The sequence below is a fragment of the Styela clava genome, chromosome 7 (assembly GCF_964204865.1).
Source record: "Styela clava chromosome 7, kaStyClav1.hap1.2, whole genome shotgun sequence".
In the NCBI taxonomy this organism is placed as follows: domain Eukaryota; kingdom Metazoa; phylum Chordata; class Ascidiacea; order Stolidobranchia; family Styelidae; genus Styela; species Styela clava.
This window is the reverse complement of record NC_135256.1, coordinates 8876418-8934409: the sequence shown is the minus strand read 5'-3', so window position 1 is coordinate 8934409 and position 57992 is coordinate 8876418. Positions and strand designations below refer to the sequence as shown.

At 35.5% G+C, this 57992-nt stretch overlaps 4 protein-coding genes across 6 annotated transcripts; 3 read left to right on the top strand and 1 right to left on the bottom strand.

Annotated features, from left to right (window-relative positions):
* Window positions 1-14542: 14542 nt before the first annotated feature.
* LOC120327915 (uncharacterized) lies at window positions 14543-22482 on the bottom strand. Its single transcript, XM_078114386.1, has 9 exons — window positions 22419-22482; window positions 21962-22160; window positions 20452-20558; window positions 19846-20001; window positions 19449-19566; window positions 18965-19179; window positions 18457-18572; window positions 18027-18159; window positions 14543-17741 (listed from the first exon to the last, which is right to left on the bottom strand). Exons 1-9 carry the CDS (start codon window positions 22480-22482, stop codon window positions 16069-16071), a joined length of 2781 nt encoding a protein of 926 aa, XP_077970512.1. The 3' UTR covers window positions 14543-16068.
* Window positions 22483-31416: 8934 nt separating this feature from the next.
* On the top strand, window positions 31417-43249 carry LOC120328241 (ovochymase-2-like). Of its 2 annotated transcripts, XM_078114788.1 has the most exons (20): window positions 31417-31794; window positions 32277-32384; window positions 32670-32735; window positions 33501-33699; window positions 34020-34117; window positions 34408-34566; window positions 35676-35784; window positions 35855-36066; window positions 36550-36671; window positions 37061-37196; window positions 37697-37843; window positions 38069-38190; window positions 38433-38571; window positions 38953-39102; window positions 39594-39715; window positions 39958-40096; window positions 40478-40627; window positions 41139-41266; window positions 41728-41872; window positions 42210-43249. In XM_078114788.1, exons 1-20 carry the CDS (start codon window positions 31692-31694, stop codon window positions 42416-42418), a joined length of 2763 nt encoding a protein of 920 aa, XP_077970914.1. In that variant the 5' UTR covers window positions 31417-31691; the 3' UTR covers window positions 42419-43249. The 2 variants fall into 2 exon arrangements, with proteins under 2 accessions (XP_077970914.1, XP_039250611.2); XM_039394677.2 differs by lacking the exons at window positions 38953-39102; window positions 39594-39715; window positions 39958-40096 and having other exon boundaries at window positions 31418-31794.
* A 3280-nt stretch (window positions 43250-46529) lies between these two features.
* On the top strand, window positions 46530-49379 carry LOC120328003 (protein SYS1 homolog). The gene has a single exon (XM_039394375.2). The coding sequence runs from the start codon at window positions 47181-47183 to the stop codon at window positions 47745-47747; it is 567 nt and encodes a 188-aa protein (XP_039250309.2). The 5' UTR covers window positions 46530-47180; the 3' UTR covers window positions 47748-49379.
* Window positions 49371-57558, top strand: LOC120328001 (DNA excision repair protein ERCC-5 homolog). 2 transcript variants are annotated; one of them, XM_039394373.2, is made up of 13 exons: window positions 49371-49487; window positions 50097-50190; window positions 50536-50730; window positions 50963-51033; window positions 51634-51767; window positions 52408-52588; window positions 53180-53370; window positions 53971-54827; window positions 55087-55291; window positions 55555-55783; window positions 56235-56347; window positions 56880-57079; window positions 57149-57558. In XM_039394373.2, the coding sequence occupies exons 1-13, from the start codon at window positions 49400-49402 to the stop codon at window positions 57432-57434; spliced, it is 2844 nt and encodes a 947-aa protein (XP_039250307.2). In that variant the 5' UTR covers window positions 49371-49399; the 3' UTR covers window positions 57435-57558. The 2 variants fall into 2 exon arrangements, with proteins under 2 accessions (XP_039250307.2, XP_039250308.2); XM_039394374.2 differs by lacking the exons at window positions 49371-49487; window positions 50097-50190; window positions 50536-50730 and having other exon boundaries at window positions 50965-51068.
* The last annotated feature ends 434 nt before the right edge of the window (window positions 57559-57992 follow it).

The window sequence follows — 57992 nt, the reverse complement described above, 5'->3', positions numbered from 1 at the left end:
TGGCCGTTGTTTTATATTTTGTAGGTGTCGTCTCAGGTTTAATAGTAAGCTTGTCAGTGGGGGTTTCGGGGCTAGTGTTTGCCGATGGACTAGTTGTGGCAATTCTTGTAGTTGTAGTAGCACTATAAGCGGAGGTAATGGGAATGGATTCTGTAAATGTTGAGCCACCAGAAATTGCCGTAGTATCTTTATTTTGGGTAGTATCTTCGTGTGATGGCGTGCTACCACCATGACTAGGTATCTCATATGAAGTGGGCAAAAGGGAGGTTTCTCCGAGTGAAATTGTTTCGACACTGGTGCCTACCGTTTCAGTGGCTGCTGTGGTCTCTTCAACAGTGGCAACTGCTGGTGTCGTAGTCCTGAACGCAGTGATCTTTGCTGTTGTCTTTGGCATATTCCCGGTACTTTCATCTAAAGCTGTTGTTCGTAATGTACTATAAGAGATTGTAGTTGTTTTCGCATCGACAACTTCAGTTGATGTTAGATTCGTAGTTCCGGGTGCAGTTGCTTCAGCGAATCCCGTTTTTGTGGCTGTTGGAGATGGATGGGTTGTTTCGCCTAACGACGTGTGGCGAATTTCAGTGACCCGTGAAGTAAAATGAGGGGAAATTTGAGATGTACGTGCCGAGGAAACTAAATCAAAGTCTGCTGTAGTTGTAGATCTCGCATTGACAACTTTCGTATACGTTAAATGTGTAGTACCGATTGAAGTTGTACCAGCGGATTCTGTTGTCGTTTTACCAAACAACGTGAGGCCAATTTCGGTTCCCCGGGAAGTAAAACGACGTGCAATTTGAGTTGTATGTGCCGTACTAACAAATCCAGGTTCTGTTGAAGTAGATCAGGGCTGGGCAATTATTTTTGCTCGAGGGCCACATTGCAAATCAAAATGCAGTGGCGGGCCGGACTAATTTGAGTCAACCCACATTGCGTTTTTTATTGTATTTTATTACACAATTGAATGAAACAAAATCTAATACAATTGTTATTTTTAATGAGACGTGTGTATGCTCTGCTGCGCCTTAACAAGTCCTTGAATGTCGGGTTCAATGACAGACGTAGATATTCTCAGCAAATCAGAAAGATGTTCATCGGTGAGAGACGACCGAAATTTCGATTTGGTAAAATTCATTACTGAGAAGGTTTGCTCGCAAATATAAGTGGATCCGAAAAGAACTAGCATCTTTTGAGCATGTCTCCTTATGTTGGGAAAACTTTTTTTTATTTAGAGAGGAATAAAAATCCAGAATTTCAGATGATTTAAATTTTTCCTGAAGTAAAGTGTCACACTGCAAATCAATAAGCTCGAGTTGTGCATCAGATGGTATGTTTTCCACGTTACTGGTGAAAGGAGAAGAGACCATACTCATTTTATTTTCAATTAATCGGAAATCTTCAAATCGTCTTAAAAATTCAGCATGCAGTGCATCTAGCATTGTAGAGTACTTTTGAAAATCATTTGCAGATGTGGTAGCTGTGTTGCGTGTGGGAAAATGAGCGAGATTATTGTTCTGTAATTGGCGTGAAAGAAACTGCAATTTCGTTATGAACGATTTTACCAAGCTGTGCATATTATGTACAAACAGTTTTTTACTTTGGAGTTTGCAATTCAACTCATTCAATAGAGCAGTGACATCAACAACAAAAGCAAAATCAGATAACCATTTCTTATCTGAAAGCTGCGGAATATCCTTGTTCTTTGTTTGACAGAATTCTCGAATCTCCTGCTGCAAGTCCCAAACTCGCTTCAGTATTTTGCCTAAACTGAGCCATCTCACAGTTGTATGATATCCTATGTCAGTGTGCTCATTTTCTTGCTCTTCCAACAGGGAAATAAACTGTCTGTGATTTAGTGCTCGAGACCTGATGAAGTTAACTAGTTTTGTAACAACATCAGTGACATGGCTTATTTTTAGCACTGACTTGCACAATACCTGTTGATGTATGATACAATGTAAAAACACTAACTGCTGCTTTGGGTCAATTTCATTAACTCTGTCTTTCATGCGCTTCAACAATCCCACATTTTTTCCTGTAAGATTTGGGCACTCATCTGTCGTCACTCCCGCCAATTTTTCCCATTTAAGTCCCAACTTATCCATGGATGCATCTACCTCGCTAAAAATATCTGCACCTGTTGTTGTTCCTTTCATTGGTCTTATAGCAGCTATTTCTTCAGTAATTTTGAAATCACAAGTAATTCCACGAACGAAAATAAGCAACTGAGCAGTGTCGCGTACATCACAACTCTCGTCTAACGCTAAAGTGAAGAAGTCAAATTGTTTGACATAATGTAGCAACTGATCTCTTAAATCTCCTGCGATACACTCAACCCTTCTGGTGACAGTTCTTCTCGATAGCGGAACTTGTTTTAAAGCATCTGTTTTATCAGGACAAACAATTGCTGCCGTCTCTACTAAACATTCTTTGACGAACTCCCCTTCAGAAAATGGTTTGCTGTTTTGAGCGATTTTGTGAGCTATTACGAAACTGGCCATGACAGCTGCATCATTAGATGCATGGAGTCGTGTGAAAAAACTTTGCTGTTTTTCGAGCTTTGCTACCATACTCTCCGCTGTTTGCGCCATTTCATTATTACTTAGATTTTTGTATTTTTTTGCATGTTTTGTCTCAAAATGCCTTTTTAAATTAAAAACCTTAATAACCGCGACCTTCTCCTTGCAAACCAGACAAACAGCTATCCCATCGACTTCTGTGAATAAATACTTCGCTGTCCAACTTTTGTTAAAAATTCTGCATTCTGTGTCAACTTTTCTTTTCTTGTTTTCGGCTGACATTTTGCAACTTTGTAGATCTAGCACAGGTTTAGAATTGACGCTACAGTTCAAGTTACATAAATAAAAGGATAAACAAAGAATAAAATAAAGCTGGGCGCAATTCAACAATTTATCTACATACCACTACTTCTACAATATTTGAAACGCTGAGTAGCGCAGAGCTGACTAGCCTAACTGTATCCTTCTTAATTGGGACACGAATCAAAACGCGACTCATCGAAATTACGCGCGCAAAATTCACGCTTCGATTACTCTGCTGTTCAGTAATCACGTGCAAAAACAAGCGCTGATCGTTGCGACAAAGATGACTACAGATAGCAGTTGGTACTATGCCATGGTCTAATCTAAAATACACAAAGCTACCAAAACGCTTATTTCTATTACATTAATGAAATTTGCCCTCAAAGTATATTTTATATGTAAATAAAAAATGTAAGTGTCTTAATTTAGAAATCTGCTCGCGGGCCGGATGAAACGTTGCCGCGGGCCGGATGCGGCCCGCGGGCCGGAGCTTGCCCAGGCCTGAAGTAGATGATGATTTATCTGTGGTTAACAAAGCATGAGTAGTTTTAGCCAGTGTCGTGTGGGGCATTCCAGCGACTTCAGAAGTAAAATGATGTTGGAATTCTGCTGTAGAAGTTGTCTCGGGCATGAAGGTTGATCTAGTTGTAGGTTTGGATGTGTCAACGTTTTGAGTCGATACCGTTGAAGTCGTTTTCGCAGTGGATTTTTCCGAAGTTGTTGTCATTTGGTGTCCTGGGACGAAGGTTATTCGCAGTACGAAACCAGATAACTCCAACCTAGCATCTGACAAAAATCTGACAGATGCCTCGTTATTTTCAATATGAATTGGTTCAGGCATTGTTGATCCGCAAAACCTTTTACTGTACCCTGAAAACACACAATGAAGGTTCAGAGAGATTGAAGCTTTAATAAAACAAAATATGCTGATTTCGATCGTTTTGATTTATGTGGTCAACAGCAATAACTTCTTGAGATGCTTAAAATTGAACTATACCATAAATATATCGAACAAAGTATGTAATATTACAATAAACTGTGAGTCTTAATACAAAACTACACACTCTTTCACAATAATTCTCCTCCTATTATTTTGCCAACTTGACTAACAACATGGTGATGTTATTGGAGAATCACGCCATATAAATGCGCCTTACCTGTATTAACTGATTTAATTTCAACATAGTCTCGACAAAAATCATACAGAGCAAAATATTGTAAATGGAAGAAGCAAATGAATTCTATCTCGATTTCCCATCCAACATCAGCGAGAATATTCCAAATGCAATACTATAAATATGATATTAATATTAGGATACACAACCTGGAATAGTATTGAACTGAAAGCAGAACCGAGTTTCTCAATTAAAGTCAACACGTTCGAAAGAACGCAATCATTTATATAGGCATCATATGAATATAGTATATACAGAATACTGTACTTTTCGACTTGATTTCACATCTACAGACGTATTATTACTACATTTTATAATATTTTCCATTGCATCTAACTATCAAACTTCTGTTGATGAAATCTTGACAATATACCATGTACAAAAAAAATTTATAGGAAATAGCAAATATATACTGAATCTGGTGGATATAGCCAAGTCGATGTGTCCACTACAGGACTTCGGAGTATTGTTCCGTTCTTCGTTACTGTTGATTCACAATTTTTGATTGAAGTGGTTGAAAAACATACATCTGTTACATATTTATATGTATAAAGTGATCAAATATGATTTTTTTTTTATCCGAGTGCAAAAATGATTCAGCCAATTTTGAGAAGAAGAATCGTGAATGGGAACAAATTAATATTAAATGTTTTTAAGTGTAAAAAATTCAGTGAAGTCAAAATCGCATACAATCTTATACTCTGTCATCCGATGTCTCAAATACCACAAACTTGTTCGTAGATAAAAATTTAAATACGAAAACTTGAAATCATATACTAGCAAAATATCACTATCGACGTAACGCGTTTATTTTCGTAGTCAATGTTTGGCGGAAATCCTGATTTTACAGCAGAAAATATAAATCTTTTATTAGACGATCGAAGATATGAAGTTTTGTATTCACGATTCATTTGTTTACCTTCTCTATTAATATTCCCATTGTTTGTGGTTACTTGTTAAATCCAGTCGATAAACTGCGTAGCATTCGTATAAACACCAGGTCTCTGTGCTAAAGCACAATTATCACCAAAACTTGTTATGCCACGAAGTACAAATGGTTGATCTTTACTTGACCGACAAACCAAAGGACCACCACTGTCTCCTTTACATGCATCAATACCGCCAGCTTCATATCTAGTTTAAAATGAGAAGAACTGAAGTGCGGATTACGTGTAGCAGGGAATAAAAGCCTTTGAGATTGGAAATGACCATAATTGATCAAATCTGAATACATCATACATGCATTAAAAGTAATCTTGTGAAAATTTATGAGTCTAGCTAATTTATATTTTAGCATACTTACTTACCTATTTATACAATGTGCTGCCGTCAATACCCATTGCGTTTTTATTAATGTGCCGCCACATACAAAACCAAATTCATCGAGATCCTGGTAATATTCTACGAGCATTGCTTGCCATGGCCAGGCACCAGGAGCAGCTTCACTGCCGCCAACAATTCTTCCACTTATTGACGACTCAATGATATGCTGTACCCCACATGATTCTGAAATGAAATCTTACTTGATGTGTGTATTTATCATGCTGTGTTGGCTTGTGTACTGACCAATGCAAATTCTACAGCGTGGTGATTTGGCCATTTCAAACCTACGCGTATCTCTAGAAGCCATATATATACTGACTTCCAAACTACGCTACTGGTTATATTATATCTAGATTTTCGACTGGTACTAATGCGTGCATCCTTTATAAATAAACATCAGCTAGAAGCTATTAAAAACGTGTTGCATGTGATATTACCTTCGGCACTAGAAAGTTCTTGCAAGATGGTAATCAAAAGCACAAGAGCTAAAAGTCTTTGCATATTGTTTTATAGATAAATCTAAGACTCTAAGTCGTCCCACAATATCAATTGTATCTCTTCTCAGTTATATCCTGATATAAAGAGTATTCTGTTTGTATACTACTATTGCTATCAAAACGAAATCGCCTTTCCATCAGTAAACGAGGTAATTTTAGATATAATAGAAAATTCTCTGAAGAACACCAGGCTCATTCATCTCAATAAAAAACACTATAATCTATAATTTGTCTTCTTATTTGGTCTGTAATATATTTGTTTCTGACTTTGCATTTTTTTTGTAGTGCCGGTGGCAATGAAGTTGTATAAACTACTGTAGGGGAGCGATGGTACAAAAAAGTTTGGGAACCACTGCATTAGATCATTATATGCTGTTTTAATTACTAGAAAATAATTTAAAAAATTAAATTTAATTAGTTGAATTAAAATTAAAAAATAATTGTAGAAATTTAATTAAACTAAAAATTCTTCAATATTAAAAATGTATTCTTTGCTACATCTTGCTGCACAACAATTAAAATAATTGTAACATTTTTTTGAACAACACTTTTGGAGTGAAAGTGAAATAAGCCCACAGATGGGTTTGTATAAATTGTTGACAATAGCATATGATTTTCAACATTGTATACTTAAACATACGTGGGTTTGATCGGATCAGCAATACCGTATCAAAAATGAAATACAAATCATTTGAATGTATCCTTCTTCGGAAACAGAAAAATTGACTCAAGCGGAGCTGATCCCATGCACACCTTTATTGAATGAAATCTTCGTTAAGGTTTATTTGAAATATCGAACTCGAGGCTATTGACAGAGGCTAACAACAGATGGCGGCTATACGAATGGGACAAATCCGGGTCTTGTTATTCTGCTGAAAATAAAGCAATGAGTGTTTGAAAGCCAGATAGACCACCACTGCTATCACCAGGTATTTACACGAATAATGTCATAAAAATTGTGGTCCGGTTTTTGTGTTTTATTAATAAACGTGGTTAACCATAGACATTTTCCAACCTTTTCTAACGATTCCAAAGGTATCAATATATATAAATTCCAGAAAACAATATTATGGAGAGTTAATCATGCGAGCTCGCAAAAGCTCAAAACGAGTAAAGCAGTGGCCCTCAGAAAACTTTGGGCACCCCGTTATGAGTGTATGTGACTTGTAGTGTGGGACATATATCATTCTAGAGTTATACCTGAGGTAGCTTGCGCGCTTCACCGTCATCAAATATAAATATATTCATACGATTCAGTGTTTTCAAAAGTCGTTTCCATTATGTATCGCTTTTCAGAAATGTGTGGGTATATGTGCTCAGTATATTGCCAAGTGCATGTTGCTTTTTATCTGACAAACACAAACGCACACAACACGAGTCGATTGGGGCGTAAACTTTGTAAAAGGTCTAAGTTAGCCTTTCACAAAGTCAATGTCACAATCGACTCGTGTTGTGTGCGTTTGTGTTTGTCAGATAAAAAGCAAGTTAGACTCTAACGTTTCAGCCTGTCTATTCGAAACAACAAAGACTCTAAAGAAAATCTATAACAACTATCCTAAGATACACTGCCTCATATCTGTACATATTGACGATATTCCTTTCTAATACTGTAATGAATAAATTGGAGACATTTATGAAATGAAATAATTGACTTATTATACCGGGAGATTTGCTAAATTTCTGTCGATGATGATATTTTCTATTATGTTTTTTGTTAATCCCTTTTAAATAATCTGTATTTAAATGCTGAAGTGTCTCAAGTAAGGTTATTACGATTTTGGTTTTTCTCCGACCTTCGCCTGACTCGTTGAGATGTCGCAATATTTAGGAAGAATTTGCGCCGCTCCGACTGAAGAGACAGTTACGGCGTATCGTTTACTTTGAGACCCCATGTCTGACTGTTGCTTAAATTTTTCCTTTCGGTTTTCCTTTGTCTAGCAACCTGAAGTGAACAGAATTTAAATGCATCAAAAACTAACACAATTCGCCAGTGGATGATATTATATCGTTTTAAAATAAGCTGATGAACACTACCAAGTTACTTAAATTTGAGAGTCATTTGTTTGTCATGTTTTAATACTCCGCCGAGCTTCTGCCAATCGATCCTCCGATTCGTATTTGATTGTTATGGAACCTGACAAGCAGATATCATGCTCAGCCGAAGCAGGTCAGTATGATATTATTATTGGTATGTTTTTAAATACATACATATTCGAAGATTTCTACATATCGTTTTATATTTTGCATTGTTCAGTTAAATCATACCGATTACACCCCGGTTACAACTTACGTCTGTTTCAAATAGGTTTTCTTGTTTGTTAACCGTCACATTATCAAAATGTTTCACGAAAATTCCGAACGCACGAGGATTAGTTCTAGTTAGGCTCACACATTCAAGTTCTTGAAGTCTTAAGTAAACTGAAAGTTAGGTCGATATGATAAAATCAATAGATTTTATGATAAAATGAAAAAATCAATAGATTTTATCATCTAGAATCCCTGAAACTGTTGTAATAATGTGGCTTGATGCTCTGCGATCCACTATTTATTACCACAGCTTATGGCGACCCATTTAAATATTTTATGACATAACACAGCAATGGCTAATCATCGTAAAACTACCGTGTTTTCTCAAAAATAAGACTTGGCCTGAAAATAAGACCTAATTTGAATTTCAAAAATAAATGATTTTAATCAAACCCTACCCATAAAATGATTTTAAAATGTGTGGGAGAGGAAAGGTTCAATGACCTGAGGTAAGGTGAAGATCTCACCACTATTCAAGATTGTGTGATGTCACAATCACAATTGTAATATTTGTCACTTGATTTTTGTATAGGAAATACAAATAAAAACAATGGATGTCGGTTTTTATATAATGTTTATTAAAAAATCTCGTGATTTTCTACAATGTAATTTTATTTTTGATAAATGAACTCAAAAAAATTATAGTGTTATTCTTCAAAAGAAAATAAATGCAAATCCTGTCTAAATTTCGGGGAAAAACGGTAAGAAGTGCTGTACAGTGTACAAAACCGCTATGCGTAAAAAAGCCACATGATCATTCTTTGTGTAGCAAATTTTTGTTCCTTTGAAAAGATCGTAAAAAGGAAAGTTTGACAGATTAGAATTTAAATTCAATTTCTTTTGTTTTTTTGAAGATTTACGTATTCGAGTCGCCACCGATCCTAATAACCAGTATAATTAATCAAACCTTTATACATCTTTTCATGATCCACTAAGATTCCTGTTGCGACCCACCAGTGGGTCGCGTCCCATAGTTTGGGAACCGCTGCTGTAAAGTATTTGTTCTTAGGTTAAAAATTGACCATTTAATGTAATATTTCTAGGAAGTGACATTACCCACTTTACAAACACTCACATTAGTAAATGGATAAGTATTTGTAGGACTTAAGTGGATCGCTGTTTATCCGTTATATTTTTCTTCCTTTCCGTGCCTTTTCGTAACATCTCTACAAAGTAAACTTTTACAATGTTCACTAACAATTTCCATGATTCATGTTTATAACATTTAATGCTGCGATGTATCTAAATATTGAGCCTACATATGTATTACTTAACATTTTACAAAATCATCAATTAACACGCGTTATAAATTAGATAGCTCATGTATTATGCTATTGCTTTATGATTCATCCTTTTATACGGCCATTTAAGGACGTTGCATTTCTAGTTCCATAACCAAATATAGCTCGATTAAATTGTATAGTACTTCTGCTCATGGCGTGCATAAAGTTTTTTAATTTCCAAACATCCTAACTCGCTTTCCTACAAAACATATCCCCACTTCGCTGTTCATGTGGTATTTCACGGATCAATCTTCAGTACAAATATGACGAAGACTCTGCTCTTGGACATAGATATCACGTGGCAGTGTGAAGTATTATTTCGATAACCACTAGAATCATGGTCAATAGACCTTCAGCCTTTATATTACCAATTGGTATATTGACTTACTACGCTTAAGTAAGTCATTTGTAATACTTAGAGATGTACCGACTTTTGTCGCCGATATACCGATACCGATCCTATACCAGCTAAAAACGCCGATACCGATATACCGATACCACAAAAATGCCGATATTCCGATACTATGTAATTGTTACCTAATTAGGTGTGGTGTGTAGGCGTTGTATATTTAAGCGTTGTTCGTAGTACACACACTATTTCAAATCGATAAAAGAGATATATCACATAATATGAAATTGATGTTTGGTATCCAGATGCTTTAACTGATTAAGATGCATTGTACAGTGACGCTAGGCTTGCACGTAATTGACAAAAATCAATTCCGTAATTACGGCCAAATCGATTACGTAATGACCCCTTAATTGCGATATTTTTTCTCACATTTAAACCTATCATAAAAACCTATTGAATCCACTTCTTTTTCGAATGCGACATCGAAGTTTGGTTTTCATAATCCTGGCAGTATTAAACGCCGGCGACAAATGTTAAAGACAACTATCAGGGAGTGAATTCAAATTAATTTTATTCTGATTTTTATCTTTAGTGTTAGCTTTGATTTTTCTTTGTCACCTTCGCAAATTAACCGTCCCAATTTTATGCGATCAATTTTATCATTACCGACACTGGTATACGGATCTTTATGAAACGATAGTTGACTTTTTTTAAATGGACTTTTCTATTAAATAAAAGTTTCGGGATTCTTATTTAATAATCAACGACGAGCGTATTCTCGCGTTTGATTATACTTGCGCTTGCCTCGCGACGAAGACTTGTTATTGCATCGTTTTTTACATTATTCGACTCTACTACCGTCTACCTAGTTAGCATTTTATAATAATTATTGATGTCGACTTATTGACGATATTCCGACACCATCCTTCATTTGACATTAAATCATTTCGCTGCCTAAATGTTATACCATTATTTGCGCATAATTTAAATGCCGTACTTATATGACATTCCTTCTCCGAAAATACAAAGTTATATCGCAAAACAATGCATTTTGTGACATTTATTTTGCACAAAAAATTAACTTATTTTTCTAACCAAAGTCGACGATCCTATCGGCCAAGATTCACACAAGTTTGGTCGAGTGCCTGTGGTATTCGAGTCGACGATAAAATCAAAAAAAGGTTGCCGCGTTTGGTGAAGACAGTTGGCCGAAATCATATTTGGCCGAAATTTTGCGAGGCATTGTGAAAAACATATTGAGCAAGGCCAGGTCCGGACATATAACGATATAACCAGTGTAACAGAAAGATTTCGTAATAGAAAATGGATCACGCACAGAATAAACACACTAGCTCATACTTGATTGTATTTGATAGTAGTTAAATTGAGAATATGAGAACTGTTAAAGACAAAAAGATGATCGTGAAATTCTTAAATCTCGTTCCCTTGGTGAAATATAATTTCTAATTAAATACTGTACAAAGATAGCTATACATTTAGGCTACAATTTAGCTTTTTTTTAATTTTAATCATGCATTGTGGTGGGGAATTTCCACTGTTGAAATACGTGTAACTATAAAAATAGAATAGGATTCTAGATTCGATTTAAGTATTCTAGAACAGTGGTTCCCAACCGCCGGTCCGCGGGATTTTGACCGGTCCGCGGGAAATCTCGTCGTTTTGTTGTTTCTCTGTCGTCTCAATCGCTTTACCGATGCCAAAAAGACGAAGTTGCGTTGGTTCATGACGCAATTTCTTTTCCCTCGTCATATTGCTGTTTGATAAGCGCGACATTAATTATCACGGCGTCGTATTGGCAAGAGAGAGAAAAACGGCTGCGAATACCGAAACTCTAACTTCTTCTACTTGTTTCATTTTCATTTTTTACAATCAATGGAATTGACTGCTTTGAAAAGAGCTCGTTTCATCACGAAAGCGCTCGACCAATAATTACGACTTTACGTAAATCGTAACTTCCCTTCCGTAACTCGAAATAATTACGTAATTCCGTGAATCCGTAAATTACGTACAAGCCTAAGTGACGCTAGTAATTTTGGTGTTCAATTAGAAAACTCATAAGCCGGGATGTTTAATTCGAATTTAATGTTAATATCGCGACCTTCGAATATTGTTATTCGTGTTAAAAAGAATATCGAAGATCGCAGACACATTCGAGCGCCGCCGTCCCACGTTCAAATTAAAAAGCATTTTACAAATATTTTATTCTGTGGTTAATCGTAATCGTCGCCGCAATAAATCAAAACCAACATGAAAGAATATCAATCAGCACCGACAAGAAGAAGGCCTACCTATAACCGTCGAGGAGGTTTTTTTACTTTACTATTTTATAATATTTCTATTTTATAAATTGCTATCATATATTTTGAGAAAGTCTATAGGGCTCTAGGTGGTCATGTCAATATATCTATAAAGAAATTGTGTAGTTAAACAAAATGAAAATTTATACCTGCGTAGAGAGATAATTGTGTCGGAATTTAGTTTATCGATGTCGACGGGCTAAATGGCACTCGTACTTAACGACAAACAGTCAGCCTTGCCCAAAGTGCATGTGCCGTTAATAAGGACCCCAATTCCACTGTATGATTTAAAACTGGGCACCTATAGTTGCTTTTTGTTATGTGCTGTGTTGATATATTTCTTCATAAATACTATGAAATATTAAAAATGTCAATAAAAATTTGACAGCGAAAACAGCCAAATTAGTTGAGCTTGTTTGGCTGATAAATAGCTAAAAACAGGTGAATCCTATTCCCCCGCGGGGGTGGGGACATGTATGGCTCATAGCTCACGATCTCTCCAGACAAAAAATAAATTAAAAAGTACTATTTCAAATTATCTTTTAAAACTTTCTGGACCATATCAAAAAGATAAACATATCGGATATATCGGCCTGAATCTAGCCGATACCGATACATGGCCGATACCGAAAAAATGGCCGATATTGTCCATACCGATACATCGGTACATCTCTATACTAATACTGTCATAATATCATATTATTGGTATAACACGATTTCGTGATAAATTACTCCACCAAGTTGAATGAAATGAAAATAAATATATGTATATGATAAAGTATATATCTGTTTGTTTTACTTACACTGGCATTGTAAACCGATTATTGATGGGGGTTATTGAAACTTAACACCTTGCGGACACACAAAAATACGCCCCTATTAACAACCATGCTAAATAGATATACTTAATTAAGAGTGTTAGCGAGAATCATAACGTGTTCCTAATTTGATGACGTTTTACGTTACGCAGACGTTGCAAACGTATCGACGCAGCATTATTGCGACATAGTCCTGTTTCTCGATTAATCCCGCCTCGCTGCTTCGATGAGTTGGCACCTTCTGTCTTGTATTCAGTGTAATGTATTGCGCTAGGAGTTGTTTATCGTGTTTAACATTGGGTTTACTATTTGCGGTTAGGACAAACGATTGGGATTGAAATTATTAATTGGGTTTAAAATCAAGGGTTTATACTGGAGTTAAAATATAATGTAGTGATACAGGTTAGAGTTGTATTATAGTCCAAGTGGAATGATAACTGCTGTTCTTTGTATTTAGTCACATAAATTAAGTTGTATTTACTTCGGATTATAATTTGTTGAATTGAGTTGCCTGGAGATCCTAAACATCCTAAACGGTATGTAAATATTATTTTATCTTGTATCATTTATTCTGCAATTTAGTATTGTGAATACTATTTTATCCTATGTGATTTAATCTGTATCTAATTGTGACATATGGTTATCTGCTAATTAATGTGAATTGTTAATGCTTGTACAATGGTAGTACTGTTATATTTGATTAATTGTGCCATATAAGTAAGCTGTTTAGTTTCATCTATTATTTTGGCTGAAAACCGTTCCATTAACAACGTTCCATATACGTTCCTTATACCCGGTATCAAGATTTACGTTACGTTCGATTAACAACGTTCCGTTTCTCGTACCCGGCAAGTTCTATTTTCCTGATTCATGTTCGAGATTTGATTTGTAGTGTCTGTTGATTGTTATTAAAGATATTCACCGATTTCAAGTTGAATTATATTGGGGCAGCACTTGGAAGGCACAGAAAGATCTGGGGGCACTTTAACCGCTGTTTACAGACTTTAATTGCTTGAAAGCACGGACTAGTAACAACTAACCGATATAGGTTTGGGGTCAGGACCTGGGTATTGGGACCCGTTTTTGAAGTCTCCAATCTCTTAATGTGCGTGAGAAGTAACCAGTCTACATAGAATCGAGCGCAACAAAGAGTGCTATATACCAAGTGGCGTTCGAAAAAATATTCTTTAACAAGCTTATAACTCCATCAGCATATAATCCATCACTGTATAAGTAACGTAAACTTCGAATATTTCTTATTTCTATATATTGCGGCAGCTCCCTGCTGAGCCCAATAACCATTAAGAGCAATCAAGCCAAGGTTACATTTAAGTCGGACTCATCATCGGGCTTTGTTTTGAAAATTGTTTTTGTCAAGGATCCTAATCACTACATCTCAACAACGCCAAAACAGACATTACCTCAAGCCACAGTTGGTCCAAAAAATGGCGTCGATGAAATTGAGAATCCCTGCGACACGAAACCGGCGAAAAATACAACTCCTGGTCCCTGCTTATCTTCAAACAGTACACAAACAACAACCTCGGCTGGTCTAGTGACTTTGAAACCAGACCTTGATGGTGAAAATGAATACGTCACCAAATCAGGTATGAGACAAGCACCTTGCAAAGAACAGGACTGTCCAACGGCAGATGCCAGAAGCTTTACTATGCAGTTGTCCAGTTGGGTATATTTTACAACTTCTTTTATTGCTACTGCAATATATTTAAACCATATAAAATTACTAATTTCACTTTTTTAAACGCACTTTTTAAAATGCACAATATTACGAACGAACCGAATACTACATGGTATAAAGATCGTGTACTTTTACTGTACAATTCGTGTAATGATGACAAAGAACGTCGTCTAGCAGAAATTGGGAACTATAATTTTGCTGATATGTTGATCAGCTTTTGCACAAATACAGTCGATTGCTATTGTTATATATATATTGAGAGGAAATGACAAAGTACTGATATGTGAATGTCTCCGACAAGTGCGGCCTATTCTGAATGCATGTTGCGCCAATCAGTGATAGAAAAGCCGATCGAACCAAAAAATATAAGAAAGCAAAAGTAAAATATAGCAAAAGCAAATATAAGAAAAATAAAATAGGGAAGCAAAATATAAGAAAAACTTTAGATCACACGCCTTGACATTGCTAATTCTAGTATATGTATTCTTTGTATCCTGCGAATTCTAGAATCAAAATTCTGCAAAATCAAGTCCTTATCGAGACATTGAGTTGGTATAGTCAAAATTTAAATGAAAGGGTTGGTGTAAAATGCCCTGGCCGGAGACTAATATTGAATTAGTAATACCTTCAAGAATTAAGAAGACAAAATGGATTGACATTTATATGGAAGGGAGGGTTCCATGAATAAAAGCCATTAAACGTACGTTTATTCCTACCACGCCTCAGTCGTAAAACTGTAGCCCACAGAAAATGCACATATCGTATGCATATAAAGGAAAATATATAAAAGCTATTGTATTTGTTTACGAAATGAACAATGCGTCTCAATACGAACATCATACGGTGCCATCATAAACGTAAGTCAAACGTATGAATCGTTTGAGCGTAACAATAGAACTTCTTGAACAATACTTTAACACGTACATAGAAAATAAATATAATTTGATTTAAGAGTGAATAAGTCAACGCCTGGAATTTAAAAAAATATTTGTACAGGTCAATTTTGATGACGCAATTGATAGATCAAACAATTTATACATAATTTCACAAATTTCATCACGCTAAAACAATTTCAGTGGTCTCTTCAATTTTATTGTTTATTTTAAAACTAACATAAAATAAGTTGAGTGGTGTTGAAATTGTTTAAAATACATTTTATCCATACCCATAACCACGTGTTTCCCAAAAGATTATACATGCGAATTTTACATTCTTTAAAGCAAGATAAGCGTGTAGCATTTTAAAGTCCTAACGTCAAGAAATTATTTCCCGTGATTTTATTGAAGTCAAAATTTTGCTGCTCAAAACATAATTAAATATTGCCATATCATTTGAATGAGTGAATTTTTTTTAAATTTTATGAAAACATGGTTCATTTGAACATGCCTACAGGACTGACTTTTAAACATAGTCATTTGTAATATATATATTTCAAAAAGGACCAACTAAATTTATTTTGTATGAGTCTACAATCCAATTAAATAAATACAACAACAAAAAACAGAATAATGACGAGCTCACAGTGCGAGACAGCTGTTCTCCGTAAACTAGATTCTGCTTTTGAAGATGTACTGTTGTTTTCAACACTTGTCACGTTTTCACCATCTGGTGCCAATGTGGATAAATGAACGAGTTGGGTGGTTCTATTAGGAAGAGGCGTTTCAGATATGTGAGTTGTTTCAGGTTCTCGTGTCATTATTTTGGATGTGGCTATTCGGGCAGTGGGACTTCTTTCGAACATTGCAGTAGATGTGATCGGATCGGCTAGCTCAGTAGGTTGTGTCGTTGATGATTCTGATGATGTGACAATGGCCGTTGTTTTATATTTTGTAGGTGTCGTCTCAGGTTTAATAGTAAGCTTGTCAGTGGGGGTTTCGGGGCTAGTGTTGGCCGATGGACTAGTTGTGGTAATTCTTGTAGTTGTAGTAGCACTATAAGTGGAGGTGATGGGAATGGATTCTGTAAATGTTGAGCCACCAGAAATTGTCGTAGTATCTTTATTTCGGGTAGTATCTTCGTGTGATTGCGTGCTACCACCATGACTAGTTATCTCATACGAAGTGGGCAAAAAGGAGGTTTCTTCGAGTGAAATTGTTTCGACAGTGGAGCCTACCGTTGTACTGACTTCGGCCATGTTTTTGGTTCGGGTTGTATCTTCGAATACTGGTGTACTACCACCATGACTAGTTATCTCATTTGAAGTGGGCAAACGGGAGGTTTTTCCGAGTGGAAATGGTTCGACACTGGAGCCTACCGTTTCAGTGACTACTGTGGTGTCTTCAACTGTGTCAACTGGTGATGTCGTAGTTCTGAACGCTGTTGTCGTTGGCGTATCCTCTGTGCTATCATCCAAAGCTGTTGTTCGTGAAGTACTAGAAGAGATTGTAGTTGCTCTCGCATTGACAACTTGCGTCGATGTTAGATGTGTAGATCCCGGTGCGGTTGTATCAGTGACTATTGTTGTTGTGGTTGTTAAAGAAGGGTGCGTTGTTTCACCTAACGACGTGTGACGAATTTCGGCGACCTGTGAAGTTACATGGCGTGCAATTTGAGATGTACGTGCCGAAGAAACTAATTCAAAGTCTGCTGTAGTAGTAGATCTCGCATTGACAACTTTCGTCGACGTTAAATGTGTAATACCAATTGAAGTTGTATCAGTGGATTCTGTTGTCGTTGTACCCAACGAAGTGTGGCCGATTTCGGTTGCCCGGGAAGTAAAACGACGTGCAATTTGAGTTGTATGTGCCGTACTAACAAATCCAGGTTCTGTTGAAGTAGATGATGATTTATCTGCCGTTAACAAAGCATGAGTAGTTTTAGCCAGTGTCGTGTGGGGCATTCCAGCGACTTTAGAAGTAAAATGATGTTGAAATACTGCTGTAGAAGTTGTCTCGGGCATGAAGGTTGATCTAGTTGTAGGTTTGGATGTGTCAACGTTTTGAGTCGATACCGCTGAAGTCGTTTTCGCAGTGGATTTTTCTGAAGTTGTTTCAGTGATTGTTGTCATTTGGTGTCCTGGGACGAAGGTTATTTGCAGTACGAAACCAGATAACTCTAACCTAGCATCTGACAAAAATCTGACAGATGCCTCATTATTTTCAATATGAATTGGTTCAGGCATTGTTGATCCGCAAAACCTTTTACTGTACCCTGAACACACACAATGAAGGTTCAGAGAGATTGAAGCTTTGATAAAACAAAATATGCTGATTTCGATCGTTTTGATTTATGTGGTCAACAACAATAACGTCTTGAGATGCTTAAAATTAAACTATACCATAAATATATCGAACAAAGTATGTAATATTACAATAAACTGTAAGTCTTAATACGAAACTACACAATAATTCTCTGTTGACCCTCCTATTATTTTGCCAACTTGACTAACAACATGGTGATGTTATTGGAGAATCACGCCATATAAATGCGCCTTACCTGTATTAACTGATTTAATTTCAACATAGTCTCGACAAAAATCATACAGAGCAAAATATTGTAAATGGAAGAAGCAAATGAATTCTATCTCGATTTCCCATCCAACATCAGCGAGAATATTCCAAATGCAATACTATAAATATGATATTAATATTAGAATACACATCCTGGAATACTATTGAACTGAAAGCAGAACCGAGTTTCTCAATTAAAGTCAGCACGTTCGAAAGAACGCAATCATTTATATAGGCATCATAGGAATATAGTATATACAGAATACAGTACTTTTCGACTTGATTTCACATCTATAGACGTATTATTACTACATTTTATAATATTATCTATTGCATCTAACTATTAAACTCCTGTTGATGAAATCATGACAATATACCATGTACAAAAATATTTATAGGAAATAGCAAATATATACCGAATCTGGTGGATATAGCCAAGTCGATGTGTCCACCACAGGACTTCGGAGTATTGTTCCGTTCTTTGTTACTGTGGATCCACAATTTTTGATTGAAGTGGTTGAAAAACATACATCTGTTACATATTTATATTATGTATAAAGGGATCAAATATGATTTTTTTTTATCTGAGTACAAAAATGATTCAGTCAATTTTGAGAAGAAGAATCGTGAATGGAAACAAATTAATATTAAATGTTTTTAAGTGTAAAAAATTCAGTGAAGTCAAAATCGCATACAATCTTATACTCTGTCATCCGATGTCTCAAATACCACAAACTTGTTCGTAGATAAAAATTTAAATACGAAAACTTGAAATCATATACTAGCAAAATATCACTATCGACGTAACGCGTTTATTTTCGCAGTCAATGTTTGGCGGAAATCCTGATTTTACAGCAGAAAATATAAAACTTTTATTAGACGATCGAAGATATGACGTTTTGTATTCACGATTTATTTGTTTACCTTCTCTATTAATATTCCCATTGTTTGTGGTTACTTGTTCAATCCAGTCGATAAACTGCGTAGCATTCGTATAAACACCAGGTCTCTGTGCTAAAGCACAATTATCACCAAAACTTGTTATGCCACGGAGTACAAATGGTTGATCTTCACTTGACCGACAAACCAAAGGACCACCACTGTCTCCTTTACATGCATCAATACCGCCAGCTTCATATCTAGTTTAAAATGAGAAGAACTGAAGTGCGGATTACGTGTAGCAGGGAATAAAAGCCTTAAATTTAAAGGGATTGTTGAATATCATTGTAATTTCCAAATCTCAACAGGCATGATATCACACTCGAATTATCGTATAATAATCGTCGTATAAACCTCGAATTTTCAAAACCATCCAAAACGGCATCTTAGTTTATTGGAGCCAGGATCCATCCAGGCCGATCAAATTCTTTTAATGTCAAAATAAAATATACTAGATGTAATTTTTTACCCAGCACAAAAATGTCCGTCAGGAATTGAGAGTCCAGCATCGTCATACCAAGTTTCACATAAATTTTGGGGAATAATTTCTACTGTTGCTTCACGTAATATGGCATCAGATCCAGTTCCTGTCAGAATTCAGTGCAATATTGAAAATAGGTAAATGGTGACATTGAGTAAAAATTATATTTGAATCACTCAAATGAAATATATATATATAGTTATATAAAAAAAATATTCCGGAATCTGGTAGAATTAAGTATTATAAATTCTGTAAGAAATTTTTAGTGCTTCTCGAATTTCCGTGTGTGATATAATTGAGGATGCGGTGAATATTCAAATCTGTTGGTCTTCCCACTTAATCTCATAAAATGGAGAATTTTAGTTAAACTTGCCTCTCGTCTCACCCCATCCTGAAATTATACACGAGTCTTTATCTGCCAATGTGTACGTTTGAGACGTCGGTAAGCAGGCAGGAAGTATCGTCGACGAATATTCTATTTCTGATGGGAGTTTGATCAAGCAAATATCGTTCGCATATGTTGTCAATGAACCGATATATGCTGAAATTCAACAATATATCAGAAACGTTTAAAATACCAAGTTAAGCTCACAAGAGCAGAACATGTCGTTTGCACCTATATATAGGATAGGATTTACATATTTATCCCGGGGGAGATGAAAGCCGATGAAACGGCTCAATATTATGGCGAACCACGGCCTCTCGTCCGGTTACCAGTCCAAGTCGGGTATAGGATTTGTTAGCCAGTTATTTGATTTCAGGCGCACGACCAGCGGTTACGTAAACCACCTTACGGCGGCGAGGAAGTAATAAAAATTTTGTTTAGTACATTGCACGTTAACGCTTAATTTAAATAAGGCATTTTTTCACTTTTTTATTTGAAAACATTGCAAATTAATTCGAACTAACTTTCATCTTTTATTATAAACTGTCCGTCGACCATATGGAAAGTACGGTTGGTCGTTTCATGATATGTTATTATTCAACTCACATTCGTGACGGTAGAAAAAATCAATTGCAAATATTTTAGCTGAGCTATCGCTGTAGTCTTTGTGATGAGCACCTAATACAACCTGTATGAACGTAGTGGGCGTATCCCTGCGTAGAAAAAGAATATTGTCATATACGATAGAGGGGTGGCCAACCTTTCACATACCATGCGCCACGTTTTAAACATAATGTTTCAGATGCGCCGTAAATCTCTTGTATTCCCATGCCTAATGTCCGCTTCTTGTTGAAATTATATAAATTTATAATACACACACATATATGCACACGTATATATAGTTTTTACAATTTACAACTTCACATGAGTAGAAATTAAGCAAGGAAGTATAATAAATAAAACTGATCAATTTTATTTGAGTACCGCCTTTTTGAGACTTTTGCTGCTGTTTTACTTTCGCCAGTTTTTTTTATTCTTGGAGTTAAGTTTGTTACTGAGAAGAGCAGTGCATTCTTTAAATTTAAATCTGTAAGTCTTGACCTCGCTTTGCTTTTAATTAGTTTCATGGCAGAAAATGTTTGTTCACATCTATATGTCGTTCCGAAACGACATATGAAACCCTGGGCAAATTTTCTCAGTTCTGGAAAATTTTCACGGGGTAACGATTGCCAGAACTTGATCATGTCAGATGCACTTGTGACTGAAGAAAGCTCATCAAATTTAATTTTCAATGATGGATGAGTTTTCAAGTCAATTAGTTCTAATTGTATATTGCTTGGCATCTTCATTATGGTTAGTCACAGCAAGCGATTTTACGCTTCGCTTTTGTTGACAACGGTCATTTGAAGTTTGGATGGAAAAGGTGGTATTTAGGGGTCATTTTCAGCATGTTGTGGGTTGATTTATAATAAATTTTTTTTGGCTTGGGCAATTCAACTGGTTGTTCAATGGTTATTGGGAGATATTTGGGAAGTCTGGGCAATGGAAAATTCATGTTTCAAGCTGATAAATGACGATTTTCTATTTTTCCAAAAGTTCTGAACTTTTTACTTCAGTAGGGAAAAATAGTAAATTTTACTAATTTTTGCTAAAAGTCTAAAATGAATGTCATCAAGTCCGTCCAAAAGCTAACGTCGATAATCGCCTGCTGTTTCTAATTCCAACAAGCCGTAAGTGGGCGACGTGAAGTAAGGAGAATAGACTTTAGGTACAATCAAAAGTCACCATGTAAATCGCAAAAAAAAACGGCTTGGCGTGGAGAAGCCAAGTGCAATTAACAATATTTGCATGAAAGGGTTAAAGATGCAATGCGCCACCTCTAATCATGCAATGCGCCACGTTTGGCGCATGCGTCATAGGTTGGCCACCCCTGCGATAGACTAACAAAAAAAAGTCGATTTCAGGTGTAGGCATGGCCAAATATGCGCATGATTAGCATCCGTCTGTGCACAGCTGCGATGAACAAAATTGATCTGAATTCATCATACATGCATTAAAAGTAATCTTGTTAAAATTTATGAGTCTAGCTAATTTATATTTTAGCATACTTACTTACCTATTTATACAATGTGCTGCTGTCAATACCCATTGCGATTTTATTAATGTGCCGCCACATACAAAACCAAATTCATCGAGATCCTGGTAATATTCTACGAGCATTGCTTGCCATGGCCAGGCACCAGGAGCAGCTTCACTGCCGCCAACAATTCTTCCACTTATTGACGACTCAGTGATATGCTGTACCCCACATGATTCTGAAATGAAATCTTACTTGATGTGTGTATTTATTATGCTGTGTTGAGCTGTTGGCTTGTGTACTGACCAATGCAAATTCTACAGCGTGGTGGTTTGGCCATTTCAAACCTACGCGTATCTCCAGAAGCCATATACTGACTTCCAAACTACGCTACCGCTCTTACTATATCTAGATTTTCGACTGGTACTAATGCGTGCATCCTTTATAAATAAACATCAGCTAGAAGCTATTTAAAACGTGTTGCACGTGATATTACCTTCGGCACTAGAAAGTTCTTGCAAGATGGTAATCAAAAGCACAAAAGCTAAAAGTCTTTGCATATTGTTTTGTAGATAAATCCAAGTCGTCCCACAATATCAATTGTATCTCGTCTCAGTTATATCTTGATATAAAGAGTATTCTGTTTGTATACTACTTATATTAAACTTTTTTCTATGTTTTTTCCGTTATTGATATCATACTATTTGTCTAGAAATACCATTAAATGAGCCGAGACTTATCTCTGGCGCCAAGTGGTGGTTGCTCAGAGAATATTTCAGAGAATTATTCAAATCGTATCAAAACGCATATAGTACAAGATAAATGTACTAGAGATAACTACACTAATATTAGAACGTAAGAATATTTAGATTGTTTACAAAAAAAGTGGAAACATTTTAGCACGTCATTTTCAACATTGTATCTGCTAATGAGGTCAAAGTGATTCGTTGCTCTCGATATTTTCGGCTTTCCTCACTTGAATCATTGATGACGTTCCCAAACAGTAAATCTTTCGCATTAATTGTTTGGGCAATTTCTTTTGACTATAGAATTGACACAGTGTACATTTTCGTATACATTTGTTTTTATAAAAACATTGTAACCCTTATGACAAGGTAATTATGAATTTAAAATAAACATGATTTTTCGTGAGACTTGTGCATGTATTTATGCATTAGATTAGATCATTAGATGCTGTTTTGATTATTAGAAAATAATTTTAAAAATTAAATTTAATTAGTTGAATTAAAATTAAAAAATAATTGTAGAAATTTAATTAAACTAAAAATTCTTCAATATTAAAAATGTATTCTTTGCTACATCTTGCTTCACAACAATTAAAATAATTGTAACGTTTTTTTTGAACAACAGTTTTGGAGTGAAAGTGAAACTAGAATATCGATTAGAAACCGAAGACTTATCGATCGAAGGTCAGGGGATCCCATAAAAACAGTGGTCTTACTCCATAGTGACACCATGTGCCCCATCACTAATTAATTAATAACTCGCTAATTATAAGACATAATCAATAGGATTCTGATCCGAGCTTGAATGCACATGCAAAATTTGGAGCAGATTCAACCTTGCTTTCGTGAGATATCGCGTGCATCTAACACACAGACATACAGACAGACAAATACCTATCAACATACTTACCGATCTTAAGATCGATAAATAATAAGCTCACAGATGGGTTTGTATAAATTGTTGACAATAGCATAGGATTTTCAACATTGTATACTTAAACATACGTGGGTTTGATCGGATCGGCAATACCGTATCAAAAATGAAATACAAATCATTTGAATTTATCCTTATTCGGAAACAGAAAAATTGACTCAAGCGGAACTGATCCCACGCACACCTTTATAGAATGAAATCTTCATTTAGGTTTATTTGAAATATTGAACGCGAGGCTACGGAGGCTAACAAAAGATGGCGGCTATACGATTGGAACAAATCCGGGTCTTGTTATTCTGCTGAGAATAAAACAATTAGTGTTTGAAAGCCAGATAGACCACCACTGCTATTACCAGGGAATTCACACGAATAATGTCATAAAGTTTGTGGTCCCGTTTTTGTTTTTATTAATAAACGTGGTTAACCATAGACATTTTCTAACCTTTCCTAACGATTCCAGAGGTATCAATATATATAAATTCCAGAAAACAATATTACGGAGAGCTCCCGTAGAATTAACAATTGAATATATTAAAAGACATAGCATAGAATAGATCATTGCATGTAAATGAATTCACCGTCATCAAATATAAATATATTCATACGATTCATTATTTTCAATGGACGTTTTCATTATGTATCGCTTTTCAGAAAGGTGTGGGTATATGTTCTCAAATTATTGCCGAATGCATGTTGATTTTTATCTGACAAACGCATACAACACAAGTCGTTTGTGGCATAAACTTTGTAAAAGGTCCTACACAGGGTCGTCCAACCGTTTTGGCCGAAGGGCCACATGCACTTTACTAATACTTACTAAGTGCGCGGGCCACATAACATGGTAGTTATGTTTTAGTTTTGCTACACTGAAAGCAACAATACCCTCACGCCAAACTTTCACAATTATTGGAACAATAAAACTGTTGTTTCCTAGCCATTGATGGGACGCCATCAGTGGTTATTCCCGAAAGTTTGGCCAAAGAAAAGACAAGACGCTTGATCGTTTTCATCACAGCTCCCAACAAATCAATGCCCGTAGTCGTGCCCTTAATTGGGACAATGGCCGCGAGCTCTTCTCTAATTTCAAAATCATCATTAACTCCCCGCATGACGAGCAGTAGACTTGATGTCAGCGCTTCCGTCAGGCGTCAAGGAATATGATGAAAACTTTCCCGCTTTTGCAATTAAAGTTTCTGCCATTAAATTCCCAAGCTCTTCAACACGACGAGAATTGTTTGTCTTGACAGGCTTATTTTTGCAAACGCCTCTTCTATTTCCGGACATAAAACATTGGTAAACCAAACAATACATTGCTGAACGAATTCTCAATGTGAGAACGGCTTCGATTGTTTTGCGAATATTTCTGCCACAAAGTAGCTCGCTTTTATGTATGTATTATGGATTTTATGTATGTACGTAGCGACTACGGCAGCTTTATATATCGGTATCTCCTACCAGTTGGTTTCGATTCAAAATGGCACTCATGGCTCGTTTAAAAGGCTGGCAGAGTGCATTTCAGTAAAATAAACAACTCGTTTGTTCACATCTTTTCATACTAAATCGCTCAAATAATAGTTATACCTAATTTTTTTCATTCAATTCTGAAAAATAGAGCGCGGGCCACTCGAAATGCTTCTGCGGGCTACGGGTTGGACGACCCTGGTCTAACGTTTCAGCCTGTCTATTCGAAACAACAAAGACTCTAAAGACAATCTATACCAACTATCTTAAGATACACTGCCTCATATCTGTACGTATTGACTATATTCCATTTCTAATACTGTAATGAATAGATTGGAGACATTTATAAAATGAAATAACTGACTTATTATACTGGGAAATTTGCTAAATTTCTGTCGATGTTGATATTTTCTATTATGTTTTTTGTTAATCCCTTTTAAATAATCTGTATTTAAATATTGAAGTGTCTCAAGTAAGGTTATTACTTTTACGATTTTGGTTTTTTCTTCGACCTTCCCCTGACCCGTTGTTATGTCGCAATATTTTTGCTTTTTAAATTGCGCCATCAGGAAGAATTTGCGCCGCTCCGACTGAAGAGACAGTTGCGGCGTATCGTTTACTTTGAGACCCCATGTCTGACTGTTGCTTTAATATTTCCTTTCGGTTTTCCTCTGTCCAGCCAACCTGAAGTGAACAGAATTTAAATGCATCAAAACTAACACAATTCGCCAGTGGATGATATTATATCGTTTTAAAATAAGCTGACGAGCACTACTAAGTTACTTATATTTGAGATTCATTTGTTTGTCGTGTTTTAATACTCCCCCGAGCTTCTCGATCGAGCCAATCGATCCTCCGATTCGTATTTGATTGTTAGGGAGCCTGAAAAGCAGATATCATGGTCATTTCGCAAGAATCGTGTCTGTACATTGCAGCCGAAGATGATATTTTACTGCTGAATGCAGTATTCCCTACTGGATTGTATTCCCAACTGGAACGGTAATTTGTTTATATTATTGTCAAAAGAGTTGACGTCACAAAATGGTAATTCTTTCAAAGCTACGCTTCCTATAGTTTTCCACAGATTGTTTATAATCCCTATTTTTTCGTTTTGGTCACGCTGTTTTCAATCGTTATCGGTTATCCATCCAAGCATTCCCACGTAAAGCATTCGTTCGTATATGAAGGTAAATATTCTAATTAAACATGAGTTTCACTGATAACAAGAAACGTTATTTTATATTTTTAAAGACGCTGTTGCAATTGTTGTATGTTCCGAGTAAAGCTTGTTAAAAGCAAAGGTTATAAATAAAAACTAGTGTGAACATTTTAATTATATGTTATTTGCATCACGATTCCCATATCAATAAACAGGCTGTTACATGTTATAACTTGTTTGGACAAACTATGATGAAGGTCATTTTTTTCTTTGTCAAATTATTGTCAAATGCCGTATTCCACATGTATAAAGCCCCAGTGTCTTCATTGCTTTAGTGTCTCAGAGACATTTTTTGAGATACGGGGAGTGAAAGTGAAATGGGCTGACAGATGGGTTTATATAAATTGTACGAAATAGCATATGATTTTCAACGTTGTCTACATACGGATACGTTTTATCGTATGCCTGTCTTGACAGGCTTATTTTTCCAAACTCCTCTTTTATTTCCGGTCATAAAACATTGGTAACCCTAACAATACATTGCTGAACGAATTCTCAGTGTGAAAACGGCTTCGATTGTTTTGCGAATATTTCCGCCACAAAGTAGCTCGCTTTTATGTGTGTATTATGGATTTTATGTATGTACGTAGCAACTACGTCAGCTTTATATATCGATATCTCCTCCCAGTTGGTTTCGATTCAAAATGGCACTCATGGCTCGTTTGAAAGGGCTGGCAGAGCGCATTTCAGGAAATAAACGACTCGTTTGTTCACATCTTTTCATACTAAATCGCTCGAATAATAGTTATTTTATTTAATTCTGAAAAGTACAGCGCAGGCCACTCGAAATGCTTCCGCGGGCCACGGGTTGGACGACCGTGGTCCAACGTTTCAGCCTGCCTATTCAAAACAACAAAGACTCTAAAGACAATCTATAACAACTATCTTAAGATACACTGCCTCATATCTGTACGTATTGACGATATTCCATTTCTAATACTGTAATGAATAAATTGGAGACATTTATGAAATGAAATAATTGACCTATTATACCGGGAAATTTGCTAAATTTCTGTCGATGATGATATTTTCTATTATGTTTTTTGTTAATCCCTTTTAAATAATCTGTATTTAAATATTGAAGTGTCTCAAGTAAGGTTATTACTTTTACGATTTTGGTTTTTCTCCGACCTTCCCCTGACCCGTTGTGATGTCGCAATATTTAGGAAGAATTTGCGCCGCTCCGACTGAAGAGACAGTTATGGCGTATCGATTACTTTGAGACCCCATGTCTGACTGTTGCTTTAATATTTCCTTTCGGTTTTTCTTTGTCTAGCCAAACTGAAGTGAACATAATTTAAATGCGTTAAAAACTAACACAATTCGCCAGTGGATGACATTATATCGTTTTAAAATAAGCTGATGAGCACTACCAAGTTACTTAAATTTGAGAGTCATTTGTTTGTCATGTTTCAATACTCCGCCGAGCTTCTCGATCGAGCCAATCGATCTTCCGATTCGTATTTGATTGTTAGGGAGCCTGACAAGCATATATCATGGTCATTTCGCAAGAATCGTGTCTGTATGCAGCCAAAGATGATATTTTACTGCTGAAAGTATTGCAGTATTCCCTACTGGATTGTATTCCCAACTGGGAACGGTAATTTGTTTATATTATTGTCAAAAGAGTTGACGTCACAAAATGGTAATTCTTTCGAAGCTACGCTTCCTATAGTTTTCCACAGATGGTTTAAAATCCCTATTTTTTCGTTTTGGTCACGTCGTTTTCAATCGTTATCGGATATCCATCTAAGCATTTCCACGTAAAGCATTGGTTCGTATAGGAAGGTAAATATTTAAATTAAACATGAGTTTCACTGATAACAAGAAACGTTATTTTATGTTTTTTAAAGACGCTGTTGCAATTGTTGTATGTTCCGAGTAAAGCTTGTAAAAAGCAAAGGTTATAAAGAAAAGCTTGTGTGAACATATCAATTATATGTATTTTGCATCACGATTCCCATATCAATAAACGGCTGTTACATGTGATAACTCGTTTGGACAAACTATACTAAAAGTCATTTTTTTCTTTGTCAAATTATTGTCAAATGCCGTATGCCACGTGTATAAAGCCCCAGTATCTTCATTGCTTTAGTGTCTCAGAGACATTTTTTGAGATACAGGAAGTGAAAGTGAACTGGGCTGACAGATGGGTTTATATAAATTGTACGCAATAGCATATGATTTTCAACGTTGTCTACATAAAAATACGTTTTATCGTATGGGTAATACCGAATCAAAAATAAGACACAAATCGTTTAGATTTCTCGTTTCTTGGAAACGGACAAATTGACCACGGAACGGATACGATGCACTCCTTTATCGAATGAAATATTCGTTAAGGTTTATTTGAAATTTTGCACGCGAGGTTATTGGCAGCGGCTAACAACAGGCGCCCTCAATTATTTTTTTTTTTTTATATATTATTGTCAGAAGAGTTGACGTGACAAAATGATAATTCTTTCAAAGCTACGCTTTCTATAGTTTCCCGCAGATTGTCCCTATTTGTTCGTTTTGGTCACGCCGTTTTCAATCGTTATCGGATATCTATCCAAGCATTTCCACGTAAAGCATTGATTTGTAGGAAGGTAAATATTTGATTAAACATGAATTTCACTGATCGCAAAAAAAACGTTATTTTATTATTTGCAAAGACGCTGTTTTAATTGTTGATGTTCCGAGTAAAGCTTGTAAAACGGAAAGGCTATAAAGAAAAACCTGTGTGAACAGATATACGTTATGACTAAGGAGCGTATGTCTCATTTTAATTAACGTATTTTCTGGCGAATAAGTCTACCCGGTCAATAAGACGAGGCCTGTTTTTAAGCCGGAAAAAAGGGTTTTTTAATATAACCTGCCAATAAGTCGGGGTAGTAAAATCGCATTAACATCGGAATCTCAAATTACCATGCAATGCGTTTTGAACGGTCGCCGCGTTTGCGTATTGGTTGAAATAGCCTATAATGACGTTTTCTTGTAGCGTAATATTCAATCCATAATAACTATGTAAATTCAAACTGTCTTCAAATTTTAATCTAATTGTTTCAACTCGCGATTGCGTCCACCATAAAACAACATTACTTAATACCGTGGTTCTCAAAGTGGGCGTCGCGACGCACAAGTGCGTCATTTCAATTTTGCTAGGGCCTCGCGGAAATTTCCCTTTTTTTTGCGGAATTGTACCTGTTTCGAGGTGCGTCGAAAAATGCTAAATATTAAATTGCACTGCAGAAGTGTACAAGCGAAATAATCATACTGAACAAGAAATTCTAGAAAGAAGATTCGCAAGTAATTTTTGGATGAAGATTATCCTTCATTGGTTAAAAAAGCGCTTCGCACTCTTATCCTCTTTGCGACTTCGTATTTGGGTGAAGCAGGCTATTTTTACTATGGCCGCAATTAAGACGAAATATCGATCTAGTGTAAAATGTTGAAAGAAAAATGCATGCGGATCTTTCACAATTCACCCAAGATTCAATGGCATATAAAAGAAGGAAATACACTCATACCATACCCTAAATTGAATGCGATTTCAATGACTTTCGTTACGTTTTGTCATTGCCTAAGTGGTCTTTTATTAAATTGTATAAGTCGTTTTTTACGGGGAGTCGCAACTTGAGCATGTCTTGTGGAAGGGCGTCGCAATACAAATAAGTTTGAGAACCACTGACTTAATACATAATAAGGCGATACCAAAAAAATGAAAATTATCATACTCGCCTAATAGGACGACCCCCCTCCAAAATCAGGCCAAAATTTGGGTCTAGAAAAGCGACTTATTCGCCGGGAAATACGGTATATATTTTTTACGTCTCGATTTCCATGTAATCCCTCGTTTGGAAAAACCGTAATAAAGGTCATTTTTTCCTTTGTCAAATGCTGTATGCCACATGTACAGAGCCCCAGTGTCTTCATTGCTTTAGTGTCTCATACTTAAACATACAGAGACTTGAAAGGTACAAGTACATAAGATTGTAGCGTCGCTATGTCTTCCGATGCGGACGAGACAATTGATAGCGACTGGGCCAGAGGCATATCATAGATATATATGAGTATAAACGCCAAAGTTAAACCAGAGATTTTCATCAGTCGATTACTTGTAGTGTGAGCCTGCGTAGTTGTAATAGAAAAATATTTAATTACTCTTTACCCTCGCCGTTCCGTACTGTGGTTCCCGCTTTTAATTCAAAAGAATGTGGTATCAAGTAGATTCACACCTTGCCTAAACGATATATACACAAAGTAATATTATTCCTTAGGCAAGAGCAATACGGTTAAAGTTTCTGACCACAATGAACGTTCATATTATACCACATCTTAAGTCTATGTTTTTCGTGTTAAAAAGATAACATTCGGCTCGGGATAATAGGAATGTAAATATATGCATGAGTTTTGAATAAGTAATAAAAACATTTACCGCCTCAACTGAAGGAACAAAATTGCAGGCACTCCTGTGCTCATGATTTACTTCAAATCGATATCCGTGACAAATATATATATATCATGTTTTTAATCTAATATTTAGCATTTCATCATGTGCTAAATTACGAACTGTCGTCCGGTCACCATGCCCGGTTTTTTGATTTCGAATACAGGGCAGGGACTTGAAAAATTGTTGCGGAAGTCCATTTTCTCGCCAACTGTCAAACCGCACTGCGTGGCGTTTGATTTTTATGGATCTTCATTTCATGGTTTTGAAGAGAAAATTGCGTGAAAGCGGGCAATTTATACACAGAAAACCGAAGAATAATGAGGATATCGACCTATATGACTAAGTATAGCCTATACTCAATTTCCTACATCAAGAGCAAATAGGGATTCCATATTTAATTGGTAGCAAGTTCTATCCGAACTGCAAACACATTTCGTATTCATATTCAAGATAGTACTTTGCTCACTGTTACGGTATTCTGGTTTACCTTCTGCACAAGATAAAATAAATATAGGCATGTATACCTTCAAATAACAAGGTATATCGTACGGAAAACGTGCAATGACTCACCACCTCCACGGACAAAACTTTGTTTCAGTTGCATGGAAGCCCATTGTTCATCAGCAGGCTATCAAGTAACTAGCGAGGCTTTGTAAATTCTGATGGGGACTTATGGGGAAAATATATGGCGGTACCTCTTTAGGTTTGCGAAGGCGTTACTCTGAAATACACAAATCAGATGTGAATAGATTCCACTATATTTTTCGGATAGGTGTCTTGTAGTCAAAACACAATCATGCATATTAATACGCGTAGATCTTTCAGATAACCTATTTATCTACTCCAGTAAGTAAAATGAAGCGAGTTTTGTAATCGAACACAAAAGGTGTAAAACGTGCATATACGTACACAATATTTCAGTTTTTATATTACAGTATTCCAAGCGATTGAAATTTGATAATAATAAGATAATCAAAATGTTTCGCACTCGATGTTTGGTGTTGATTATTTTCGTGATGACTGGAGAGCATCGTAGTCACGGTGAAGTAGCAAAGCACCAAGAAGATGAAGTCCGCTTAGGTGGGTGATATATTTATTCGGAGATTTCGAATCAAATTTGTCAATCTGTAAAGTGATTGTTGAAATATGGACTGTTGCAATACAGCTTTAGGAATATCAAATGATATAGATAAATGAAGTTAGGAGTGAAGAATTTGATATATATTGCATCGTGAAACAATATAAAAACTCCAAACCAATTAACTTAAACAATGTACTTTATATCAAAAATACTCATGTCCGTGTTCGATTTTGCCACGGAAGTTGTATGCCACGACTTGAACATGGTGCGATCCATACCGCGTTTTTCTGTCGAATAGGAGGGCAGCTATGGAAGTTTGAACACTGAGTCGTCCTACTTTAAAACCTTCCATCACCTCGAATATTTGCGCGATAGTTCGCCTTATAGTTAGAGCCGGGATAATTTTTGAAGTTACGAATTCTGACTTCATTTTTGCTATTATCAGAATATTGGTACTTTGTAAATCTTTGTAATTTTTCAGCAAAACAATCCACCGATGAATCGTCAATGCCAGGTGAATACAACACCAATGAAAAGAACACATTGAAATCTAGTGACATCAATGTGAATGCAGAATCGCTGGCTGGACGTACGTTGAATAAATTTTGTAAAATTCAATTGCGAATGATTGACTTTCCAAATAAAACATATAGCGTTCATTCGTACATATACATCATACAGTTATGCTTTTGCTTTGACTAAAGCGAAATCAGTAAACACAGTTATCGATGCAGCGCTTATATATGAAGTGATTATGTGTTCTCTTTTATTATTAGTTCTATTTATCTATTGAATATAATTAAACATTTGACATTTTCCATTCGAATCATTTGATTATAACAAAGCAATCCAATTGAATTGAATTGCTTTTTAGATTCTGCGAAAGAATTGCCTGCAGTCGGTCGAAGCTCAATTATTGGAACAGCATCAGCTGCCAATGGTGAGTTTTAATTTTATTTTAGTACGATTTTATCAGGTTACGAGAAATCGATGGATTTCTCTGAACTAATGTACCACGAACATAAAAAAAAAATATTCATCTGAAGTTTTATTGAGTGTTCCAATGCTTATGTCATAAATATGTCATATGTCATGCCAGGGGTCGGCAACCTTTTGTCGCTCGCGGGCCAAAATAATGGTTGCAAGTCATTAACGCGGCGCACATATTTTTAAAAAGTTAAAAACCGAACGGATGATACTTTTTATAATAAAAATCAAGCAGTGATACATCTCTCGAACAGAATATAGATTTATTTCCTCATTGCATTGCATCTCAAAAATTCCATTTGAATATTTTCGGTGTCATTAAACCTTTTGCACTTAGCATCAGCTTTTCTGCGTTTTGTTGCCATTTGTCCAATTATAATTAAATTATAGGCTCTTCAAACGAGTTGTGTATTTTATACTTTAGACTAAACTATAATTTAATCTATATTTTATAGATTAAATTATAGTTTAGTCTACACGTGTCTCAGAATATATTCTGTTACGTAAAAACATTAAATCGTCAAAACAGCTGTTTTGTTACTATAATTTAGTGAAGCATCGCGGGCCGGATTATATTACTCTGCGGGCAGGATCCGGCTCGCGGGCCGTAGGTTGCCGACCCCTGTAATAAACGGACGGAATGTGACACACGATTATTTTTGCTGCATTTCGTCATTCATAATGCAGATTTTCTGAACAAATACATGTTTACATTAAGTTACATGCGGACAGCCCACAATGAGGAGTAACATTAGTGCACAAGTGGATGGACAGCCAAGCAAAACTGTGATTGAGAAATGGCCATGGCAGGCATCAATTTGGAGATTTAACAGCAGAGACGGATTGTGGGGGTATCGGTGTACAGGGGCATTGATAGGGAGGCAATGGGTATTGACTGTGGCCCAGTGCTATGATGAGTACGTTTACAACCTTTAAATTGTTTTGAATTTTTAATTCATATTTAGCCGCAGGTGAACACCTTCTCCTCACATTCACTTGAAATTTAAAGACCGACAGCCCGTATTTGGGTATAATTATTAGTCTATGTCTAGTACATTATGATGTTGATATTTTATGCATGCAGTGGTATACGGACGGGCAGTGTTCTTTGCACGAAAATATATTCATTCGTCCAACATTATGGGTACAAATTTCTTGATTATTTAAGACAATTATAGCATTATCAAAATATCTATTTCGATTTGTACGTCAGTATATTAAATCTGGTTGTTTTTAGACAATTATCATCAGGGACGCTGGTGTCTTTTGGCAAAACGAATTTACTCGAGGCAAACAACGGGTGGATTGCTGCTGGAACGGTGCTTTGCCATTCAGGTGAGCCATATAACTATTTGAGTTGGACAGAAATGATATTATAAATGGTAAATGCATATATATACAAAATATTGCTTATGATTTTGGGCACAGGTAATATTTGGGCTGATTTCGTTTTTAATCCATAGTCGGACACTGGCAAAGTAAAGAGAGAAAGCAAAAACGGTGATGGCAATAGTCATCCAATGTTTCATATTCCGAACATTTAAAACAAATGGAATCAATTATTAGATAGCATTTATGATGATTTAATTTAAAATTTTGCAGTCAATCGCACCTTTCAATTGCAGGTTACAATAAAGCAACTCGTGAAAATGATATTTGCCTTATTAAATTGGCAAAAGAGGTCACCTACAGTGAAAGTATAATGCCAGCATGCCTTCCAAATCAATCTGATCGCTCAATTGTCGGAGAAGACTGCGTGATTACGGGTTGGAACAGAATCACTAGTAAGTTTATTTCTATATTACCGTTAATTTATCTGGTCATGGTATGAAAATAGAGTCATGTGTATTTTACTATAACCACGGGCAATGCTTTGAAAGATAATACCTGACTTCCATGTTCGAACGCGTCAACTTAATTTTAATAATTAGTGTTATAATAGGAAGGTAGGTATAGATAATAGGAAGGTCACATCACAACACACAGGACACGCTCAAAGCATTTTAATTAAATCGGGAAATGCTTTTTGTTGTTTTAATGGTCAATTAATCAAAATTCCATGATTTTTCAATATTTGTTTATAATTTATTTTGAGTGGGTTATTGCATAATATGCTATTTTAACCTTTGTTACAACGCATCGATCTCTATATATATACTGCATATTCCTCACCCACATGGACCACTTTAAAAATATTGATATACAATATCGATGCCAAATAAGTGTTATTTTATATCAGAATTTAAAACCACCAGTTACATACACATAGCACTATATTGGGTTTCAAATAAACATAATATTTTCTCCTTCGCATGTACAATCAACAGCCTTGTCCTTGGAAATGGGATAGACAGCCTACATTTGTATTTCCCATGGGACACGTGGGACATGAAAACCGTATGGTTTTCGGGGAAATGATGGTAAAACGTTTTGGTATGGACTTCGTGTTCATATATTTGAGCTTAGCTCTTTTGTTAGTTATAAAGAGCAAAATGTATTCAGCAGTAACAATATACTTCGTGAAGGGGCCGATGGACATTTGTATAATAGTTATAAATATAAAGTTAACAAAGTCCATACATTTTGTCGTTTTGCATGTCTCTTCGTACATGTAGTCCTCTTTAGTAGACGCTAAGCGCTAAACTTAAATTTACCATTTTTTATTGACTGAATAAATTTCGCGACAGTCGCGTTAATATATTTTCATGGCTCTTTTCTTGCCCTGGAGTAGCGTTTTTATCTTTAAAAAGCCATTGAAAGGGAACGTGAATTCCAAAATAGATTTTCGAATAGATGCCCGATCGTGTGTTCGAGTTCTTTTTGTAGACATTATGTTCTCGATCGATTTACTAGAAAGAGCCTTTGGCTGAATTATCCTTTATTATATGTGCAGCTACCGTGCATACTTTGCATGAAGCAAAAGTGGAAATACTTCAAAAAGAACGCTGTTCTACACTACTGGGTGACAAAAAAGACTTACCAAGCAGTCACATCTGTGCAGGGTGAAAAAATTAGTATTAAACATTGGGTGATTGGTAAATTTTTCTTTTCTTATACCTACCTATTTTATAGGCATGATAATCAAATTACTGGACCTTGTCTCTGGATGATAGGAGATCCCTTGGTGTGTAATGGGTCTGTAAGGAATATGTCATCTTACACATTGATGGGGCTTACAAGCCTTAATGTATCCGGGTGCGATTCCAGCACAAACAGACCGGGTGGATTCACCGATGTTACAAAATACTACACTTGGATAAACACAACGATGAAAAACTCACCAGGTATGTTGTCAGTTGCCACTGTATCAACATTTTCTTTGTAGGATACTCCTTCTAATTCGCTATATAATAAATCTAGTTATTCTGTGATATAATGCGATAAATCTAGACTTCCAGTCGAATAAACAAGAAACTGGCGTGATTCGGTTGCTAATTTCATAATGATTTATAATGAACATTTAACTGCATAAACACCTAGCTCGGACTTCAACGCTGGCATTCGATTCTTCAAAATGAAATCCTAGAAGAGCGTTTGGAATTCTAGATTTACCTATAGTCCCACAGTCTGTGGCCATTTAGCTCAATTTTATTTGATTCGCCTTCACACATTATTTATTAAAGATTTTCAATTTTGTAGAAAAAGTTTAATACGCCTTAAGCAAGTTTCTAAATCAAACAAGATTTTTAGGTAAAAAGTGAAATAACACAACATGTGTCAGTGCGTAACAAATCCAGGATAAATTGAAACATTGCGTTCTTTCTCAGATTCGTTTACCTGTTTTGATGCATCTACGATACTTCCGTGCGGAAGTGAAATTAATACAAATGGCACAATTGTTAGATCACCTGTAACTAGTACATCAGCATGGATTTATCCAAAAAGCACTGTAAGACTTTTCGAATAAACTTACTTTAGCGAGCAGTTTATGACTTTGAAGTGTTTTTTATTACATTCGTTCTTGTTTGGAAAATCAAATAACGACGAACGACATAAATTTTGTATGCTCATGTTGAATATCATTAGATTATAACATGATTTCTATACAGATTTGACTATATAATAAGAGAATAATTTGGCAGAATGTGTATTACTCAGCACCCTAAAAGACAGCGACGTATGTACATGAATTCCATTTGAATGTATTATGAAATTCTTTAGATCCTAAATCCAAACAAAAAGAATATTTGCAGATTCAAATTGTTATGAATGCAGGGACGTTATTTTTATTATTTTATGAAAAAGATATCAAAAACTAATATCAATGTATGCTCACAGACCTGCTCGTGGAACATTACAGCACCTGTCGCTCATAAGATAAAACTCGAGTTTTTGTGTTTGAGCACCGAGACTGCATCAACAAGCAACGGCTGTGACGATGATTATGTTCGCATAGAAAAAGGCGAAGGAGGAAGTTAGTCACGTTATTACTTTGCAACATTGAATAGCAGGAACTCCTCTTGCTAAACAACATTAAATCATCCATTAAATTCGATTGAATGTATGATTCACATAGATTAGAGCTACAATAACATACAAAAAAAAATATCAATAATAATTAGCATTGAATAGTAGGTTTCATTTGTCTTTCATTGCATCATATTGCCCGAAAATTCATCATGGGTTCAAAATTGTAAATTTACAGCGATTCGTCATGAGATCTCCAATTGCGCACATCAAAGTTTCAAGGGCAAGTGCTAGGGCAATATCACAGCTGTATTGCTTTTTATACTGTAGACCTAGAACAGTCTTTAATTTTATTTTATTATGCAATAATAGTAAGGAACTGGATGATACTAATATTTACATTTTATACTTGAAACTTTACAAATTAGACATCAAAAATGTTTTAGGGCGTCATTATATTTTAGAGTTATTTGGCAATGATGTAACTATTTTACATCTGGTATTCAGGACACACGTACTGTTCTTCGTTCAATTCCGTAAAGGAATATGTGACAAAAAGCAACAAAGCATCATTGATATTTCACTCGGACGATGATGATCTAACTGCACAAGGATTTACTGCAAAAGTGACATTCATTCCGCCCACTGCGCAAGGTTATAAATTTACAACGTTTAATTTAACGGCAAATGTTTTTTGAATATCCGTCCTATTATTATTTTTATAATAGTTTGTTTAAAAATTTCAAATGCCAAAACCTGCGCTATAGCCGAAATTTTTTCTTTACGCTGCAATAATCGTAAAACATGTAACTTTTATTCATGTAAAATGTAAATGAATGGCTAGTCTTTTATACAATGCAAACTTTCATTTTACTTCAGAAATATCAACATGCTTCAATGAAACAACAATACATGAATGCGGAACAGTCATTACCGAAAATAATACTCTCATTAGATCACCTGTTGGTGACAATACTACATGGTATTATCCATCCGGAATAGTGAGTAATTTACTCATACATTGTATCTTCAAAGAAAAGAATATTGTGGATTGTTTACAGTTATGCGATTACACATCTAGCTTCATATATTGTCTTCTTTACTAAAACAATTACACTGAATAATGAATGGAAAAATAAAAATATATTAGCTTGTAATCAGTAGTAATTAAAAGCAATAAAAAGACCCGCACTGTCTTCACATAAAACTCACAAATGCTAAATTATTTTTTACCTATTTAAAGGATTGCGAATGGGATGTTCAAGCACCTAAAGGGCATATAATAACTTTCGAATTTCTTTGTGATTTCAACACGTACAACGAACAGAGCGATTTATGCAATAAGGACTACCTGAACATAAAGCCACTCGGATATACGACAGGTATTTATTTGCAAGTGATTATAAAAATATCTCATGGAAATGCCCCATTTAACACCGTTTTCCGAGCATTAGGCAAACCTTGGCGAATATCTTTATTTGCTAGCGTTTATCGCCGTAAAAGTGTGTACCCTAAACCTGCTATAAAGTGGTTATGACTATAAGATGTTGACATTTCCGAAACATCTTTTTAATAATTCAAAATCCAGCATTTATTTCGACAACATCCTAACCTCAACTTTTATTTCAAAGTACCTGCATTTATACTTAACATAATATATTTATTTGAATGTCTATATAAATTTTGCGTTTTCCAATACAAAGTGTCACGCGCGCGTAACTAAAGGTAACACAAATGACATATTGAAATTTTAATTCTCCAAGGTGGAACCTACTGCGGACCGCACGAAATTATTAATCCATATGAAACAAGGGGCAACAGTGCCAAAGTGAAGTTTCATTCCGAACCGAACACCAAAGAGAGCACCGGATTTGTAGTCAAGGCAATTTTTGTAAAACCGAGTGGAAAATTTGGTAAGAGTAGGATATGATTTACAGATTTACCCGGGGGAGAGGAAAGCCAATAAGCCGGCTTACTCATATGGCGAACCACGGCCTTTCGTGCAGTTACCATTCCATGTCGGGTATGGGATTTGTTAGTTATTTGTTTTCGAAAGCATGGACTTGATGGTGGAGGAAGCCGTAACCGAACAGCGGTTACGTGAACCACCCTACGGCGGCGAGGAGTCCAGCAATCCTCTCGCACATAACCACACCCACATGAGATTCGAACCCACGCAGAGTAATCAGAGGTGCGGTGGCGAGCGTATTCCTAACGCTTAGCACGAAGAGCCACACCGCCGTGTGCAGAGTGTTCACACTTATTATCGTATACCGAATACCTGCGCTATAGCCGAAATTTTTTCTTTACGCTGCAATAATCGTAAAACATGTAACTTTGATTCATGTAAAATGTAAATGAATGGCTAGTCTTTTATACAATGCAAACTTTCATTTTACTTCAGAAATATCAACATGCTTCAATGAAACAACAATACATGAATGCGGAACAGTCATTACCGAAAATAATACTCTCATTAGATCACCTGTTGGTGACAATACTACATGGTATTATCCATCCGGAATAGTGAGTAATTTACTCATACATTGTATCTTCAAAGAAAAGAATATTGTGGATTGTTTACAGTTATGCGATTACACATCTAGCTTCATATATTGTCTTCTTTACTAAAACAATTACACTGAATAATGAATGGAAAAATAAAAATATATTAGCTTGTAATCAGTAGTAATTAAAAGCAATAAAAAGACCCGCACTGTCTTCACATAAAACTCACAAATGCTAAATTATTTTTTACCTATTTAAAGGATTGCGAATGGGATGTTCAAGCACCTAAAGGGCATATAATAACTTTCGAATTTCTTTGTGATTTCAACACGTACAACGAACAGAGCGATGGATGCAATAAGGACTACCTGAACATAAAGCCACTCGGATATACGACAGGTATTTATTTGCAAGTGATTATAAAAATATCTCATAAAAATGCCCCATTTAACACCGTTTTCCGAGCATTAGGCAAACCTTGGCGAATATCTTTATCTGCTAGCGTTTATCGCCGTAAAAGTGTGTACCCTAAACCTGCTATAAGGTGGTTATGACTACAAGATGTTGACATTTCCGAAACATCTTATTAATAATTCAAAATCCAGCATTTATTTCGACAACATCCTAACCTCAACTTTTATTTCAAAGTACCTGCATTTATACTTAACATAATATATATATTTGAATGTCTATATAAATTTTGCGTTTTCCAATACAAAGTGCCACGCGCGCGTAACTCAAGGTAACACAAATGACATTTTAAAATTTTAATTCTTCAAGGTAGAACCTACTGCGGACCGCACGAAATTATTAATCCATATGAAACAAGGGGCAACAGTGCCAAAGTGAAGTTTCATTCCGAACTGAACACCAAAGAGAGCACCGGATTTGTAGTCAAGGCAATTTTTGTGAAACCGAGTGGGAAATTTGGTAAGAGTAGGATATGATTTACATATTTACCCGAGGGAGAGGAAAGCCGATAAGCCGGCTTAATCATATGGCAAACCACGGCCTTTCGTGCAGTTACCATTCCATGTCGGGTATGGGATTTGTTAGTTATTTGTTTTCGGAAGCATGGACTTCATGGTGGAGAAAGCCGTAACCGAACAGCGGTTACGTGAACCACCCTACGGCGGCGAGGAGTCCAGCAATCCTCTCGCACATAACCACACCCACATGAGATTCGAACCCACGCAGAGTAATCAGAGGTGCGGTGGCGAGCGTATTCCTAACGCTTAGCACGAAGAGCCACACCGCCGTGTGCAGAGTGTTCACACTTATTATCGTACACGTAGTATAATTTAATTTTACAGTATTACATCACGACGCCTTGTAACATATTTTAATTGTTTACTCATTTAAAGTAAATTTTCATCTCTCTATGTCTATTCAACCATATACGAGTGTTGCTGGATAGATTTGAATGTCATTCTTTTCCCAGTTATCTCTCAAGATCGTTGCTATAATCAATCCGACATTGGCCAATGTGGGGAATACATCAGAGAAAACAACACTGTTATTCGATCGCCAGTCGTTGATACGAGTACCTGGCTTTATCCCCCAAATACCGTAAGTCTTCGCTTGAAATTTAGTATAAATTAACTGCAAAATACGCGTCATTGACTCATTCCTTCATCTACGGAATTCTGCTAAATCCTTGAATATTTAAATTTATCACTTTTAAATATTTTTGTCTTTTCCATTTATAATGTGGCAAGTGCTTTCTCAAATCGATTCGCTAACTCAATATCTCATAAAGGAAAAACAGTTTGTTATATAGTTCATAATTAGCGAAAAAATAATGACGTATAACAAACAAAAAAAAAAACTGGTTGTCTTAACTTAAAACGTAATAAACGAAAATGTAATCGATATTTATTTAACACCAGATTTCCTAAATGATTCATCTCTTTTAAATAAAAATTGTCAAACAAATCGCTAATGAGGACTTTAAAATAACCCACAGCAAATAATTTCGTCCATATATATAACATATAAATCCTTATTTACTGAACTGTTTGATTATCCAGGACTGTTCATGGAACGTTCAAGCACCCAAGGGATGTAACATTACATTTCACTTCGAATGCTTTTTACATTTGTACAGTCCTTATTCTTTCTCAACATCTTGTGCTGATGACTACTTGTTGATAAAATCACCTAAAGTCATCAGAGGTAAGAACAGACGAACGTGTAGTTTGATGTGCTCTTCTCATACGTAAATCTCAAATCAATTTTTGCTAATTCATGATTAACACAGAATTAAATGATTCACAGGGTAGAATAACCGAAAAGAGACAATGACACATCTCATGTGTCTATATATATAATACTGTTTTCTCACATTTTAATCTATACAAACTTGTGAAATATATTGGACGAGAACGTTGAAAAAAGCTGTCGAATCGGACCTTTGTGAACATTGTATATCTAGCCACCTATATTTTGTGCACGGATATACTGCTTCTAGTGTAATTCGAAAACTAATGCAAATACTTTTTCGTTTCTTTAGGTCAAAAATATTGTGGAGAATTTTCTTACCAAAAGCCTTACTCTGTCCCTGGTAACACTGCTACTCTAGAATTTCATTCGGAACGAAACAGCAAGGGTGCGAGAGGATTTGTGATTCAGACAGTGTTCACGTGTGGTGGGGTCTTTTATTTCAGCAGTGTAAAATTGATTTCAACTCTGTTTCTAATCTCCCTGTATTTTACAAAATAGAAAATATTTGCTGTCTCCTATGTTTGTTAATTAAAACAGAAAAGAAGCGTGTCCAAAAGTTCACTTTGCACAACTAATTGTATTAACAGTGAAAGTAACGAAGTATCATTATATTTAATGATTTTAATTTTTTGTAGTTATTTTGATCATATATATATATATATATATATACATACCGCTTGGCATTAGAATAAATTAAAAAATATTATTTTCATGTCTTTTATACTGGTAAATGTCACCCATGGACTCTTTGTGCACAACATAAGCATGAATTCCTAATTAATATCCTGTGGCTGTATGCAACCCCCTCATAATTGTAATCGATTATTGAAATTTGAATAAAAGTGTTAATTAATTTTGACCACCTATGTAAATCTACAAACGCGATGATTTGAAATAAATTCAAAAAATAAGTAAGTTTCTCGTTACCATGTCAGCCCTAATTCCAACCAGTTTCATAAACTTATACTCATTATAAAATTAAATTCTTAGCAAACACTTTCAATAGATTTGGTTTCATATATACTCACTTCTACCAAGTTTTGTAAATTGTTGTGTTAATTTTTTTTTGTATTGCAAATTATTTTGCAACAGTTGTATAACGTTTTCCGGACCCCCTGAAGTATGCGCACCAAGAAGGCGCACAACCTGAAATCAGGTTGTGTATCAGGTTAGGGTTCAGGTTATGCGACATCTTGGTGCGCATACTTCAGGAGTACCTGTTTTCCTATATGATTTAAATAGTGATTGGCAAGATTATATTCATTTCATGCTGATACCTTCAGTATAATGTATACATCGACAAAGAATACAATATTAATCGAATCTAACAAAAAATCTTATCCAACCGTATGTTCAAACGGAATGTGACGTCACAATCACATTTCAAAGTATTGGGACGAATGTAAACAATTGGTCAGTCACAGCCGCCAAAAAGGACTAATATGAAAGCGTCATCCAGTACAGTATTCGAATAGGAGTTACAAAAACGAGAGAAGGAAAGTTTAGTTCGAAAACAACGACGCCCATAGTTCAGAAAACACGTTTCATTAATTACCATCATTAAAAGTAAGTAAACAAACGGCCCGGATTTCAATTATTATGATTATGAGGTTTGAAAATTTTGCTCGAATTCAAGGAAGGAGTAAGGAGGTATTTGAATGCTTGCGGGGGAAAAAAGATGTACTCCTATTTACTTTCGATACATTATCACGGCTTGGCGACAATTTGTTTGGGGAAAAGCTAACAAACAAATAACCAACTAATCCCATATCCGACATGGAATGGTAACCGAACGAGAGGCCGTGGTTCGCCATATGTTTAAGCCGTCTTATCGCCTTTCCTCTCTCCGGGGATGAGATGTAAATCCTATCCTACAGGACTATAATTGCATAAATGCTGAAGTAGTTCCAGCTCAATATAAACCTAGTTAATCGATCTCGCCATGTCCAATCCCACGTTCTAACCCAGGGGTCACAAACGCGTTGCCCGCGGGCACCAAGTCGCCCACGAAGACCATACGAGTTGCCCGCAGGTCTGTTCCAAACTAAGCTTGATAATGGCGCTTATAAGTAAGCTACATCAATAAAATTTTGTCCTGCTATTCTTGTATAAATCACACTTATATGGGAACTTAGAATGACACTATATTAATTATTGTAACCATCAACCTGATTTTTAGTTGACCTCGGTAATGTGACGGGTTAATTAACAATCTTCGAATTATGACATCACACTAATATCAATTTCTTGTCCGTTGGTTTGTGGAGCAGCAATAATACAATAATTGATTCCAGAGAAAAATGGCAGAAAAACGATAAAAAATCCCAACTATATTTTTACCACCATGAAAACAGCCTGCGTGTGTCTCATTGGTGGGGCGATTGTAGCGACGGCAAAGCGAAGAGATATTTTACATCTTGTCACGCAATCTACGGCGCTAACTATCCACTCACTCACTGGTCAGCGCAGTACAGTCAGAAAAAGTTCGCGATTCAAATCATACAGCAATCCTATTTTACGAGACCATTGTCTGGTTCCACCTATCTTTGTGAATCAACATTTTTGACATAAACTCAGGATAGAATGGGATTTACATATTTATTCCGAGGGAGAAGATAGTCGATAAGACGGGCTTACCCACATGACGAACCACGCAGAACGCACGCATTTTCGTCCGGTAACCATTTCATGTCGGGTTTGGGATTAGCTAGTTATCAGTTTTCGGAAGCATGGACTTGATGGCGAAGGGAGCCGTAACCAGCGGTTACCACCCAACGGCGGCGAGGAGTCCAGCATACCTCTTGCACATAACTATCCCCGCGTGGAATTCTAACCTGCGAACCTAACGTTCTTAACGCTTAGCACGATGATCCATACCGCCGCGACTCACTTCAACAGGAACAAACACGGAACACGCCTCACTGATGAAAATCTGCAAGACTCGCTCATAGTCACAGTGTCAAGTTACACGTCGGAGTACAACACTCTGCAACATTTGATAGTACAACTGTTAAGTCCATTTTTATCTTAGACTTGTGCAGAGTGTTTGTAAATAATCCAGGTACATTGTGGTTTCCTAGGATGTTATAGTAGTGATCACTTCAATTTGGAAACATTAAGTTTTGAAATGGAAGTGTTATTAATAGAAATTTATTTGATACTTGCTATAATCGTTTGATTTCCTGAGGAATCCTAAAGTTTATCAGTGTCTCCACTTGACTAAATACCAGTAATTATCAATATTTGAAGCTTAATCGAGCAAACTGACTTTTTTGAAGTGTAAATTGAACTGGTAGCCCGCAGCTTGATCTGTACCCAGAAAGTAGCTCTCGACCTCGAAAAGATTGGTGACCACTGTTCTAACCATACCCGATGTCTCCCTGTCCTATTGCACCCGTTAACCATCCCTGAAATCCACACGCCAAACTTCACCCATTTGATCCTTGAGCCCGCAATGTTCAATTCCATTTGGTAAGCAAGGTGCGCCACAACGAGTTGTCGAGTGCGTCGCGAAAATTAACAGAATTGTGTTAAACATAACTAAAATATGATTGAATATTATATATATTGTATTTATTATAAATGTTGTATGGTTCCTAATTTATATGCTGTGTATAAGAATCAATAACTTCATTTTGACTTCACTTGCTGTACGTAGTGTCTGCCTCTATTGTTACGTAAGATAGACATAGGTTGCTGCAATTTTTTGGTCTGAGCTACCATGTACGTTGCAGTGATGGCCATTGTCCATCCGCAGGATTCGAACCTGCGAACCCACGCAGAGTAATTAGAGGTGCGGTGGCGAGCGAATTTCTAACGCTTAGCCCGTTGAGCCATACCGCCGCGCACCACCTCACTTTCTTTTTTCGTAAAAAATGCAATGTAAGGGGCTTTCCCTCTATTTAGAATGAACGCGTATTCGGTTATGACGACTCGTTGTGCAACCAATTTCTCTATTTAACTACTAACTAGTTACCTACTTATGTATGTAATGGCCATGGTACGGTACAACAATGGCCCAAAGCAAGTTTTAATAGGAATGATAGCTCAAATATCAGGATAGCCTATATCGTTCGTAGACGGCTGATTTTTCTAATCGTAGGTACGGTAATAATGCCCGCACCACTGTCAGACTGTACCGGTACTAGTGTACTACCGGTACATCTCGCCTCTCGCTAGGTACCGTACGGTACCTAATCGAGTTGTCCGCCTACCCTACCAACAGCAACATATCTTTGTGTTATCATAATATTGTTAAATCGTTAATGCAGTAGTGCAGCGGTTCCCAAACTATGGGTCGCGACCCACTGGTGGGTCGCAAGAGGAATCTCAGTGGGTCGTGAAAAGATGTAGAAAGCTTTGATCAATTATACTGGTTATTAGGATCGGTGGCAAAGCAAATTTCAAAATAAACTGCAACTTTTCAATTTTTTACGTCTAAAACTATCTGAAATTGAAATAAATGTCAAGTCTATTATGGAAAATAGCAAGAAACAATCTCATCTTTCTCACTAGCTTCACTGAAAATTCAATTTGAGAAATTAAATTTGTTTCCTCCATTAATGTTTTATTAATTTATTAAAGTTAAATGGGTCGCCATACTGCCATAAGCTGTGGTAAAAAATAGTGGGTCCCAACGCTAAAAAGTTTGGGAACCACTGCAGTACCGTATTGTGTTGAATGGACAAAATAACATAACTCTGAGCTGTGGCTAAGAGTTATAAATGAAAGTACCGGTAACGTACATCCGTAGTTTGTTATTCTGAGTGGTTTGATCATCACAACACTCTGACACTACAGCACTAGCTGTCAAATTGACTTTGAATTACGGGATTGACATCATTCCTAAAGTTTTAAAGGCTGTTGTTGATTTCGAATGATTGCCTGCGCGACCATCCGCAAACTTTGGAGGGCGGTATTGCGTCACTGCGACGTCACTGCAGTGATGTAATTTTTGGACGACTTAGTCAGAAGGGGGTTAGGAATGACATATGCAAAAATTGCTGAGCCAGGCTAACTAGAAGTACGTGCGGCGTGTACTTCAAAGACCCGAAACGAACCCTTAATAAGACACTTTTTGTAAGTTTTTTTTTTTAATTTTTCATGCATTTATTTTCCTGAAAGATATACTTTTTTACTAGTTGGAAGAATTAAATTTACTATGGCTGACATGTCAGAACTGTGGATACTAACTAACTAAACTTTAGCCCAAGAATTTCATTCCAGATACTGGTACCTAATTTTTAGAATTAAAGATTGTATGGGCATAATTGTTCGGCTGAGAACTTTGTGTACAGGATTGATAAAGTGTTTCTGCAGTGTTCACCTATATCAACAACTGTCACAAGGAAAAAGCAAAATGGCTGGGCGATTTCGGAGTTATGTTTGGGATCCGATGTTAATTATCTCACAGATGATCGCTCTACAATGCATATTTTATTTAACTTTGGGACTTATCACTGCAGGATTTTTGGCAATGGCTGGCTACTATCCATCATTGAGATATATTTTTGACTGGCAATCGGTGCACTTTCGTTCAAGAGAAAATCAAATTGTAATGGTCACTCATATATTGAACTCATTATTTGGTGCAATAACTCTGTGGTTTATTATTCAAAGGGCGAAACAATGTTTAGACTTTACATGCACACTTCATTTGTATCATTTAATTATTTGTTGGGTTTATACGAGTCATTTTCCAGCAAGCCTCTCATGGTGGCTCATACAGATAGTCTGTATAGTTTTGATGGTTGTTATCGGTGAGTACCTTTGCTTCCGATCAGCAATGAAAGATATTCCAGTAATGGGTTCAAAGACTGAAGTATGATACAAAAAAAATATTTCTAGAGGAGTAAATATTTGCACTAGAATACACTGCGCAACATGATGTTATGCATAAGCAAAATGGGCTATGTATTTTATGCCGATTGACAACTTTTCAATATGATAACCTGAACAGTGTTATTATTCATATCTTGTGAATGCAATGGCTTAATAATATCACTTTCTTAGGTGGATCCAGGGCGATATCTCTTTGTATTTCATTGATATTTCAGCCAAACTTTTTAGTTTTAAACAATAGTGGGCTTTTTGTTCAATTACTACTCAAAAGTTATATATTTAAGATATTCCAAAGTAACAGAAATATCAGTATTGTGCTTGTAAGGTCCAAAATTTCACGTCTATTCAGGAGTTTAAAAATAGGGATTGTTTTCGACTAGAATTTGATATAACTGCCACAAAATAAATCTTGTTAGGTAATCAATTTCATCTATTCTCTAACTAATATTTAAAGAGCTTAAATATTACATGATGGTTATTTAATTCCAATTACGTATTCATATACACATCTGATTTTGTTGACTTGTTCAAATTGCTTTATATTGTATATTCAGGAAGAGCTCTGTAATATGCCAAGCATAATTATAAATGTAGGAGGGCATTGGATATAACAGGCATTTCAGTTCATTTTTTAATTCTTAGCATAGGCTAAGTCAAACAAACACCATTCAACATTAAGTTCCTGTATTTACTTTATTAAACCAACAATTGTTGCCTCAATGCAATATGCTTGGAATTTTACAAGCACAATTTATAATATTGCTGCCTTCATGCATTGTTTTAGATGTTGATTTTCTAATCTATGTCTAATAACTCATAATCAACATTTGATATTCTTAAATGAAATATATATTTCATTAGGTTAGGCTTCATATATTGTCAATATCATTTTTGATTTGTCTGGTTTATTGAATTTCAAATTATTAATTCGGAATATGGATGAGCTAAATAAAAAAATCATGCACTGCCTATCAAGTCTTCTTTATTCATTAAATGAGGTATTTTCCATTACCCTCTCAATTATGGGACACTTTGAATATTTGCTTTTCATCATAACAATCCAGTTTCTTACTCTATGCTGAAAATTAATGGCTTTGTCTGATAAGGATCGAGTTGAACGAAGGGGATTTTGAATATGATCTGATATACAATTGCTACATTATTGCATGACAGTGTGTTCTTGTTAATGTGTAACACTGCTGATTATTTACAATTGTATTATTAGATTGTGCCAAAATGAGAACTTTTATTCAGATGTAATACTCACAAATTATTTTTCAAATCTCTGAGAGAAATTGGTTTAATAAATGCGATTTCAACTCCGATATTACCCCTATGGTGGCACATGGCACCATCAGTTTAGAATTCTTACAAATTCATTGCGATTTTGCTTTTAGAATATATCAGAATATGTCTTTTTAGAATTATAGTAATAGTTTCAGTGAATGTTTCTATGTTAGATTGGTAGCGCATATATAGACATAGATGTTTCACATTCCTTCAAACTGATATTTTAGTTGACTCTTTGCCCATTTTTTAGTTCTGCCCTTTGTGCTTGTTGTCAACTGTGACTTGAAACCTTTCTTTTTGGATGAATTTTTTTATTTATTTATGATAGTTTAGTTAAATATTAAAGTTATGGGAGTAAAAGGATTATGGAAACTGTTGGATGGAACAGGAAGACCTCTAAATTTGGAATCACTAGAGGGAAAGATACTAGCCATTGGTATATGTTTTTATATACTAATTCTCTTCAAATTAAAATAAAATGGTGTATTGCTCTTGGCTTTGGAAGTACAATGTGAAAAAAAAAATGTAAAATATTAAAATTAGACTAACCAGTATATTTTATTGAAGAAACAAAAAATTTTACTTACCGTAGTTTTCCAACATTTTTGTAAACACCTAATTTGAGCTTTTTTCAAAATTGGTATTTCCTATGCTCAGTAGTTTTCCTTTTATCTTGTGTTTTAACAACTCATGCTTTAAACACTGTAATTTGAAAAAAAAGGTAAATTAAACAAACATTTTAATTGACTATTTAATGCAGGATATCTGAAATAGAAATTAGTTATAGAAGAGCTAATTGTTTTTATAATATTGCCATATTCATTATTCCTATTCAGCTCTTGAATTTTCTAATTAACTGATTAGCTTAAATACTGCCATATACTAATATATGTACTGCTCTACAATTATAGATTACATGCGGTGGATATGGGTTACCATTCATAGAAGCATAATCTAATGAGACTTCTGTTATTAAATTTTGATAGGGCCTATTGATTTAGATGATTAACTTTTCTTTTTCTGTTATTTGTTATTATTTTTACAGATATTAGTGTTTGGTTGAACATGGCCATCAAAGGAATGAGGGATTACCAAGGACATGCGAGTGCAACTGCTCATCTAACAACATTGTTCAACAGGTACAATAGGGGGTGGGCTTGACTGCCTACACCAGGCTTGGCGGTTGGCAATAAGTAGCACTTTGCATGCCATTGCACAACTGAATATAATGCACAGGTTTGAATTCTATGGGAGATAGCTACACGCAAGAAGATTGCTGGAGTTGTCACCCCCATTATGGCTTCCACCATCATCATGTCCATGCATAGGGACAGTTAACTAGACATGAGGCCGTAGTACGTAATATGATAGTCATTCTTTTGGCTTCACCTCAAGAGATAAATCTAAATATCCTATTCTGTTCTATTTGTTGTTGTACGAGGCATGGAGGTTATTTATTATTATAATCACACATCTTGTTCCAGAATTTGTAAGCTGTTGTATTATGGAGTCAAACCAGTGTTTGTATTTGATGGGCAAGCACCAATGTTGAAACAAAATACACTTCGTGAGAGAAGAGAAAGAAAAACCTTCCATGCAAATGAAGGCAAAAAAGCCAGTGCCAAAATTTTACAAACATACCTCAAAAAACAAATTTTGCAGGAGGCTACTGGAGTGAGGTATGCTGTCTGTTATTCATAATAGTTATTCATACAAAATACATTGGTTATGATTTCTGAGTCTGACTTTTGTTGGGATTGTTCAGCTTTGAAAGGAACTTCATATTTTTTCAGTTATGTAGTTCAGCAAGTCACAGATAAAAGTCAAAAAAAGGAAAATTATAGGGTTCATGTAGTTTCAATTTTTTTTACATGTTTGTTTCTGTATACATGTTTTAAATAACTGTTTCAGCACTGAGCAAAATGGTGATGGGGGCACAAAAAGTTCAGATGAACCATCGTCTTCTTCCAAACAAAGCAAAGGTGTGAAAAAGGAATAATCTGGCTCTTTCAAAAAAGTTTGTACTTACATAGTGGGATTTAATTTAAAACAATTCCGGGGGGTACTCATCGAGGATGTTCGGAGAGCTTTTTTCTGTAGCTCTGAGATTAGGAAAAAATTAAAGTCTTATATACAAAGCGGGAAACAATCGTTGGCTCTCCAGAAGTGTGTGTACCAATATGGAGGTATCTAATTTTGTTCGCCTACTTTACATCAAGTTATGTAAAGGGACTGAAACCTATGGGCAGGAGTATATTCACTTGGCTAACACAGGCAGTTTCCAAACTCGTAATAGAACTAAAATAAGGAAAATCGGAATAAAAGTATGGCCTAACATGGTACACACACTAATGGAGCGAGGTTCATACCACATTACACCCAAAGTTAATGTTGAAATTACATTCTCACTGTTCATTTTTGTTATTCAAGCAATCTAAGTTCTCTCAAATTAGGAATGATTTGTCTTCGTCCTGGTAATATTGTTATGCAATAATGATGAAAAATCAACTGGAAGCAAATTTTTTTAATGTTGATCACAATGATCATAAAACCTTCATCAGTTTATCTTCCAAATCCTTTAGATGAGAAGAAACAAGAGATAGATATCTTTGATCTTCCCCCACTTGCAAGTCAACTCAATGACAGTGATCAAGAAGAATTAGAAGATGAACTCAAAATGAGAACTGAGTTACAGAATGAATATATTGATGAATCTGTAAGTTAATTTAAAGTTTGTAATAATACAACTGTATCATATATTTAAATTAAGATACGATCAGGTAAATATAATCAAACAGAAAAGGTAGAGACTAAGAGAGAATCAAGAATTCTATGTTGTGTGATTGGCCTAAACATGAATGTGGATATGAACTAACAAAACAGCCAATCAAAACGTTGAGTACTTGACGCGTTACAAAGTCGCAACCTATTACCTATTAAAAAGTTATGTATCACTATTTTGCAGGAAACTTGTGAGAAAGATCTATATATCCTATTAAAACTGAATCAATAATATAAGTTTTATTGTATTGACTTGGACTGATTCAATTCTCAGTTCTATTCAAAATTTTCTGGCTCACCTATGTAGTTGACATATTTCTTTCGGTCTATGTAGTTCACCTATGTAGATTTTGGGATTTGAGTGTTCGTATATAAATTTGCTCAAAGAAGAATTCTCTATTCTTTTAAGTGCAAGTAACGTTGCTTTAAGCATATTGTCTTAGAGGAAAATCAAGCAATTGTGCTGAGTTTAAACTTGTCAAATCTAGTATATTGCACAGTGAATATTGAATGTATTTCTATACTTGTATTGGAATAGTCATATTTTCTTTTTCTTAATTACTTCATCATATTAGGGTCATGTCGATATTGAAGGGGTTCTTAAAATGAATATAGATTCTGAAGATTTTAATTCACTTCCATCCGATGTGCAATATGAGTTGTTGAAAGATTTAAAAGAAATCAGAAAACGGAGAAGAACAAGAATAGAGGCAATGCCTGAAGAATCAAATTCTTTTTCTGACTATCAGATAGCAGGTACTACATCTTCTATTCCGTGCATGCTTTCCAGACCCATTTAATCTCTTAGAAAATTTCAAAAGTAATATTTACTCCATTGTGTATGTGACTGTTTAATTATAATTTATATATAGTTAAGTTCAGGTTCAAACACCAGAACTCCTGATTTAGTCTAAAGAACAAGTTTTATATATAATTTGCACTTGATTGGCACATTATGTGTATTGTAAAATCAAACCTGTCGCCTATTTGGATATAGCAGCCCAATGAACCTCTTTCAGAGAAGAACCTTAAAATGGCAACTAGGCTATTATATTATGTGAATCTTTTTTATTAGCTGGATTATGTGAGACATAGTTTTCTTTTAAATGAATCAGCTAGACAAATACTTCTTTATTCGTGTTTGACGAAGCATTGCCAATTTTTCTATTCTTTGAGTCTATTTTACTTAAACAAAAGAGTTTCCCCACCAAAATATGGAAAAACACTAGCCCCAAATCTTTTCTTTCTTAAATTTACCGAATATCTTGTAAATAGAATGTTTTCCACAATCCGCTCTAGTCCAAATCAATTATTTAAATTTCTTTGTTTTAAATTTCGTTCGTAAAGGTCTACTCGCAAAGCGGAAAATCAGCAAAAAAATTGAACATGTTGAAAATAAAATGTCTGAAGAAAATTTAGCTGCATCATCTTTGCATGCTGGATTTACAGATGAAATGCTGAAGGATCATGACATCGATGCTCGACAACTTGTATCTGATTCCTCTACTCATTTTATATGGATGAGAAAATCTATTAAGGTACTTGTGTTTTCTTTTTCATCAAAAATTTTATATATGATCTGACGAATTCAGTACAGGTTATCTTGCATCTAACTTACAAATTTTATTCTGTAACATTTCGTCTGACCAAAATCACACTTTCTCGGACAAGCACTTTACAACAATAATTTACAGTTATAATTGTTGTTACAGTATTCTTGTAGTAAATTCATACAGATCCACTAACTAACCCATAGACAGTAGGCAGGAGTAGTTTTTAAAGCAAATACTGTAAATTGATTCATTACTTGGCATCATATATCATCTTATATGCAAATAAACAAATCTTGATTTGAATTGGCAAACTGTTATTTAAATTATTCAGTCTTTTTAGTGTAACCTCGTCATGAGTTTTTATTTAAACTTCATTTATTAAATCGAAGGCACCCATTTATTATCAATGGCTTTTTATTATCGACTAGACTTTGAAAGTGGTAACATTTGTACTGCAATTGTTTGCCAAAATTTATCGAGACAGTTCGGAATAGCACTTATTTTTAATATTTTTAGAATAAATCTTGGTTAGTTTTATGAAAACAACTAATACTACTCCATGTTTACCCAATCCTCTTTTATTAGAAATCAAACCCAAATGATGAAAGCGAAGTATCAGCGAACAAAATTCTACCTTCAATTCAAGAAGAACAAATATCAGAAGAAGTTGTTAAGACAGATGAATCCCGATCTGAGCTTAAAAAGGATAATCTGAAAACACAAGAACTTACAGAACAAGATATGAAATTGACCATTACAAAGGATCAAGAATCCACTGATATGGATATTGTAGAATCAAACTTAACTGATCAAAACAATGGACTGAAAATTGTACAAAATCAATCTTCATTGACAGAGCAAGATATAAATATAAAAAATGTTGAATCACAGATTGTAAAACTAAATAGTGAACTAAATTCATCACCGACAGAAATTTCGAGTGTGTCTCATTCCGTTGTCTCGTGTGATAATACGTTGAACTCTAATAGCACTCAAGAAAATACTTTATTAAAAACACAGTTGCCAGAATTTTCTAACATTCATACAGCAGAGAAGCATATTGAGATTAAAGAAAGAAAAGATGTAGAGGATATAAATTTACGGACTGGTTTTGAATTGCAACAACATAAAGATGATGTTGTTGAAAACCCGACTGATTCCTGTGTTCTTGAAAAGAAATCAAATCATAGTAATGTTACCATAAAGCCATCTCCATTGCCAGCATCATTTTCTGAATCAATTCCTGAAGAAATTACTGTCAAAAAAGCTGAAAATGTTGAAGAAAGTTCGGATGATGACTTTATTGATATTCCTGAGCAAGAAGCAAAAATTAAACCGGCAACTGATAATATTTCCAGCACTGTTGAACAATCTGATTCGTTAAAAGATCCTGTATCTGTTGTATCCCAAGTCAATGACTCACCGGACAAGTCTGAAGAGAGGTATGTGTGGTATTTCTATTATTATTATAAGATATGTATCATACATAAATTTTCAGCTGACCAGCATTGAGAATGAGAAAGTCTTTGATCTTGTGACATGATTACAGCGCTACATACTATTCTAGTGGTGTATATACATCGGAAGACCATGTTTTTATTGCACTGATTCTCTTTATCGCACTGGTATCTAGTAGTAGGCTCATACCTGTTCTAATGCATATGCAAAGCAATCAACATGTGTCTCTGTCTTTCTATTCAGTATGTTTGTGGAAAGCAATCCTTGGGAAGGTCTAAATGCAGATAACATTGAAGCTTTCAGTGGGCAACTCGATGCTGAAAGCAAAGAACTGAAAAAATTAATGCAAGCAAAAGAAAGAGCAGCTCGTGATTTAAGTCAATCTGCACAGTTAGAATGTCAAGAACTTTTGCAATTATTTGGTCTTCCTTACATATTGAGTCCACAGGTAAGCTATAATACCTTCAGATTTCCAAATTGTGCTTAATTAATTATAAGATTGTAGTTTAATTCATCATTCATTGTGGTTGGTTGTCCAGAAGCTTGGTATATCGAAGGACATGTTCAGAAGCTTTGCTTGGCTCCGGTTGAAATACTGATAATTAGATCATGAGCAAAACAAAGTAATACAAACTTGGTGGTTTGAAGTGTTTTACTTAAAAGTATTTATATCATTTGAAAATTTTCTAATATTCCCAACTTTTGTTTTAGGAAGCTGAAGCTCAATGTGCCACACTTGAACTGCTTGGGTTGACGAATGGTACAATAACAGAAGATTCTGATATTTGGTTATTCGGTGGAAAATATGTCATTAAAGATATGTTCGGGAGCAAACGAGATCCTGTTGTTTTTAATGCAAACGATATAGAAATGCAACTTGGTCTAAACAGAGATCGATTTATTTGTATTGCTCTGTGTTCTGGCAGTGATTATACAACAGGTTTGTTGTTTGTTTTTTATTCTGACCTAGAAATTCAAGGATGTGAGTGAGGTGTTTGTGAAACTTGTTTTGTATAACAATGTGGGTCAGTGTATCTCGTTTAGATTATTATGTATTATGTGATTGCTAGTTGATATTTTTCACCAATTATATCTATCAATCAGATGTGGAGTCCAACATTTAAAATTCTCTGGCATTCAGAGCTGGAGTAAAGTTGAAATTTCCTTGGACATTGAGTTTCATTTCTGATCCAAATTAAAATTGTTGTTCAACCCCAAGCCGGGAAACGAAGTTGATTGTAAAATTTTTCAACTTCACAACCCTGATGTCTATGCACGTAAATCATTACATTGCATCAAGTAGCTGTAACTATGGAATATTTGAGAGGATATTCAGATTTTTTATTTCAAATATTCTCCATTTTTCTAACAATCCTGCATTGTTCATTCAGGCATTCATGGTGTGGGTCCAGTCACAGCTCTGGAAATTCTGAAGGAGTTTGAAGGGGAAGACATTCAAGGATTGGTTCATTTGAAAAAGTGGTGGGATGAGACTTGTCAACGAGTAAGTTCTCTCTTTGTGTTAGTAAAAACAACAGAAATCCCTGCCACAAGTATGTTAAATTTGGCATCAATCATTGCTGATTTATTTTAAAGTCTTTGTGAAAAGTTGTTGCACGGCGGCGGCAAGGGACTAAATTAAAATGTTGATTGAAAAATGCAGAGCAATTATATTGTCAATTGTCGTCAATTGCTGTTTTTTTCAATTGTAGCAAAGTTCTGTCATGAAATATAGATTTTTTTCCTATATACTAACCACTGCATCAATGGTCTAATGGGTTGTTTCCGTCTTTCTGTGTGCCCGGTTTTATTTAAATGTTATTGAGTGGTCTGAGCACATTGCGGGTCTGCGATAATCTGGAGGCTTTGGGGCCAACAATCTTTAGGCAGTTGCATCCAACAACTTCATATATTTCATGAATTAGCTAAAAAAATCTTATTCCCAACAGGAAATTAGTCTATCCATCAAATATTTAACGAACGTTTCTGACTGACTGGTTCACAAGCTGACTCATTATGTGCTTTATATTTTACAGGTAACACAAGTGCTTCCCACAGAAACCAAGATAAAGAGTCAGTTGCGCAGGATTAATTTGAACAAAAATTTTCCATCAGAAGCAGTTTATAAGGCATATACACAACCAATTGTTGATGATGCTAGCACTAAATTTGAATGGGGGTTTCCAGATTTGGATGAGCTTCGTAATTTTGCTGTCAACACAATGGGATGGACACGGTATGGTAGTAATGACTTGTTATCCCTTTGCCTCTGATTGTTCTAATATTAATTTTCAAATTTTTCAAGACTCAAGGCAGATGAAACTTTGCTTCCTTTAATGAAGAAATTGGGGCAGCGCCGATCAGCTCAATTAAAAGTTACACAATTTTTTACCCCTGTATCCAATCTAACTACAAACAAAGCGAAAAGCAAGAGAGTACGAAGAGCAGTTGCATCTCTTAAAGGCAATGCTGAAATTGTTCAAGAAAGTTCAAGAAGTAAAAAAAAGGCTCGAATGACCAAGGGAAAGAAAAAGCCTGCTGTTAAAGAGGAGAAATTAAATTTGTCTGAATCTTCATCTGACAGTGAATAAAGTAACCTGAAAATGAAGCAATCTTTACTTTTGCACGAACTGTATGCTTTTACATTCGACGTAAATTTCAATCATACATGTTACAGGTTTGATGTTCAAATACAACACAAATGAACCCTATAAACGTTGTCATATAGTAAACTATAAGTTTCTGTTGGGCGTCGCACCATGCAATAGGAGTATGCTTGCCATCGAACCTCTGATTACGTTGCATGGATTTGTAGGTCCGAATCATATGAAGATGATTATCTGCGAGATGATTGCTGGACTAGTCTGTTACCGTACTGTTCCTTCGTCATCCTGTATCATCTCGTTAACTAATCCCTTACCCGACATGAACTGCCAACCAGACGAGGGGCCGTGGTAGGCACGCCTTTTATTTAAACAGTGTTACCGACTTTCCTTGGAAGGAATGTGAAAATCCTATCCTAAACCAAAATCTAGGCTTTTTATAACCCGTTGCCAAGTGCCAGAAATTAGGCTATATGATTCAACATCACGAAGCAAATGACCGAATCATTATGTATGCAAGTGTGCGTGCAGACGAAACTCGGGAAC

What these genes read in the sequence shown, in the direction of transcription:
- LOC120327915 (XM_078114386.1), bottom strand. Translation starts at nt 22,482, where the DNA reads ATGCAAAGACTTTTAGCTTTTGTGCTTTTGATTACCATCTTGCAAGAA. An exon ending in GCAGCACATTGTATAAATAG is followed by an intron (nt 20,559 to 21,961) that starts GTAAGTAAGTAT and finishes TTTTCTACGCAG; the next exon opens with GGATACGCCCACTACGTTCA. An exon ending in GGCTATATCCACCAGATTCG is followed by an intron (nt 18,160 to 18,456) that starts GTATATATTTGC and finishes TCATATTTATAG; the next exon opens with TATTGCATTTGGAATATTCT.
- LOC120328241 (XM_078114788.1), top strand. Translation starts at nt 31,692, where the DNA reads ATGTTTCGCACTCGATGTTTGGTGTTGATTATTTTCGTGATGACTGGA. An exon ending in AGAAGATGAAGTCCGCTTAG is followed by an intron (nt 31,795 to 32,276) that starts GTGGGTGATATA and finishes GTAATTTTTCAG; the next exon opens with CAAAACAATCCACCGATGAA. An exon ending in GGCTTTATCCCCCAAATACC is followed by an intron (nt 41,267 to 41,727) that starts GTAAGTCTTCGC and finishes TTGATTATCCAG; the next exon opens with GACTGTTCATGGAACGTTCA.
- LOC120328003 (XM_039394375.2), top strand. Translation starts at nt 47,181, where the DNA reads ATGGGCATAATTGTTCGGCTGAGAACTTTGTGTACAGGATTGATAAAG.
- LOC120328001 (XM_039394373.2), top strand. Translation starts at nt 49,400, where the DNA reads ATGGGAGTAAAAGGATTATGGAAACTGTTGGATGGAACAGGAAGACCT. An exon ending in ATGAATATATTGATGAATCT is followed by an intron (nt 51,768 to 52,407) that starts GTAAGTTAATTT and finishes TCATCATATTAG; the next exon opens with GGTCATGTCGATATTGAAGG. An exon ending in CCGGACAAGTCTGAAGAGAG is followed by an intron (nt 54,828 to 55,086) that starts GTATGTGTGGTA and finishes CTTTCTATTCAG; the next exon opens with TATGTTTGTGGAAAGCAATC.